Consider the following 68,593-nt stretch of genomic DNA (forward strand, 5'->3'; position numbering starts at 1 on the left):
TACTGCTTTAACATTTAGCAAAGAAGGATTCAAATTTGGAATTCCGCAGCAGGGCCCGTGAATGCAATTGCCCTTATTGCCCACTGTTGCTAAACATAAAAAATTTCCCAATGTTCCTTTCATGTTATCCGTAAGTATGGCTGATATTTGAGTAAGGATGTTTGACAAAATGTCTGAAAGAGGCTGAGGCAGGGCATGGAGCCAAAGGTCACTGGGGTAAGTTGCATGTGGGCTTCATCTTGTTCTTGGTAAGAAAAATTCATGAATTCCGCACTGCTTTGAGCAAATTCGATTCATGTTATGAAAATGGGCTTTTGAGAGCTAAAATATATTTAGCTCTATGAAAAAGTGTTTTGTCTTTTTGGTCGACAATGAAAAAGGTCCAAACTTACATAGCTTTTCCTTGTTGCATGGCCTTTGGAAACATAACTGAGGAATTTCCCACATATCCTATAGACTATAGTCGATGGTCTCTATGCCCTTGATTGGAAGTAACCCTAACCACAACTTTGGCATGTCATTCATGTGATAATTAATTAAAGTGAGACATGATTATGATTTGAATATGGAACCTCCACATTGGACAATTCTGGAAAGGCATTAATTAACATGTCATTTTCTGGAAAAGAAAATATAGATGGAAAGGCTGACAAACAGACAGAGCATGCAGGCCCATAAGTCTTTGTGCATACCGTTTAATATGAAAGGTGGCACAATAAATCATTATCAGCCAGTGCCCTAGATCCAGTAGGGTAGGACCATACATGGGAATGTCATGATTCTTTTAAATCTAAAAATAAAAAAATAGTTGATGTGGATTATGCCAGTTGGTAAGAGCAATGAGTTCGCGCATCTTTGCACTTACGTTCAAATCATGTCTTATAAATTAAATTAATTTAGAGTAATTTAGACTATCATTTGTATTTTAAAAAAATTTAAAAAAAATCTTGGAAACTATATATTTGATATTATGCAGTCATGATCTCTTGGACTACATGGGTCCAAGAGATTTGTGGTCATTCACCGTTGTATGTAAATTCAACGGTTCACTCACTCTTGCACTCCTTTTAAGAAACTTTTTTGAACCATTGAATTAATATCTAACGGTAGGTGACTATAATCTCTTAGACTCATGTGGTCTAAAAGATCGGGATTGTGATATTATGAACATATTTTGGGGGAAATTGTATGGGCTGTTCTGGTCTCTAGAGAGTTAGCAATGAAGGGTAAATATTTTTTTTTTTTTTTTGGGTCGAATAAGAGTAAGTTAGAACTCAAAAGTTGGGTGAAGCCCAACTATTTGGCCAGTTGGGATTTTGGGTCAAGATACCCAAAACTCTAATATTTGGGGATTGACATTGACAATTAGTGCCACAATTTTGGCACTTTCTATTGAATTTCAATGGATGTTAGGCTCCATTCCAGATTGGTGGAGTTGAAAATTGCCTAAAAAAATTTGGCAATATTATATAAAACTACTGGAAATATGTAGAAAACATACTACCTATATATTATAATAGAGTGAAAGTGCCAAAATTGTGAAAAAAAAAGGTTGAAGATTGGATCGATTGAAAACCAAAAGCACAAACAACTTAAAAATTTTATTGAACTCGTTTGGGAGTGATTCTGAATAAACCAATAACCATTTTTATACATAATCACCTTCTATGTGCTTCTTTCCAATAACTCTCCACAAGTGATTTTGGAGAAACACTCCCGAACAAACTCAAATTCACTAAAAGAAAAAAGATATCTTTTGAAACGCTTTTCAAAATATTAAACAAAGCAATGAAAATACAAATTCAAGAAATATTCATTTTGAAGAGGCATAAATTATAATAATGTGCAGTTTGTTTGTAGTTTGGTCTTATAATTGGCTTCTCCTTTTTCTTGTTTTTTTTTTTTTCCTTTAGAATTGTGGTTGCTTTTAGCGTTGATATTTCATTTTCTATTGGTCGGGGGTCGTGTGAGACATTGGCAATTTCAAACCCAACGGCAGTTTTGATAAACAAGTCTTTCGAAACATGGACTAAAACCAAAACTGGGTCCCTATCATGAGCTCATCCTAGAAAGCTCATCCTTAGGCACCGACAGCCCAACGTCTATCCATGAATCAATATCCTACCCTGCCTGCTACACCATGCTACTAGTATGCACCCACTAATCAAACCTTTCAAAACATCCTTGATTCTTGATCATCAATGAACATTCTTTTCAAATCTCGCTTTGCTTATTTGCTCGGAAGACTTTATACGATATTGGCTTATTCGAGACATTTTATCAAACAATCTTGTTTCACAATATGAGTATCAATTATGAAAAATATAGAAAATTGCAAATCTTGTCAGGAATCCGTGGTTAGCGAATTCAAATTATCCTCAAGTTGTTGACCACACACGTAATTAAACATTGGACAAAGTTCAATTACCATCAAACCGATCCAACCTATTATGAAGTCCCAAGTCATTGGTGATGAAACCAATGGTGCACATTAACCTCGTGGCACGTTACGCACCCAATCAAGTTTAGGGCTTAATCACAACGTGAATAAGGAACTCGCACGCACAAGCGCGTAAAACGTCGTGCTGCAAACATGGGTTGCCATTGGATTGTTCACCTTAATTAATTAATTAATTAATGACAGAGAAAGACTTTAAAATGAAGTCATGGTTTCGACGACAAAATATTTGCTAAACCCCCGCAACGTGGCTCTTTGCCGACGGGTTGCATAACACTGTAGCCAATCAGCATGCCTGGAATTAGCAAATTTAGTAGGGAAAGTCTACAAAGACTTTTTAGCCCAAAAGAACCAAGGTATGGAAAGACTAAAATGCCATTGCTGTCGACTGCTTCAATTTTCTTCTAAAGCCTTTATGAAAAATCGAAGAAGGCACTTCAAAAAGAAATGGGAAAATTGGATTACGCTAGTTTGACCTCTCTTGGATTGACAAAGAGAAAATTGTAATTTCATTGGCTACAAACATTTTAAGGAAAATTATAACTACGGAGGGTAAAAATGGGAATTAAATTAGTAATGAAATTGGGGATGACGCATTGTCGTTTTATTACCTCTTGGTGCAGTCCTTGTCTTTCTCTCTGGAAAGTGCTAAAAACACACCTTCGTCTGCAAGCTTCCCTTTCTTTCTTCGTCTTCTTCACCACAGCACACCTCAAATCTCAATTTCAATCTCCATCGAAGATCCAAAACCCCAACCTCTCTTTGTAATGCCATTGACATTGACGACGTCAACTAATTGCACCTCCGAGATCGCCTCGCCAGGCCTCTGATCAGAGCCCTTGTAATTTGCGTCGTTCACTCGGCACATTCGAACGACTCTTCTGCATTTGTCGTTTTTGGGAATGGGAGCCGTACCTTCTACACCGCGCTGGGGTGGCAGCAGCTCCGCCGCGCGTCCACTGGACACGGCGGAGTACCTGATCTCTACCTTCATCGGCGACGAGTCGTTTCCTATCTCCTCCGATTTCTGGCATAAACTCCTCGAACTCCCTCTCAACCTCCAGTGGCCGCCTCACCGCGTTCATGACGCTTGCCAGTCTCTTGGTTCGTCAATTTCTCTCTTTCTTCTCACAGTTTCTATATTCTGAATCATGAAATTTGTTGCTTTCTTTGATTCAATTACGTCACCATAATGTGATTAGGGTTCTGTTATTTGCGGCATTGGCACTAGTATTGATGAAATGCAGACCGAGACTTTGGAGGTTTGTTGTTGTGGATATTTGGTTACTAAAGGGTAATAGATTTCTCATTTTAAAGTGTACAGCTTTGTAAGAGAAAGTTAATTGTCCTCTCTTCTTAGCTCAAACAAAAGGAACCCACCCATATTGGATGCAAGTTACTTAATCCACTATGTAGAATACAATAGTTAAATAAAAGAAGTAAAAGGAGAAATGCTACTATCTTGGGGAAGAAAGCAATGGAGAATAACTTGTATGCTATGTGCAATTTTTTGCCTATATTGAAGACATCCGTGTACAAATGCCTCTTAGTTTGAGATTCAGTCTTTAGAGAACTCCCTACTCTTACCTAACCGCTCAATTCTATGATTGTGTTAACCAAGGCCAAAGAATCTCTCTTAAAGAGGACTTGCTGATATTGCTCTTCAATTGCTTGTCATGTGTGGGTTTTGAGGGCATTCCAATGCTATTTGATATGCTCTTTGGTATGCTGTTGTGTTGTGGTAGCTTGTTGTCAAAGTATTGTTCTTTTCTATTCATTTTTTTGAGGGGCTTCGTTAGTTCGTTGTCAAGGAGTTGATTGTGGTGTTGGCTTTAGAGCATTTGAGCTTTGTATCTGTTTGACTCTTCCTCTAGTAGATACAAGTATGGACTATATAATTTTGAGTGAAGGACTATTTCCCTACAGTTCAGTAGTGAGTGAAGGACCATTTCCCTACAGTTCAGTAGCATTTGAAAATAATACCAATAACTCTTTATAAATTTGTAACCAAAGTATAAAATTGTCCAAAATTCTACCCAAGTATATATAGGAATATTGGGAAGATTAAATCATAGCACTCAAATTTCTAAATTCCAATTTCAGTCTCTCTGCAAATTGCATCTCTTTTGCTGGAAGTGAGTCAACTAGTTGGTCTCACATACGCTTTTAGTAGCTATTGATGTTTCTAGAGGCTTAGTCTAGCCATAAGATATCTGCCTCAATGCTGTTCATAATCTGAAATTTTCTCATCAGAATGTCAAAGCAAGTATCTAATTGAAATTTAAAATAGATTCACATGTCTCCTCATGAAACTTAAATGTCTACCATGGAACTTAAAACAGTTATGGGCTAAAATTTTGTAGAAATATTAGATGCAGGCTAATAATTTGAGTACTGACTTAAACATTTTTCAAGATGAATTTCATGAGTATTTGCCAAATAACATTCCTAAAGAATGAACTCTAGTGAATCCAAATCCATAACCAATTTGTGGGAACAAAAGACTTTTAGAATTTAAACACTGTCAATAATGGCAATAATATTTTAAAAAAACGCAGCCATGACATCTTACCATCAAATCTCAAAATTTTGTTGTGCATCTAGGTATTGAATGATTTGGATGCTGAGCTTCTCTTTATTCCAAAAGGATAAAGTTTTGATGATAGTATTTGATCATGGCTTCTTGAAACTTATGATTGGTGACTCTACTCTTACCAAACATGCACCCAATGATTCCTGTCAGTGAATTTTCGATGAACTGTTTATGATATGGCAGAGTTTTCTTTATTTGTTCTAGTAGAATGTTATTGGAGTTACCTGTTTTCTACTGTTGAAATGCTTTACCAGTTGACCATTTGTCAGCATACCTTCATGTGCTCATCTGACTCTTTATTTTTATTTTTTAAATATTAAATATTAAATATGTATTTATATTTCTTTGTCTCATTTCTGTCTTTTGCAGCACGAAACAACTACCATACCAGGCATCTTGCAAAAATTTTGATCCACATGGCATGGTGTTTGCAAGAATCTATTTCAACTTCTTCTGGTGCACCTTCTCTTGTTTATGTGAAGGCTGTTAATGCAGTGTACATTTCATCTGTCTTTTTAAAGTACTTCATTGAAAATGAAAAGGGAGACAAGATTGAAGACTTGTATTTGTCCCTAGATGAAAGTGAGCCAATCCCAACAGATATTACAAAAGGTAATTCACATATATGATATATTTCATTGGCAAATGATATCAATCCTGGAATGAGCTCTCTCAAAACCTTTTATTATTTTCTTATGATATCTTCAGCTAATCTAAATGTTGAATTTAAATTGTATCATATTTTTTATTCAATAAGCCACAAGATTTGGTAAGGCAGAAGGATTGTAATACCTTCTTTCCTGGTTGGGTGATAACTATGGTTTTATGAATCAAACAAAAACCCACACAATGGTTGTTAGTATTTTAGAAATCTTATGATTTAGTTCCCTGGTTCTTGGGGGCTGATGGGTGATGACCTAAAGGGCCAAACAGAATTATTATGTAATAAGTACAGCTAGATCTTCACTTCATTTGACTTTTAAATAAGAGCTATTTGCCCACAACATATATTTATAGCTGTTGTTCTTCATCAATTTTGCAGATCTAAACATTGAGGAATTTGTTATGCGTAGTGTGCTTAGCTTTATTGGGTCAATAGATGTAAGGTACATCCTCAAATACCCACTTGTTCCTTATCATTGAGATTATGTCCACTGTGTTCCTGATTGTATATATTTTTTGTCACTAGTCCTGATACATACCTCCTTCATTTGGAGCTGCTAAACTTCATGCTGATTGCAATGTCAACTCAGCTGCTTTCTGGGCCATCTCCAGGACCAGAAGATGTGAACCCATTCATCGATGCAGCAATGTCTCAGGTTACTGGACGAAACTTTTGCTTTATTTTTCAGTCCAAATTTCCAGTTGATTCAAATTTTCTGTGTCTGACACCACTTCTGCAATCCACAGGAAAGTTCTTTGGTTATCTTGGTTGTGCGTAAACTGCTACTCAGTTACATTACTGGACCTTCAATATCCTTGAATAGTGCATCTTATTCTATATATTCTGAAGGAAGTCAGCCTGGTGTTTTACAAAGAGTTAGTTCTGCAGCTGGTATGGTGGTTTCCTTGATGCACTGTTGCAACTTAAATTGTTTACCAGTCTAAGAGTTTATATCGGTTGGGCAATATTAAAACTTAAAACTTTTGACTGAGTAGCAGTTGACATCAATTGTTTGAACTGCAGCAAATCTCATGTTATTGCCATTCAACTTTCTGGTCAGTTCAAGTGGTGAAGGCTCAAGAAGTCTGTTAGCAGACTGCAGTCTCCATGTGTTACTTATTCTCAGTCATTATCGTAAATGTGTTGTGGGCAATGAACCAATTACAGATATAAGTAATGACACCACCGCTTCAGATTCCCTTTTAAAAGGGAGTACGCATTTTTCTGATAACCCTTACTGCAAGGCCTTAGAACATGCAACGGATGTTGAATGTAAGATGCTTTCTTGTTTGTATCTCTACCTAATCTTATTATGAAAGTATATTCACATAACTTGAGTGGATATTTTCCCTGCTAGCAGTTGATCGTGTAGATACTGAGGGTAATGCACATGCTGGTCCAGTTTTGAGGATACCTTTTGCTTCTCTGTTTGATGCCCTTGGGATGTGAGTGTTGGTTTTCCTTTTATTCTTGTATTTTTATATCAGATGTACTATTTTATCATATTATAGGCTAATTCTTTGTATGCATCATAGTCCATCTATGGTTGAATGGGATGTAGGCTTACTGAAATAGGGTTTACTTCTTGTTTGTAATTTGTATATGGAAGATTAGATGATAGACAATTACGTGTCATACAACAGAAAAAATCTAATTAGGATAAGTATTTTATCTTTGTGGTGTGGGAGAGGGATACGGAGTTTTTTTTAGTGGTGTGTGTGTTTTTTTTTCTCACAATAAAATGCAATTTTTTTTTTTGGTAATTTGTGTATAATTGACTAATTAGTTCCACGTTGGTATTGATGTGTATAACTTCCATATCTTCGATTTTTACATTGTGTTGTTTTTATCAGTGTTTTATAACCTATGTACAATAATTTATTAATAGGTCGTTAAAAGGTGCAAGTTTCGAATGCCTTTAAGGTTTATTTGTGATTTTCATAGGTGTGATACTTTATCCTTCTTCAACCTCTAATCCTTAATTCAACCGAAGACAAAACAAAATCTATGATCCCTAATTCAAACGAAAAGCATGGATATCCTTGTTTCTCGAAACTTTGCTCACTCTTTCAATTTTTGTTTCTCCCTTTTGTTTTTGAGTATCTCATAACCGTTTCTGCTTTGGCAGGTATTTGGCTGATGAGGCTGCTGCTCTTTTGCTTTACTCTTTGTTGCAAGGGAATGCTGACTTTCTGGAGTATGTCTTGGTGCGAACTGATTTGGATACATTGGTATGGACCAGCAGCTTATCTTGTTATTGAAAAAAGAGAAAAGGACTATATTTTTCATGGCAAAAGATTCATTAAGATACATATTGTTTTTCTGGCATGTTGGTCAATGGTCGTTTACCAATTTCTTGTTTTATGTTATTTTGGATGAGAGTCGTTTCTCTTTGTAATTACTGTCATCATTAAGTTTGCTTCTACATTGATATGAAAACTTGATGCTCATCTGTTTTATGAAATGGACAGTTGATGCCTATTCTGGAAGCGTTATACAATGCTCCAAAGAGGTCCTCTAATCAAATCTACATGTTGCTGATTATTCTCCTCATACTTAGTCAGGATTCTTCTTTTAATGCCAGCATTCACAAATTGGTAAGGATTTCCTCCGGTAGCCAACACAAGATTTGTATACATTAGGCTCCTATTGATGTATTTATCATATGACAGATAGTTCCTAGTGTTCCCTGGTATAAAGAACGTCTCCTCCACCAGACATCTCTTGGTTCCTTAATGGTCATTACTCTGATAAGGACAGTGCAGTATAACCTATCTAAGTTGCGGGTATCCTTCTGTCCCTTTTGACTTTGAACTTTCTTGTATTTTCTTTATGAGTGTTGTTGTCATATTGCTTGTATAACTTGATATTTATGTCAACTGCATCTAAGACCTTGAGATTAAGCTTTCACCACTTAACATATTTTCCCTCTTCTTATTTTTAGATTTTGTGAACTTTCCTAATTATCATGCCTGGTTTGTTGAATTGTAATAGGATGTTTATCTCCATACAACTTGTCTAGCAACTTTGGCGAACATGGCACCTCACGTCCACCGTTTGAGTGCATATGCATCCCAGAGATTGGTCAGCCTTTTCGATATGCTCTCTCGAAAGTATGCCCTTTTAAATCTTATGGTGTTCTCATGAGCTTTACATTTCTATTTGCTTTGTAATTTATAATCTTATTCTGGCTTTCATACACTTCTGGCTCGAGTAAATATTGCTCTTGGTGTAATATTTGATTTAGGTATAACAAACTAGCAGAGATGCGAGATAATCAGATGCAATTAGTCAAAGGCAACTCAATAGAAGGAAATGGTCTTGCAGATGATACAGTAATGAAACCATACCTTTATATATATATAAATATATATATATATATATAAATATATATATATATTTATATTATGGAGTTTGAATTGTTCTGTTAGATGAATGCCACCCTTTCTCACTCTCTTGTCCGCTAAGCTGGAATTTTTTTTTCCATTGCAGTCAACAGAGATGCATATATATACTGACTTCTTGAGACTTGTCCTTGAAATATTAAATGCAATTTTGACTTATGCCCTGCCACGGAATCCTGAGGTATTATCTTATGCATTAGAAGAGGTCCATGTTTGATAGAACAAATTTGTTTACTTTATGCTATTACCATACAATGTTTTCCGTGTTCCTTAGTGTATGCAATGGGCAGGTTATATATGCAATAATGCACCGGCAGGAGGTCTTTCAGCCTTTCAGGAATCATCCACGCTTCAATGAGTTGCTTGAAAACATTTATACTGTACGTTCAGGACTGGGATTTTGTTTGTTTGTTTTTTTCTGGTTTTCATTACGGGACTTATAACTTATCCTGTTTTTATATCAATCGCACCTGTTTTTATAATTCAGTGCATTTGAATTATATTGTTTGTTTGGCTTTGTAGGTATTAGATTTTTTCAATAGTCGCATGGATGCCCACAATGTGGATGGTGAATGGTCAGTAGAGAAAGTACTTCAAGTCATAATCATTAATTGCAGATCATGGCGGGGTGAAGGGATGAAGGTAAAAAGGAATTTGCATTGTAGGTTGGCCTAAATGCAAGGCTGTTACCTGGAGATTGTTGTTCATAATATCTTGAAAATCTTGTTGTGTCAGATGTTCACACAGTTGCGGTTCACATATGAACAAGAGAGTCATCCAGAGGAGTTCTTTATCCCATACCTGTGGCAGCTAGTTCTATCCCGCTGGTAATCTGTCTTCTCTCTTTTTTAGAATAGAGAGACGAAATCAATAAAAAGAAACAATGTTCTCATTTTAATGCATTTGTAGAAAGGGGTTGAATACAGGACCTATTAGGTCTTTTCTTTTGGGTCATCATTTTATGTTAGTTTAACCGATATCTGCTTTCGTTCACGTTTCTATTTTCAGTGGACTCGGTTTCAATCCTGACGCCATAAATTTGTTTCCAGTTGATCCTCCTTCCGAAGTATGTACCTAAAATCATACCTTGCATGTGTTATATAGAGTTCTTCTAAAGGGGATCACATAGTATGGGGAAATTCTTAACATTGAGTTTGATTTTCATTATAGTGACAATTATTGACTTCTTTTTTTCTGCAGAAACAGAGTGATTATGAAGTATCGTCCAACGGTCATGTAAATGGAGAGTCGACCAAGCATGCAGTGTTTGTTGAGCCCTAGATGTGATATAGACTGATGGCACAATATATGCTGAGGTTTCTTGGTGGATATGTAAATACGTGAAATAGTAGAAAATGTATTCTTCTCATTCTTTTCTGTTTATATGTTTGCCATAATAGAGGCCTTTTTTTACCAAGATGTAATCTAAAATCCCCGCTGTAATGACTAATGAATAAGAGAAGATGCTCATTTCCATCTTCCATCTCCATAAAATTTTCAGCTTTTTTCTCTTGTTAATGCGACTGGGGGCATTTTGCACAATTATGATTTCATGGATAATTGGGCTTTTAAGAGGAGCTGCTTTTCCACTACTCTTCAAGTGAGTAATTTTTTACTCCTTTTTTTACTTTTTTCTTTTTTAAATAATACAAACGATATTATAAATTATAAGGGGAGGGATTTCTCACAGTACAACGAGATCATGAGGTTCGAATTTAAGACTATTAGTATGTAAATTAAGAACTTTTTTCACTGGACTTGGATCTCGTCGGCAGTAACTTGTTACCTTTAATCTGTCCTAATTTGACCATTGATCTTTCCGAACTTGTGAAGGAATTATAATCTTGGATTACATTTTTAACAAAGGCGCTCTTCACACGATTGACGATTCTAGTTTTCATAGTGACTTGTTAACGTCAATTGCTCACTTGGGTAGGGGATAGGGGATCTCTCAACCATAACCACTGATCGATTGTTCGTGCCACATTGATCAACGGTGGGCACAATAAGTTACTGACCTCTTTCATTTGCTGCGATCTTTCGTAGGGCTTGATGAGACATATCTGCCATAATTAATTTCCATAAAGTAGTGTCGCCATTAGGTTATTTGATCCTCATGTTTAATGGTAAATTAAAAGCTGGTTTGGAGTGCCTTTGGAAGAACCCCAAAATGCGATTTTAGACAATTGAAAACGCTTCTGATTTCGTTTAGTAAAAATAAAAAGCACTTTTAAATGCTTTTTCATCAAACATCTCTAATTGCTTTTTCAGCAAGCACTTGAATTTTAACAAAAATTCAACATCTGAGCACCAACGGAAGCTATGATTATTTTAGACTCTGAATAATGAAAATGTGGCATTGTTATATAAATTTTGTAAACTCTAAATACATTAAGCTAGCAAATCAAAAACCTACACAAGGGTCCCTCCTTTCACATACTCAGTGAAGGCCAAAGCTACCAAACCTAACATGGCCAGCCTTCCATTCCAAAGCTCAGCATCGGAGGTCATGATCCCATCTGATTTGGACTCCACGCTCACCCCTCTAAACAGAGGTATCAAAGATGCCACTGACAGCAAAATACTGGTGCCAAGGAACAACGAGACTCCACCGTCAGATATCTGAGCAAACAGATCCTGACCCTTGGCTAGCTCCACTGCCAGAGCTGAAACAAACCCCACCATTGCAAGCCTGCCGTTGATCCTCTCTGGGGCTGGCCCACTGAACGCAAACACGTCTGAAAACTTAGTGCTAATCTTAGGACTACGTTTCGGAGGAGGAGTAGGTGGAGGAATTTTAGATGCCTCTGGTGCTGTAGATGGTTGCTCTTCCTGACCTTTCTGCAAATTAAACATTACTTAAACATGGTTAATTAGGATCGCTAATGTAAGAATGCGCAAAACCTAAATGACCAAGCTAATGGCAGTATGTCAGTCCTTTTGATCGCCTCTCCGTACATTAGAATAGTTTAGATTTTCGTTTTGTCAGGAAAACAGAAACAAAAGAAGATTAATTAATTACCTCGGCCATGGATCGCACCCTCATGTTAGGGTACCTATGCAGAGTTGGAGAATACTTGGCAGGAAGAAGGTGGTTCACCCTCAGAGATTTACTCTTTCCAGCTCCATAAGCCACTGAGTTAGCTAGAAGTGATTGCACGGAAGCTGAGGCAGCCATTGTATGTATTGTGTAATATTTGTTAAGCTGATGCAGGCAGAAAATGCTTTAAAGATGTTTTTGGTTTTTGATCTTAGGTTGCCAAAGAGTTAGGGTTTTATGGTGCAATGGCCCAAGAAGTGGGAAGCACATGGACGGTGGATATTTTGGCACCACGTCGCTCATTTTTGCTTTCTCAGTGATACTCTGCCACGTGGGTTGTCTTGTCCACACATGGTGTGTTTGAGAGACGTGGCCGCGGCACACACCACAACGTACGAGTCAGTGATTCTGAGGCCACATTTTCACTTCTTTTTTCTTTCGAGCGAAAGAGAGAGACCGATGCCTCACAGGTCCACGAGTGCCTTTGAAATTGAGGTTTTTTCAGATACAACTGCACTTGGACTAGAGGACGAATATCTTTTGCTTCATTTTCGTCAGAAAGAAAGAAGATTACTTACTTGCTCACTCTCTCGGTCACTTGCATTATTGCATTTGTTTGATAGCTTGGGCTTAAGCTAGGAGATGAGATCTGGAGCTTTGTTGGCATTCATGTACGGTTGTCTTGTCCATACATACATGGGGGTATGAAGACGTGGCTCCCCAAACACACCACAATTTTCCAGTTAGTGAATTCTGAGGTCCCATATTTGTTGAAGGTTTTCACTTCCTTTTTTGTTTTGTTTTTTCCTTTTAATATATTTTCAGCGTAATGTAGCTAGGCACAATTGCATACATAATACATTGGGTCAGCTGCAATTCATTATTTCACACTGTATTCTGCTGTATGAGTTGACACTATATCTCTGTTTTGGATGCTAATTTATGGACCACTAAATGCAGTTGCGGATATATCCTTAAATTGCGATCTATTAATTTAAAATTTATATACTTATCAACCAACAAATAATCTGAGTACTAGATACTTGGGATCGTTTGGTTCGCAAATTGTACTTTGTGGGAATAAACTTCCCATGTTTAATTTTATGAGAGAGGAATTGAGGATGTTCATTCCCATGTTTGAGAACGTTAGGAAATAAGAACTAGGAAATGTCATTTTCTCTCATTACCTTGTTTGGTTAGTGCAATATTAGAATTGATGAAAAGTTGTTTATTATTAAAGTTATTAATATGAAGATTTTTGAAGAGTTAAAAGTGGTATTTGAAAATAATATCATGGGTAAGTTAGTCCAAAAAAACTGCATTAAATTTTTTTCAAGTGATGAGGGAAAAAAACGTTTCCCAAGGTGAACCAAGGGTATGAAATTCCCTCATACATGGGAAATCCATACCCATGAGTCCATAATTGCATTCCCAAGAGCGCACTCACTAAACATGGGCATTCAATTTGAAACTCATTCCCAAGCTCCTAAACCTTTTACCAAACAGGCTTAGAGCATCACAATGGTAGTGTGTAAAGGTGGATGTATGCTAAATTTACCCCTATGCCCACCGAAATTTGCTGTAGTGGGAGAATGTAAAGTCCTGTATATTTACGCCGGCCACAGAAGATGCATAAAAAAGATACTAATTTACATCATTTTTTACACCCATGTTGCAATATACATCGTTGGATATATATCTTCCTCAGAGCATCTCCATTGCAAGGGTGTAAAAGGAGATGTAAAAGACATTTACACCCAGAGTTGCCGGAAGTTGCTCTAAGAGCATGTCCACCGCTGCACCAAACCTGGGCAAAAGGCCCCCATGGCAGCCCATTCCAGCTCTAGCGCGCAACAATGAGCCAGGGCAAATGGTGGGTCCCATCAGCCTGGGCAAGCCCACTGGCTAATCCTGCCTGGGCTGTTGCCCTCGGGCTGCTGACGTCAGCAGGTGATTTTCAAATTTTTTTTGGCTGTTGGACCATGTGGCTTATCCTGGAGCCTCTGATCAAAAAATCTTGCACAATCCAACGGTTGTCCAATTTTTGGCTTTAAAAAATATCAAAATTTTTTAAAAAAAATATCAAAAAATTCTGGAAATTTTTTCTATACATACCTACCAATATTATTCACTTTCCACACCAATTTAATTTCAAAATTTTATCCAAAAATGTTTTCTTGATTTTTAGGTGAGGATTTTACGATAAATATTAACACTTGGGAATTGAAAATCTTATCCGAAAAGCTTATCAAAATCAATGGTTTTAGTGTAAAAAATAAAAAAAAATTAAAGTGAATAGTAATTACCTTAGACTTGCCCTAAACTTAGGCCTTATGGATGGAACCACAAATGGCAAGCCTGACACTATTCATGTGAATAGTAGCAGCCCTTGCCCTAGACTTATCACTTATGGGTGGAGATGCTCTAATGATTGGGTGTAAATGAATGCAAATATAGGATTTGGCCCAAAAATGTTAATATTAAAAAATAAAAATAAAAGGGCATTTACATATGCTTTTATATTCTCATTTTATGGGCCCCACATGTTGAAAAAGAAGAGAGATAATGCAAAAGTGGTGGGCCTCAAACATATAAAAGGTGAGATCACACCAAAATACAAGAAATATCATTTTGTTTTAACTTGATATAAAATCATTTCCTTTCATTTCCTTTTTACATCTCCTATTTACATCTATTCCATTAGAGATAAAACAACATTTAAATCTTCTTGAGGTGAAAATGAGATGTAAATGTGGCTTTACACCTCTAATTTACACGTCTTGCAATGGAGATGCTTTTATTGGAGCAAAATTCACATTTACATCCTCTAGAAGTGTAAAGTGAATATAAAAGTAGCTTTACACCCCAAATTTACACACCATCATTATAGATACTCTTATAGGTTTGGAATTCAAACAGTCCCATAAACTACCAAACCTTGCATAGCTTCCTAGCAGTCACAATCCACACTACTTTGCCCTTCTTTGTTGTGCCTTAGTTTCTCAGAGGACTTTTAGCAAATATTTCCCCTCATAGCATAGCTTACTCAAGATGGAACATGTAGCAAAAAGGACAAATAGGGACAATAGCCTTCATTCGTCCTCAAGTGAAATATGTTGAAGATTGAATGTGTATTTTATCATCAAACATTCCACAAATAAGAGAAATTAAGATGAAATTTGTTTCTGTTATGATCAAGGAAATCACCAATGTTCTACTTAATGGGTGTTTGCATTCCCAGTATAAATGGCATTATTTTGGAGAAGCTGTTTATATGTTTAAGATGAGAAACCTCTTCCTTGTAAATTCCTTCAATCTGATTATGAGTTTGAGTAAAAGGTCATATTTAGTGATGTGCACTTGTATTGCAATGGGGGCCTCCTATCCATCTAACTTGATTTGAGGAAAGTTTTAGGTAAATCTAAAATTTGGGATGACTTCGGGAAACCCCATAGGGAAGAGTACTTCAATGGTATAGGTCAAATCCTTCCCAAATCTTTTTGAATGTTTCCAACTTATCCCAAAAGCATTCTCTCCAAAGTCTTTTTATACTTCAAAACTTTGGAAAATTTTAATTTAAAGTACATTAGATTCAGAAGTATCAAAATGTGATGAAATTCTTATAAACTTTTGTAAGCACTAAATAAGTATACATGTGGAAGACTTTTACAGGGCCGGAAATGATTGTGACCTAAACTAGAGTCCCTCCCGTCACATATTCAGTGAAGGCCAAAGCTACCAGACCTAACATGGCCAACCTTCCATTCAACAACTCAGCATCGGACGTCATTATCCCATCTGATTTCGACTCCACGCTCACGCCTTTAAACAAAGGAATCAAAGATGCCACTGACAGCAAAATACTAGTGCCAACGAACAACGAGAATCCACCGTTGGATATCTGGGCAAACACATCCTGTCCTTTGAATAGCTCCACTGCGAGGGCTGAAACAAACCCCACCATTGCAAGCCTGCCGTTGATTCTCTCCGGGGCTGGCCCACTGAATGCAAGCAAGTCCGAAAATTTTGTGCTAACCTGCCATAAAGAAAGAAAATATGTGTCACCTCTTGAATGCCATTTTCCACGATTAAAATAACTATTTAGATTTTTTTTTTTCCTTTCTTTTGCTAACGGGTTAATTAATTTACAATCAAACAACATAACATATGGAACAATTTAATGATATAATAATTCTCGAACCGCAGATTTTAGACAACTACCTTTGAAGGAAAAGGTGTATTAGATGGTGGTGGATTTTTTGATGCATTTGTTACTGTAGATGGTTGCTCCTTCTTACCATCCTAAAAATGAGAGATAAATCACACATAGTTTAATTAGTATCATCAATTTAAAACTTATAAACACTATAGCTGAAGGTGCAAATATAAATCAAAAGACAAACACATTCTAGAGAGACTTGTTAATTATAATTAATTACCTTGACCATTGAGCGTACCCTCATGTTAGGGTACCTATGCAGAGCAGGCACTGAAAATGGACCAACTGATTTGTTATTTCCGGCTCCATAAGCCACCGAGTTATTAGCTAGGAATATTGATTGCATGGAAGATGCTGCTGCCATTGTATTTGTATCTGTATTTCTTAAACACAAAAAATGGACCAACTTAGGAAATTGATGCTGCAGCAAAGATTTGAGTAGAAGCTATTTGGAGATGTTTGTGCTTCAGATCTTGATATCAAAGTTGTATCTTTTGAGTGCCTTTTTATAGTGTAATGGCCCTAGAGGAGGGAAGCTCTTGAGCGGTATACAATTTGGCACCACGTCACTTATTTGCTCTATGAGTGCCAAGAGGACTAATAATGTTGAGAGGATTAGTAGACTCTAAGGAATATACAACTCATTACATATAAATTTTTCTCGACCTAAAAGAGAGACGTGGTTGTATTCTGAGGTCACATTTAATTTGGTCAAGGTGTTGAACATTTTTTTTGATCTTTTAGGTAGGAGGAGCGATGTTTCACGAGGCCACGAGTACTTTGAAGCCTTCAGCTAGAGGACAATTGCACTACACAACGGATCATTTGCTTCATTTTCGTCAGAAAGGAAAAAAATTTTATGTCGACAAAATAAAAAGAAAATATTATTTTGTTGTCGTCGACCTTGCATTTGTTCGAAAGCTGGCTGGGAGGAGAGCTTTGTGGTGGGTATTTATCCTCGTCTTTGTCCATGGTATTGATGAGGGACGTGGGTCCCCGCACACACCACAACGTACCAGTCAGTGACTCAGTTCTTTTATCGTTTCAGTGTGTAGGTAGGCACAGTTGCATTACATGCAACACAGAAGGAATCTTAGCGGCATTACTATTCTATTGAATGTGTATTTTAACAAATATAATAATTTTTTGAAACATCAAGCGTACGCATTTGATAAATAAGCAGAAAATGGAATGAGATATATATCTTTCGGTAAACACAAGAAGAACTTTGTATATTTCTGGTGAGGAAAATGCTGAGGTTGGGTGCATGACCAATTTCTACAATAACTTCCCCACATACATATTGGCGGGTATTCGTAGGATTTTTTTTCTAGACCATTTCCAATTCAAAAGGTAACCTACTCAAATTTTGCATTTCAAAACGAAACTAATCGTTTATACACAATGTCTCTATTCATCCCTAATAAATTGGGATCAATTCTATATTGTACAAATTTAGTTTCAGGCGTGCCACTATTGGTACTAGAAAACCCAATAGAAATAGTGTGATTCAGACCGAAAATAATGTGGATGTCTTGCGAATTAAGAGATCTTAATTTCTCTTCAAGTTATTATGCTACAAGTGGGGAATTAGCTTCGATTGATTTTTTCTATGTCTAGTTTGTTAAGGATTCAATATTTCCAGTTATGCGATTATAAACTCAAAGAAAGCAAAGTGCTAATGTGGAAATCAGACGAAACTATAACTGCTTCAAATACTTATGAAATTGTGTCCGAAGGGACATTACAAACTGAAAAGGAACAAAACGAGTTCAATCGGACTAAAATACAACTAAATGAAAAGGAATCGGATTGAAAAAACTTCAGTTTGGACTGCCTAAAATGAAATACAATGAAACTAAACAATCATAGTTAGGGCTTATTTTCAACCAGAAATCTACCACCCAAGGAATAAGGCAGAGCAAATAAACAAGAGATTTCTCAATAGTTGTCAAATGAAAATTAAAGAGTGAAACAAGGGCAGAACCATGAATTTTTCAACGAGTGGGCTAGCTAAAGTTATTAGTTTAAAGTCTAATGCTCTTTTTTTTTGTACTTATAGTCTCTATAATTTCTTTGGAAATAAAAGTATACATTGAATCATATAAACCATGCTAGTTAATTGTAAAGGGTGATATGATGACCGTTAAAGTCATAAGTGTTTATTAAGGGATTATGTTTCTTAACTAAGCAAACAAATTAAATATTTATTAAATGATTATAGGCCTACAAAGTTGAGTGGATAATGGATTACTAGGCTACATTTGAGTGGACTACTAAGCTTTTATAGAATGAATGATATTAAAATACATATAGTATATTTTTATTTTTTAAAGGCTACCTGACCTTGAGCCCATGGTAACCTTCTTGCTAGTTCTGCCAATGGAGTGAAAGCAAGAAGGTTGTTGAGAAACTTGAGACCAAGGTGATCAAGTTTGAAATCTGTTTGAGAGATTGAGTGTGTCCCCTTCAACCTCAATTTTTTGATAATATAGTGCCACTTGATGGCATAGTGACATCAAGAGAAGTAAATTGGTTAATAGGGAGCAACCACCCATCAATCCTTGTCGAAATTAAGCAAGCTAGATTGGCTTCGGAATGATGAAGATAAACAAAATATCCAATAGTTTGGGTAGGATTTGATTTTAGACATGAACTCTGAACAGCATTTAATGCTTCCCTTAATCTTATCTTTGCAAGCTAAACCCACGTGAAGCAATGGAGGGAAGAAAGATCCTTTCTGATAATTTGGACCCACTCCCACGTGGCCACCGTTCGGATTTCTATTGGATATTTAAATCTGCACCGCCCAATCCTTTTCCTTTTGAAAACAAAGCTCCAAGCCTAATTTTGCCGTTTATCTTCTTTTATATGGCATGTTTACTTAGCAGCAATGTGTATGGGAAGAAATAGAATAGAATAAAAAAAATATGAATTATATGAATTAGGAAAGGATAGTTAATTCAATTCCCATGGGGATATTTGATGAAGTATTTTTCGATAGAACCTGTGTATTAAATAATTTCTTATGTGTAAATAAACACATGAAAATACATGAATGGAAAGCTTATTGTCAGTGACTATTGTTTTGTTGTTGGAATAAGCAGTAACCATTGTGAACATGTCTTTGTGCTGATAAATTAAGAGTATATTAGATTCTGAAGTATCAAAATGCGATGAAATTCTTGTAAGCATTTGTAAACGCTAAAATACGTATACATGTGAAAGACTTTTACAAGGCATATTAAGCCAAAGAAAAAAACACCGGAAATGAATGATTGAGACCTAAACTAGAGTCCCTCCCTTCACATACTCAGTGAAGACCAAAGCTACCAGACCTAACATGGCCAGCCTTCCATTCAACAGCTCAGCATCTGACGTCATGATCCCTTCTGATTTGGACTCCACGCTCACCCCTTTAAACAGAGGAACCAAGGATGCCACAGAGAGCAAAATACTAGTGGCAACGAACAAAGAGACTCCACCGTTGGATATCTGAGCAAACACATCTTGGCCATTGTATAGTTCCACTAACAGAGCTGAGACAAACCCCACCATTGCAAGCCTGCCGTTGATTCTCTCTGGGGCGGGCCCACTGAAGGCAAACAAGTCCGAGAACTTTGTGCTAACCTGCCATATATATTGAACTTCGTTAGTGTAGTTAAATTATACACACATGTAGATTAGTAAAACTACCTTGGGAGGAGGAGAAGAAGGCGAAGGTGGAGGAACTTTTGATGCATTTGTTACTGTAGATGGTTGCTTCTTCTGACCATCCTACAAATGGGAGATGAATTAATATCATTAATACAAATGCATTATAGCTAGAGACTTATGAATATATATACCTTGGCCATCGAGCTTACCCGCATCATTTGAGGGTAGCTTTGCAGAGTTGGTGCAACAAGGTGGCTCACTCCAACAGATTTGTTCTTTCCCGCTCCATAAGCAACGGAGCTAGCAAGAAATATTGATTGCATGGAAGATGATGCAGCCATTGTATTTGTGTATATGCTTCTCAATTAAACACTAATAAATCAGAGAGAATAGATTTGAAGGCTTTGCTTGTTTATTGATCTTGTGTATTATAAATTTGTATGCCTTGGGTGGCTTTTTATAGCTAGTTGGGGAAGTTCTTTGATTTGAGCGGTGTATAGTTTGGCACCACGTCACTATTTGCTTTCCCACTAATGATGGGCCGCGTATGGAAAATGGTTAAGCGATAGTCCTTTATGTCTACCTCTCATTCTCTTCTATAACTCACAGGATATGAGAAGAGTCGACATACTCCAAAAAATATACACCGTTACATATAAGTTTTTCTCTATGCATAACGTAGCTGCAGGATTTACCGCATGTTACTAGTCGGTGTGGTCATGTCAATTTGTCAAGGCTCTACACCTTTTTTTAAAAATAAATTTTTTTTTTTTAAAAAAAAATCATTTGAGCAGGAGGACCGATGCCTCACAGGGCCACGAGTATTTTAGTAGTAGTTGACAAAATTCCCCTTCCCTGTCAATGGATCTTTTTGGCCTATATTTTCATGAGAAAGAAAAACAATAGATGATTACATATACTTAGGGGCATTTTTTGTTGTAACTTGTGGTGTCCATACGAGGGACGTGGCTCCCCAAACACACTACAACGTCCCAGTCGGTGATTTCATGAGGTCCCTTTTGTTCCAGGTATTCACTTTTTTCATCTTTGTAATGTTGCTGATAGCGTGGCACTCGCATGCACAACACAAGGAATCTTACGTGTATATTCTTCTGTTTCTGTATGTGTATTTGGCGCTGCATTTCTCTTATGTGTATATTACTAATAGAAAATTAGATGTTAAGCCTAAAATTTAAACATTCATTTAGATCATGTTCATGGGTCAGTTGATTTCTTGAGATGCATTATTTGACTTTTCTCAATACGTACCCATACTACCCCAATAATATCTGTTTTTTATTTGACACTATATTATGCTATATAATAATTCTTTGAAACATCCAACGTTTAATAGGAAAAAAATGCTAGGATTGGAAGAATCATCTAAATCCCAAGATTTGGAATCAACCAATGGACCCTTAATCATTCCTATATACTTGGACAAATGCCTACATATATGCCCCGTATGATGGTATTATTTATAAGAAGAATCTCGGAGGAGAAGAAATAATTGACATATTTTTACGAGGGTTAATTACATTTTTTTAATTAAGCAAACTGATAGAATTGAGATATATATTGGATTGGATTTGCTCACTTATGCTAATACAATGATGAAATCAGGAAAATTCAAATTACAATGACTAAATTTGATTTCAAGCCAAACTCCAGTGATCAAAAATGTAATTAACCCTTTTTACAATGTAACAAGCGATTAAGACCAAAATTTGTAAATTGAGAGATGCCACACTGGCCAGTTCACATTTTTTAGGTGTTCTTATTTTCACTGATTATAATGGGCCGAAGCTAGTATGACATTTCCTAATTGGAAAATTTTTCTTGAGTGATGCTATTGTCCTTAGCTATTTTATGATAAATAGATCCATTTTCCTTTTCCACGTACTAAAACTGCCAAATGACTCAAATTCTCTACAATTCAACGTACTCTGACTTGGGAGATAGTTATAATTAGGTCCATAGCACACCAGTACTCTTTGCATGCCTTTTGCTGTCTCTACGTATGTGGATATCTTTCATTTCTATGTGTGCATATTAGGTTAAGTTCGGAGTAACCAAACTCACATGGGAGATCCCTCTACTTTAAATTCAACCCAGTCATCTGGCAAAACATGTTTTTCTTCTTATTTTTGATGTGGTGGCATCAACATTGTTCGGTTCTTGACATAGACAAATTTTCTGTCAAATTAAGAGTGTATATATTAAGGTTATAACCATTGTAAACATATCTTTATTCTTATAAGCATTTGTAAACACTGAATAAGTATACATGTGAAAGACTTTTACAAGGCATATTAAGCCCCCAAAAAAAACATGTGTGAAAGCCTTTTACAAGGCATTAAGCTTAAAAATCACCGGAAATGAATGATTGAGACCTAGACTAGAGTCCCTCCCTTCACATACTCAGTGAAGACCAAAGCTACCAGACCTAACATGGCCAACCTTCCATTCAACAACTCAGCATCTCACATCATTATCCCCCATCTGATTTTGACTCCACGCTCACTCCTTTGAACAGAGGTATCAAAGATGCCATTGTTAGCAAAATACTAGTGCCAACGAACAACGAGACTCCACCGTTGGATATCTGAGAAAACACATCCTCGCCCTTGGATAGCTCTACTGCCACAACAGGGGAAATAAGCTTTACTAAAGGAGAAATATCAACTGGTAGCTCTACCTCTACGCCCCAGCAAGGATACCCTCCCAACAAAATAGGAGACCATCAGAAACCAAAGACAGAGGTGGCTGATCGGCCCAACTTTCCAGTTCCGTACTTATGAGTATATTTGGTCCCACATTAGCATGACAAGAATGTTTGTCATAAAACAGAGGATGTTTTTAGTAATAAGCTTTATTGGCCTTCTTCAACTAGAAAGTGTTTAGTGTCTAGTGTTTAGGCTTATTGGCCTCCTTCCTTATTTTTGGCTTATTGGCCTTTATCACTAGCTTGATTACAAACAGAAAGCTTAATGCCTATTTATAGAGGGAACAAACCAAGTAGTAAAATCGGTTATTCTAGTAAACCGACATTAACTTGTAATTCCAGCCACATATTGTAGCTTCAATTGAGTTAGTGACTAGTGTTTAGGGAATAGACTTTGCATAAATTATTCTAGAAAATTATCTGCTAGCTTGTAGAAGTCTCCACCAAATGTGCATTATTTTTCAACAACTTATAAACTGCTTCAATCAAGACTTTTCAACCTTAATGACTTCAGTGTGATAAACACGAAATAAACTACTTGTAGAATAAGTTATGATCAAAGACGATAAACTTGACTTCAAGTCATTACATTAATGGAAGAGGGTCCACGCATATGGACGCTGCTCCACGGATAAGAATGTGTGTGGTGATGATGATCAATGACTTATAATCTGGTTCAAGACTTTTCAGCATAAATGATTTAGAGTGATAAAAATGAAATAAACTACTTGGTTTCTCTCTCTTCTTTCATAATTCATCACACACGTTACTATGAGAAGAGTCGACATACTCAAAGAAACATATACCGTTACATGTAAGTTTCTCTCATTGAAATGGGACGTGGTTATGTTTCTCTCATTGTAACGGACGTGGCTGCAGCACATACATATGCGCGCTAGTCAGTGGTGACATTAATTTGTTCAGGGTCTTCACTTTTTTGATGCTTTGAGCAGGACGGCCGATGTCTCACGGGGCCACGAGTACTTTAGTAATAGCAGACAAACTTGTCCTTCCCTGTCATTGAAGAAAAAATACAGATGATTACATATACGTGCTCCTGGCTCTCTTACAGTCAGTTGCATTTGTTCCATAGCTTGGAGAGCCTTATGGACATTTTTTGTTGTGTTGTCCATACATGGTGGTACGAGGGACGTGGCTCCCCAGACACAGCACAACGTCTCAGTCACTGATTTCTGAGGTCCCATTTGTTCAAGGTTTTCACTTTGTATTGTAGCTTGGCACTTGCATATGCACAACACAAAGAATCTTAGCTGTATGCACGGATTCTTATGGGACAAAGTGTTAGTATGAAAATTGTATTGTCATTTCCTAGACTCTAGCATAGGCTGAAAATTAGTGTGTGAAGAATTGTTACCGGATGTTTTGGCACAACTCATTCAACCCCATACATCCGAGGCTTGACATGACCGATATGAGAAACTTGATTTCAGGTAAATCATTACATAATCATGCATTCATTATAGGATTCCTAGTTTGAGTTTTTTTCAATCAAGTATTTTTATGTTAATCTTATTTTTAATAGGATTAGACTTTATCTCTTAAGATTACTTTTCTAGTTGGACTCTATTTTGATTTAAGTTAAAATATTATCGTTTCCTATTATGACTTGTAGGTTGAAATCTTCTTTTACTTGATTGGTCTAATTCATTTGTTTTAATAGATATTGTTTTTCTATTAAAAATTGGTTGGTTGGCGTTTTTCAATAAGAATCCATATTGAACTAATATTCATGTTGGAAAACCAATTGTGGTCTTCATAAGAGTCCAAATTAAGCTAAAAGTTCATAGTTATAATTGAAGTGGGTTTGGTACTCGTGTGCGGCCATCTGACTAGGTATAGGAAGCTTTGAATAAAAGCAGCTTGCATCTCTTTGGTTTTGCATTGTTTTTGATATTGGTGTTGAGCATATAGAATTCTTAAGCAAAAGCTGTTGTGCATATATTTGAGATAAATCATCAAGTTTTCAATGTTTACTTGGTGATTTATCAAACACTTTAATCATTCATATTGATATTGGTGTTGAGCATATAGAATTCTTAAGCAAAAGCTGTTGTGCATATATTTGAGATAAATCATCAAGTGTTCGATGTTTACTTGGTGATTTATCAAACACTTTAATCATTCATATTGCATTCATATGCATGTCGGTGACTCATACGGTTGAGGGCACCAAGATCGTGGTGGCGGTTTTCCTCCGGCGAGCTTGAAGCAATCGTGACCAGCATTGCGTTCAACATAAGGAGTGTCGAAGATCATCCCGTGACAGAAGTTGAGTTACGAAGAAGTCGGTAAACATTATCTAGAATGAGTCTAGGATAAGTGTGTGAGTACTTCTTGTAATCATCGTTCTATAGTGGATTTGAGTTGGACTGAGGAGTCCCGTGGATTTTCCCCAGAGGTGGGGTTTTACCACGTAAAATAATTCTCTGCGTGTTTGTTTATTTTAAGCTTTGCACATCTCAGGATTGATAACTCATATCAATCCTGCTTCAAAGGTTGATCATTATTTATTGCAAAAAAATTCGAATTAGCTTGTTTAACATTCTCCAGGCATATATAGATATCCTACAGGTATTTTCACAAAGCTACTAAGCTAGTGTGACATTTTGTAATTGGAAAAATTGAGTGATTAGCTTAATAAGTTGAGTGACATTTCGTAATTGGCCCCAATAAATTCATGTGTTAATTTCACAGCGGGGTGTGATATATTAGCCTAAAAGGCATCCAAAATGATTTTTCAGAAATTGTTTTTATGATCCAGAAATACTTTAAAGTTATTTTTTTCTTATTTACCAACCCATATTACTTTTGGCTGCTTTTAATCCTTTCAAAATCAATCCCAATAAAGACACGTAGATCAATACCACACCACACCAACTCCTTGGATGGCCTTCTTTCGGATATATTTCTTTTCTAGGTGTATGCGTATAAGGTTGGGTTTGGAGTAATCAAACACACATGGAAGATCCCTATTTTAACATGGTCATCAAGCAACATGTGTTTGTTTTTCTTTCAATATTGATGTGCGGAATTAAGAATTTTTTAACAGTTAGGCTAACTAAATTTTATTATTAGTTTAATAATTATTTTTTGGTGGAAGCTTTTTTTTAATAATTATTTTTTGGTACTTAACAGTTTTTTTATAGTTTTTTAAGAAATAAATGTATACATTAAATCACATAAACCATACTAATTGTAAACACAATAATAATAAAAAATTGAAATTAGAGCTATATTATTCACAAAATGATGAATTTTATTTAAAAAAATGCTTCTCTTTTAGAGATAAATTAATGAAAAAATTATTAAAATTGATGTTGGGACAATCATTAAATACAAACGTGGAAGACCTCTGGCTATATATATGCCTATTGGTGTTGATAATGTATGAAATTGTATATTTATTTATTTATTTTTGGATTAAAATACTGAGCTATATATAGGGTTTTTTTTTTTTTCCTTTCCCAAAAACCTTCCCTGGGCTACAGCCCATGGCGGCATCAATGTTTGATACTTGAGAGAGACTAATTAAGCATTATCTTTAGGCTTAATGATATTAAGGGTATGCATATTAAGATCATGGAGTACGAAAAATGTGATATTCTTATAAAGATTCGTACAGACTAATTACATGTGGAAAACTTCTACAACAATGATTAAGACCTACACTAGGGTTCCTCCCTTCACATACTCAGTGAAGGCCAAAGCTACCAGACCTAACATGGCCAACCTTCCATTCCACAGCTCAGCATCTGAAGTCATTATCCCATCTGATTTCGACTCCACGCTCACCCCTTTGAACAGAGGAATCACAGATGCCACCGATAACAAAATGCTTGTGGCAAGGAACAAGGACACTCCACCGTCGGATATCTGAGCAAACACATCCTGCCCCTTGGATAGCTCCACTGCCAGAGCTGAAACAAACCCCACCATTGCAAGCCTGCCGTTGATCCTCTCTGGGGCGGGCCCACTGAATGCAAACACGTCGGAGAACTTTGTGCTAACCTTAGGACTACGCTTGGGAGAAGGAGTAGGTGGTGGAGGTGGTGGAGGAATTTTAGATGCCTCTGGTGTTGTAGATGGTTGCTCTTCCTGACCATTCTGCAAATGAAACATTAATTAATCATGGTTCATTAGGATCACTAATTTAATTACTACAGCTAAAACTGCACATAACCCAAAAGACAAATACAATTAAGGCACCAAGCTAGATGCTTAATAATAAATTACCTCTGCCATGGAACGTACCCTCAGTTGAGGGTACCTGTGGGATGTTGGTGCATATTTAGCAGGAACCAGGTGGCTCACTCTCACTGATCCACTCTTTCCAGCTCCATAAACCACTGAGTTTGCTAGGATTGATTGCATGGAAGCTGAGGCAGCCATCGTAGTAATTTATGCTTCAATGAAAGACTTGGAGAGATATAGAAAGACTTGAAGGCTTGGGTGGTCTGGAGATCTTGTTTATTTAATTTGCACTCCTTGAGTGGCGTTTTATAGGGTAATTGCCCTAGTGGGGGGCGCTCATGACTGGAATATTTTGGCACCACGTCACTCATTTGCCTCCCCAGTAAGAATTTGCCACGTGGGTTTTCTTGTCCACACATCGGGGAGTGAGAGACGTGGCAGCAGCAGACACCACTATTCAGCAGCCGGTGATTTCTGAGGTCACATTTGTTCAAGCTCTTCACCTTTTTTCAGGATTTAAGCTAAATCAGTAATGGCAGGCAGAAAAAAAGTGAGATGGTTTCTTGCTCTGTCAATGTCATTTGTTTGATAGCTTGGAAGGCTTTCTAGGCATTTATGGCTGTCTTGTCCTTACATGGTGGTAGGAGGGACGTGGCTCCCCTCACACAGCACAACGTTGTAGTCAGAGATTTTGAGGCCCCGCCGTTTGTTTCAAGGACAAGGCATCTTAGCTGTATACAATTGAAGTTGAAATATCAAACGTTTGATAAATCAGAAAAGGATGTAAAGTGTTAATCATGAATGTTCTAGATTAGGCTCTCCATTTCCAGAACCAGCTTTTCATCTCGGGGACATTTAGTTTTTGAAAACTACTAATTCATCACACAAAAGCACTTTAAAGCTTTGGAATTTATTTTCTGTTTCCACAAATTTGATCACTTTGATGGGGTATTTGCAAAATTCCAGACATATTTTGAGAAAACTTCATACTCTCGCTCCCCACCAACTTCATCAATGGGCACAGCATCACAAATTTCTTTCAAATCCTCTTCTGTAAGCTTCACGTCCAGTGACCCAATATTGATATCAAGGTTTTTAACCTTAGTGGTCCCTGTATGTAAATCAAAGTGGGAAGAAAAAAAAAAAGTATCATTCAATTAACAGTTGCAGTTTCTCTGTACATATGAAGATTTGAGTTTTACATAGCATGGTAAAGAGAGCATTATTTTACAGAGAGAGTACTCAAACATACCAGGGATTGGGATTATGTGACTGCCCTGATGGAGAAGCCATGCCAGAGCTAATTGTGGAGCAGTGCATGCATGCTTTGCAGCAAGGTTGGCAAGTTTGTTGTAGAGAAGTTTATTCTTTTCCAAATTCTCCCCATTGAATCTTGGATGCATAGACTGGGACAAGAACAACAATGTGAATTTGAAAAAGGCACTAAAATAAAATATGAATCTGGTTTAGCGGAAGATTATGAAAATAAGAACTCATCATCATTCATTCAAGTCACATACCAACAAACTATCTGCAGGCAAGCTCTCCAAAACTGCCTTCCCACCAAAGAACCCACGTCCAAGTGGGCTATAAGATGCTATCCCAATTCCAAGCTTCCTGTAAGTAAAAGTGGTATCAACAATCTTCACCTAGGCATTTAAACTTGTGAATCTGACATTGCAAAACTTAGAGGTGAAAAATAAGAAACCGGCAAAGGGGAATGATCTCGTTTTCAATTTCACGAGTCCACAGAGAATATTCCATTTGTACAGCAGTGATGGGATGAACAGCATGGGCTCTGCTTATTGTGTCTGCACTCGCTTCTGATAGACCAATGTATCTTATCTTTCCTTCATTTACCAGCTTCTTAAGCTCCCCCATCTTTCTCACAAAACATAATTCCAATCAGAACAGTCATAATGATAGTTAGATAGACAGGATCATAAATGGAATGAAAAAAGTCTCTGGATGCTTAGCTTACAGTATCCTCAATTGGCACTGAAACATCAATACGGTGCTGATAGTACAGATCAATGTAGTTGACATCCAGCCGCTTAAGACTAGCTTCACAGCATGTTCTTACATATTCTGGGGTCCCATTCACCCCAAATTGAAAACCGTCGGAACTGATAATGCCAAATTTTGTAGCTAATTGAACCTTTTCTCTAGGAAGCTGTTTCAAAGCCTGGAAATACAAGAAGGTTAAATGAAATTCTTTAAGAAATTTCTACCAAAACCTTCCCACTTTTACAAACATGTCATATCAAACATATTATGGATATCCCATGATGGGTTACTTAACATGCTGCATATCTGCAAAGAAAACACAAGGTAAATAATGTGGTATTGCTTTTCTTTTTCCTCTTTATATTGCCACTCAACCCCTGAACAAAGTGAAACAGAGAACTGCAATGGAAATGCCAACTTAGGAATGACCAAAGATGCTTAGTTCAAGTGTTCATCCAAAATTAGAAGCCTTGATTCAAATTTGACAAAAACTAGAAAGAAAAGTACCTTTCCAACCATGATTTCATTATCATGATTATCACCATAAATATCTGAAGTATCAAAGAAGGTGATGCCCCTACTAAATGCTTCCTTAATAACTGAACATCCAGCTTCATGGGAGAGAGGAGCGTTGTATATTCCTGATAATCCTCCACATCCAAAACCCAATCTAGAAACCTACAGTCCAGAAGAAAATCCATGAAGAGAAAAGAATAGCAAGTTCTTGAGAAGTAATTACCCCATGAGCTAAATACCAATTTCCAATGAAGTATATACCAAACCAAATCAAACAAAAAAATTGTGTCTAAATTATCCACAAATGCAACACTTATTTGTCAAAAACACTAAAAAGATTGGACCTTTTTTCTTTTGAGCTTGAAGATAAATCAATCAGTGAATGATCATCCTGTACCCATCTGTTGCAGATGATTGTCATAACCCATCAAAGATGCTGAAAGTCTGAAACTCAGTTTTTGTACCCAATAGATGAAAATTTGAAAATTAGACTGTTCTCAAAGTTTTCTGATCGAATCTATAAACCTTAAACACATCACATATTCCTAAACTGTTTTTCAATCAAATTACTACAATGAACTGAAACCGGAAATAATAATTACTACAGTGACAGATTATGTTCTTTAATGTTTCAGATTGGTCCAAGTTGATAGCATAATGTAGTTGACTTCTCATACAGATCAATGTGAGAAAAGGAAATAAAAAATAAAACATCACCTCCAATCCCTGGCTGCCCAGTTGAACTCTTGGGATCTGAGTTTGGGACGTGTCCTCCATTTCCAACTAAAGCAGAGCGTAGCTGGAGATGGTTCTACAATGAAGAACTAGCTTGCAATTTCAGGTGGCATGTTTATTTCTCACCAACTTCAATACTTCTTTAAAGGGCCACTTTGCGGTAGACAGACATTGACTCTACTTCTTTATTCGGTTTACTGTCAGCAACTGACCCCTCAGTACTTTGCTGTTGTGGAGAGAAACATTAAAAGATAATACATGTGCGACTAACTGTCTATATGGAGATCCATTATTTTATTAACCTTAAAACTAATATTAAATGTTTTATATTTTATAAAAAAACCAAACTAAGCATGTTTACTTCCTATTTCACTTCAAATGTTTGCCTCATCAAAAGTTCACTATGAAAGCATCTTTGCCTCACACTCTTCAGCAAGGCAATTTTGGTTTAAAAGATACATCCTCCCTTGCAGATTGTTTTACTTAAATTGTGTCACTGTGTACTGTTTTTATGCTCAAATGTGCATCAATGCATGACTAGAGATAATTTGATATGTCAAAACCCTTGTCTGAATTTGAAAGGAGATTGGCATACAAACAGAACCAGAAAACAATAACCAACTGACCATCAATTTAGAGATACAATTTGCAAGTGTAACTAAGGAAACCAGAATGGTTAGCATACTAACAAATAAAACGTTATTTACTGAAAGCTTGCGCTTTACTGTCAAATTCTGTCATTTTGATTACTTTGCTGGGGTATTTGCATAGTGCCAGACAAATTTGGCAAAAAGTGCAAATTCTCTGTCACCACAAACTTCATCAATGGGAACAGCATCACAAATTTCTTTCAAATCCTCTTCTGTAAGCATTACATCCAATGATCTAATATTGATATCAAGGTTCTTAACCTGAGTGGTCCCTGTATATATTCAAAGTAGAAAATTAATTAAAGTCTTTTTTTTTTTAAAAAAAAAAAACCTACAATATTGACATAGCACCATATTTTCAAGAGAAAGAGTCAAACATACCAGGGATTGGGACTATATAATTGTCCTGATGGAGAAGCCATGCCAGAGCTAATTGAGGAACCGTGCATGCATGCTTTGCAGCAAGGTTGGCAAGTTTGCCATAGAGAAGTTTGTTCTTTTCCAAATTGTCCCCATTGAACCTGGGGTGTGTATACTGGGACAAGATCACAGCAATATGAGTTTAATTTAAAAGGTGATTTCTCTAATAAATTAAATAAGTCTATGCAACGAATTAAACAAGCTTATACCAGCAAACTGTCTGCAGACAAGCTCTCTACCACTGCCTTACCACCAAAAAACCCTCGGCCGAGGGGGCTATATGATACTATCCCAATTCCAAGTTGCCTGTAAAGTTTAGAGGTCTCAAGTTGGTGACATCAATAATATTCTCCCCTCCACTCAGATTTTACAATACAATTAAATCCAAGTTCTTTAAAAGCAAATTTGACAATGCAGAATTAAGAGGTGAGAGTATTAACAAACCTGCAAAGTGGAATTATCTCGTTTTCGATTTCACGACACCACAGAGAATACTCCATTTGTACCGCAGTGATTGGATGAACAGCATGAGCTCTTCTTATTGTGTCAACACTAGCTTCTGATAGACCAATGTATCTTATCTTTCCTTCATTTACCAGCTTCTTAAGCTCCCCCATCTTCCTCACATAAGATAGTTCAAAATATATGTAGCCATCAAGATATAAAGATATAGATATTGTAGACCTTGTATGTTTATTGAGACATTGGATAGAAGAATGATAAAGGGAAAAGGTCTCTTAATGCTTACAGTGTCCTCGATCGGCACTGAAACATCAACACGGTGCTGATAATACAGATCGATATAGTTGACGTCCAGCCGCTTAAGACTAGCTTCACAGCATGCTCTTACATATTCAGGGGTCCCCCTCACTCCAAATTGATAGTTGTCCGACATGACAATGCCAAACTTTGTAGCCAATTGAACATTTTCTCGAGGAAGCTGTTTCAAAACCTGAAAATACAAGAAGAGTAAAGGAATTATCTAACGATTTTCTACCCAAGTTTTCCCACTTTTAGATAGCATGTCTTAACAAACTTTATGTTGTATTGCTTTTCTTTTACTCTTTAAGCAAGAGTTCATCAAATCTCATCTTGCATTCAAATTTTAAAAAATTAAGAACAGTACCTTTGCAAGCAAGAATTCATTATGATGATTTTGGCCATAAAGATCTGAAGTATCAAAGAAAGTGATACCCCTATTGAATGCTTCCTCAATAACTGAACACGCAGCTTCATCAAAGAGAGGAGCTTTGTTACCGCTGTATATTCCAGATAGTCCTCCACATCCAAAACCCAGTCTAGAAACCTACATTGCAGAAAAGACCCATGAGGAGAAGGGAACAGTGAGTTTCTTTATAAGTAGCAACCAATTAATAATTTTCCCACATGGACAAAATGCCAATTTTCAATGAAGTATATACCAAACTGTTGCAAAGGACTGACTAAATCTGAAATTAGCCTTTGATTATGTAATTAGGTGTTTTTTTCCCCAAGTGAGTGCAATCCAGTTGTACAAACAGTTGCATGATTCAGGGCACTAAAATCAGAGAAGACTCACTCTCTATTTCTCGAACACCAAGTCAAACAAAAAATTTGTTTTTCTACTATTACCCACAAATGCAAGACTTATATAGTCAAAGCACCAAGAAACTGAAAAACAAATAGCTACAGTGAACTGATTAGAAAACGACTGAAAATCAGCCTGGCAGTCTCAGCATGATGGGAATGAATGTTGATAAACTCTGACAAATGCTGCTCTTAATTGTTTCAGATGGTTCTAAACTGATCAGAATAATATAGTTGACTTTCATACACATCAATATGATAGAGAAAAACAAGCTTACCTCCAATCCTTGACTACCCAATTTAACTAATGGCATTTGAATCTGGGGCTTGTCCTCCATTCTCAGCAAACCCAGAGTGTAGCTGGAGATAGTTCTACAATGAAAAACTTGCTTACATGTAACCAGAGAAACTAGCTTCCTTGTTCAGTAACAGGTCTACTTCTCACCAACTACAAGGCACCAGACACTGACTTTATTTATTTGTTTGTTTTTCTTGACTTATTGGAAGCAACTTGCAGTGCATTAATTAGATAAATCAAATTGTCTATTCTTTATGTTAAGAATATCTATTCTTATAACATGTGAAAAATGATACAAGAAGGAGAAAAGGAAAAAAAAAAAAAAAGGAATTTCCAAATAGACAGCTGTTTTTAGATTTATTACAAGTTGAACAACTGTCTATCATGTGGGAACAGACTGTCATTTAGCCATACTTGAGGTTTAAATTAATAAACCTCATATTGCGTGTTAATTTTGTGCTCTACAAGTGCCAACATCTGCAATGGCTTCCTACGGGTAGAAACTAACAGAACAGTCATAACTTCAGTTTGAATTGAAAGCTCCTAAACATACAAGGAGATTGGCATACAGTTGAGCTACCAAAAGCATTTTTAGGCATATAAACAGAACCAGCACACAATGACCAGACATTTAGAGATAAAATTTGTTTGCTTAGAAGAAGTAGCAGACATACCTACTAGCAATTAGTCGGAAGAGATCCAAAGTCCGAAATACCCCACTAATTAAAGAAGAAACAAACAAGTAGCTTACATAAATAAAATATATGCAAAAGAAGAAGTATTAATGAAAGGTACAAAACTCCCCAAAAAGAAAGACATGATTTTTATTTGTTTCAAATTTTCACGTTGAATCTATTACACTTTCTCACTAATTTTGTGGTAAAGACACAGTGAGCTTACCAATTCCAAACACAACAGATACTAAAACATGATCCAAACTATGACCAAATCTCTGAAAATTCCCTCTGTGTCTACTTTTGTACTCTCAATGGCCTATGCCTACCCAATACAAGAAGACTGCTGAGCAGTTTTGTCATATTTTCCTCCTTTACCTTCGCTTCATCTTCAATGCTGTGTAAAGTATAGCAGTTATTACGATACCGGCACACATCAGCAGCTTAGGCCTATGCAGCAGCCCTGGGGCCTTTGATGGCATTTCCACTTTCAACTCAGTCTCTTTTGATTCTTCCACGTTAACTAGTTCCTGCAGTTCATGAATCTCATTCTTTTCCTTCTCAACTTCAGTTTTTGTTTCTTCTTCAAGTTCAGCAATGGTCTTCCCCTTATCAAGTTCTGCGTCCTTAATAACACCAAGTTTACCTTCCATATACTCAGAAAGCGCCTTTAATGCCTGCATCTTTCTTTGCTCTCCATCTATCTGTGCCTCGAGAGACAAATTCTCGAATGTAATCTCAACGTTTTTCTTTTTCAGCTCTCCAAGTTCTCTCTGCATAGGTACTTGATCAGCTTCCAGAATTCTCTCCCAGTCACCTATAGAGAGACTCATTGTCTTTGAATTCATCTGGGGATATCTCACCATGTCCTCAACCGAAGCTCGCACCCGACGTTCAATCTTTAGGCCAATAGACTCTAGGTCCAGCTGATCTGCTCTCATGATAGCCTCTTTGATATCCCTCCATTCTTGATTGGATTCATCAGCCTTTCCTAGTGTAACGTCATCTGCTTTCATTCCAAACTCAAAATTTTGATCTGTGACTCCTCCTGAACCAGATAAACTCGACCCTGAACCAGAACCAATTTGCTCTTTCTCAGAAATTTCAGGAACAAGATTATTGAGGTCTTGTTGATCTGTAACTACCCCTTTCCCATTTTCAGTCTTTTCTTGTCCACCCACTGACCCTGACCCAGTTATCAAACCCAGATTCTCATCCGAACCCACCATTTTTTCATTCAAGAACACTGATTCCACCACCTCTCCTTTCACAATCTCATCTGAACCCACAATCTCCTTCCCATCTCCTTCAGAACTACAAGAATGTCTCAATTCTGAATCAGCAGCGTGTTTCTGTTCAGCAATTTCAGAATGAAGAGGAGGATGGAGGCCTTGCTGATCAGCAACTGCCCCATCTTCAGCACTGTTCTCTTGTCCACACACTGACCCATCTTCAGTACTGTTCTCTTTTCCATTCAAGAACTTTGCTTTCACAGCATCTTCTTCTTCATTTTTCAACCCTTCAGTCCTACCCAGCAAAACCCCACTCATATTTGGACTTTTTTCTTCCTCAACCACCAACTCAGTACGCTGGTCACGACCCACAATTTCTTCAGTCGAGATCGATGCGCTACCCTTATCATCCATGGTGGATTTGTTCAGTTCTGATGTCGCTTGAAGAGCTTCAAGATCAAGACTTTGAGGATCTTGATTCGGGACTCCACTTTCTTCTCTCTGATCAGAAATGTTCTCGTTTTCCATGATAATTCTTACCAAGAAAACTATAAACCCTAGAAAAAAGCTCAGTAAGAAACTTGATTTTGGATTCTCAGAAGGTGAAGAAAGAACTCTACGGTTACTGGATTGACCAAAAAAACAGAGTTTGTTACGGGTTCTGGTTTGGTGTCTGAAATAAGAGCCAGAGGTTTATAACAAAGGCGCGGTTTCCCCGTTGCACATCTTGACCGTTGGTTTCAAGTTCCAACCGACGGTGAAGATTAAAACACTCACTTAAGGAAATCCAGCGACACTATTTGGCCCAGTTTAGCATGTCGTATGGATCAATGGACAGAACGACATGTTCTATTCATTGTAAAATCGACTGCAAGATTGGGTGGTGAAAACTAAATGCATAAGTGGCAATTTCTTTCGGAATTTTTAGTGAGAAATTTGGGCTTACTTATTTTGTTAATTTGTTCCACCCTCAGCTTGGGAAAAAATATATATGTAATTCATGAACTGAACATACAAGGAGAGTTCAAGCAGAACTGTTTATTTATCACACAGTAGCACTGAAAGCTCACATTTTCAGTTACCATCTGTTTCCATAATTGGGATTTGCTTTGAGGGGGTATTTGCATAATTCCAGGCATATTTTGACAGAAATTCAAATTCTCGGTCGCCCCTAACTTCATCAATCTTCACAGCATCACAAATTTCTTTCAGATCCTCTTTTGTAAGCTCCACATCGAATTATCCAACGATGGTATCAAGGTTCTTAACTTTAGTCGTCCCTGTATATAATCAAATTGGACAATAATAAGTATCATTTGGTTAGTACAAATGTCTCTGTCCAAAACTGTGTTCAGGCAGGAGTTGACAAAAAACAGAAGCACACCAGACAAGTCTAAGATTTGGATTTCACTTAGCAAAGACAGCGTTATGTTTAAGCGAAAAAGATAAGCCTACCGGGGATTGGGATGATGTCATTTCCATGGTGGAGAAGCCACGCCAGAGCTAATTGTGGAGCAGTGCATGCATGCTTTGCAGCAAGGGTGGCAAGTTTACTGTAGAGAAGTTTGTTCTTTTCCAAGTTCTCCCCATTGAACCTTGGATGTTTAGACTGGAACACAAAACACCAATGTGAGTTTAGAAAACCCTATTGCTTTAACCAAATAAGGCATTCAAGTTATGCATATTCAACAATGTCATAAAAAAAACACCAATTATGCATATGTTTATAGATGAAGATTATCATACCAACAAACAGTCTGCAGGCAAGATCTCTACAACTGCCTTCCCACCAAAGAGCCCACGACCAAGCGGGCTATATGACACGATCCCAATTCCAAGCTTCCTGAAAGTACAGAAGTATCAATATAAGCTTACGAATTTGACAATGTTGAACTGAGAGGTGAAAAATTAGAAACCTGCAAAGTTGAGTTATCTCGTTTTCGATTTCTCGACTCCACAGAGAATACTCCATTTGTACAGCAGTGATGGGATGAACAGCATGACCTCTACTTATTGTGTCAACACTGGCTTCTGATAGACCAATGTATCTTATCTTTCCTTCATTTACCAGCTTCTTAAGCTCCTCTATGTTCCTCACATAAACATAAAATTCAAAACAGAATACATATATATTCATATAGCCATCAAGATATAAAGATAGAATGAGAAAGGGAAACATGCTTACAGTATCCTCAATTGGCACTGAAACATCCACACGGTGCTGATAGTACAGATCAATGTAGCTGACAGCCAACCGTTTAAGACTAGCTTCACAACATGCTCTTACATATTCTGGGGTCCCCTTTACCCCAACTGTAACGCCGTTCAACATAAAAGTACCAAATTTTGTAGCCAACTGAACTTTTTCTCTTGGAAGCTGTTTCAGAGCCTGAGAAACCCACCCCAAAAAAAAAGGTATATCTTTAACAACTTTTCTACCAAAATATCCCTACTAAAGAATTAATCCCCAAAGCTTCGCGCAAATGTTCATCAAATTTTGAAGCATGGATTCAAACTTGAAAAAAGAAAGAACAATACCTTGCCAACCAAGATTTCATTATCATGATTTTGGCCATAAATATCTGAAGTATCAAAGAAGGTGATACCCCTCTCAAATGCTTCCTTGATAACTGAACATCCAGCCTCATGAGAGAGAGGAGAGTTGTATTTTCCAGATAGCCCCCCTGCATCCAAAGCCCAATCTAGAAACCTACAATCCAAAAGAACTCAATGCCAATTTCCAGTGACCAGAAAAAACTAAACGGCAAAGTTTACTCTCTGTAAACAAACTTACCTCTAAGCCCTGACTACCCAGTTTAACTGTTGGAATTAGAACTTGGGTCTTGCCCTCCATAATTCCAAGCAAAATCAAAGGGAAGCTGGAGAGGTCGTTCTACAATGAAACATGTTCAAGTAACATCTATACTTCTCACCCACTTCTTTGTTTGTGCAGGCATCATACTTTACATGATTTTTTGGAAGCAACTTGCAGTCTCTATAATTAGGGGATCAAAAACTGAGACATGAGAGCTGAGGCACTGAACATCAAAAGAATCCATCACATAATGAAATATCTCACATTGATAACTTGATGAAATGTTGCGAGAGTAAGAGTGCGTGTCAAGTAAGTGATATTAATCGGTTGGATAAAATTATAAGTCTATCTTTCATATCACGTGATGAAAGTGATGGATACAAGGTTTTATACAACCATTTGTAGTCAAGAATTACTCCGGTAGGTGAGAATTTGAAAAGAAGATACAAATTGCAAAGGGCTTTTAGTTCAAGTAGTGAGCATTTATCCTTTGCATCTGAGATGATAGGTTCAATTCCCCTCCCTTAAGTGGTGATCATTTAACCTTACATCCTATATTATACGCTGAAAAGGAGAGAGGGGGGGCGGCGCGGCGGCGTGGGCGTGGGGTTGTGGGGCGTTGGTAAGAACCAAGAAGAAACCAAAAGGGTGCTGAACGTTTAGAAGTCAGGAGACTTCCTCCTTTCCAAGAAGAAACCAGATGAAAATGAAAAGAATAAGAAACTAACCTGTTGGGCAAATCAAAGTTATTGATTCTTCCAGTTGTGGGATCTGAAAACGAGTAATAAAAAAGCCACCAAGCCAAGGCCAAACTAAAAATACTTCGGTAAAAAACTGCCAAAGCCAAGGCCACGCACCACCTCCCCCACCATTTGTCCACCTACCCAGTCCACCATTTTGTTTATTTCTCATCTCTTTACTATGGTTTACTGGGGAAGAATAGGTTTTCGGAGTGGTGGCCCGGGTAATGAGTAGGCCTGGTTAACTTGGGTCTCTGTAACCCCGGTGGTTTCTGGAGCACCAGTGGTTGGCGTGGGGAGGTTGGGGAGGGAAGAAATTGGGTTGGTAATTTTAAGTTTTTATTTTAAAATTATTTATTAGTAAATTACTGAAAACTCCTTTGAGTTGGATGCATGTACACATGAGTCATGACAACTCTTAACAAACTTTTGGAGTTTGCATTAACATTAGGTGACAAATTAGAGATTTTAAAAATGGTGCAAGTTTATGTGACATTCTAAAAATTTTCCAAATTTGTCTTGGGCATCTTGAAGAGAAAATTAGAGAATAGAAGAAGAGTTGGGTAATTGGAATTTTGCATTTTGAATTTTTGTAAAGAGGTAACAAACGTGTTAATGTCAATATGCTTTTTTTTCTCAGTATGTTTGAGAGTGATTCTGGATAGGCTAGAATCACTATCAGGGAGAAGCATGTGGAAGGTGCTTTTCCATATAATCACTTTTAGTGATTTTAAGTGATTATGGGGAGAAGTGATTCTTCATAAAAGTGATTATTGACCTCTTCAAAATCACTCCCAAACAAGTCCTTAGTTTACAGCATAGTGAATAATGTATTTTTATCAATTTACTTTGTTACTCTTGAGGATTAACTTTCGAGTTTGCACAAATTGGAAATTATTATGAATAATCTTATACATAAATCAAAATTGGGTCTTGTAAAAAGAACAATGTGATGAAAGCTATTTAACAAGTGTTCTTTGTAAACTCTTATCAATTTTTTAATCAATTTAAATAGCTGATTAAAAAAAAAGAATTATAATTTTAATAATTAATGTGTATGTAGACGGGCACAATTTAGACTTTCATATTAGGCCTCAGAAAATTCAGAACCGATCTTATTTAATATCGCTTGTATAAAAATAAAATTTCATCCGAGGCCTTAGAAAATTCAGAACCCACCTTACTTAAAATCCTTTATTAGGGATGACTAGTTAGTTGTATTTTTCTGCCCCGAGGGCATTCCAATTAACCCCAAAAAAAAACAACAACAAAAAAATACTAGACACAAGTGGTGGTGGGCTTCTACAACTTGTGTGATTAATTGCCCAAAAGTTACAGCCAGGCCAAGCCCACAAAAATCTTAGGCCCAATGGCCCCCCAATACGACTAAGTTGACTCGGCTGGTTACGTGGCCTGAGGGACGTGTCAAGGACGTATGGTTAAACGACACGTTTCAGTCTGCGTTTCACGGCAACAGCAAAACCAGAAACGCCGTTGAATTGTTTGAGACTCACACAAAGGCCACCGTGCTTCCTCTTCTTCAAGCTTGATTAGAGTTTGAAACTCTCAGACCCGAAAACCAAAAACAAAAAAACAAAAAACAAAAATTGAAGAAAAATGGAAGGGAGGCAGAAAGAGTGGAGCGGAAAGGCTTTGATGTTAATGGTTCTTCTTCTTGTGAGCTTCGTCGGGAAAATCGCATCTCTTTCGGTGACCGTAAACGACATCGAATGCGTATACGAGTACGTGCTCTACGAAGACGACACCGTTTCGGGGAACTTCGTGGTGGTCGATCACGATATTTTCTGGGGCAGCGATCATCCCGGCCTCGATTTAATCGTGAGTTCCTCTTTTCCCAAAACGCAATTGCATAGAGGTTTGAGCCAAATTGGCATTTTAGGGTTTTTATGGGGGACTAATTTGCGGGGATTTTGCGGGTTTGGAATAGATCTGTTTGTTTGTAGATTAATTCAGGTTTTGAATTGTTTAATATATAAATTTGTTAGAATTATTTGAGGGTTTTGCCTTTCGGAACTTAACGGGTAACTAAAGCTGTAATCTTGATACTTATAAGTCCAAACCAATTGTGAAGATTGTTTGATTTTCAGAGTTTATTGGTTTTAATTCCCAAATCGGAATTACTCGTTGAGATGAATACTGAGCAAAGTTTGTCTTTTTGAAGTCTTTGTAGCAGCATTAAGGAACTAGGAATAGTTCAAGCATGTAGGAACTGATGAGAACCCGGTGAAGGGTTTGGAGCAATTTGCAAAACTAACCACCTAGGTTGCTATAACTTTCAAATGTTCTGTGATAAATTCATAAAGTTAAAATTCAGTTTCAATTGTGTCTTCAAATTCAAACTCATGTTCCACTGAATTAGGAAGTTGCAAATTATTTAAATTTTATTGTTTAACAATAAAGCAAGATAGGGCCTTTATAACAGCAGAGATGTAGTTGAGGTGATTCCTTTTTTAAGTTTTAAAACTTAGATATTGAGTAAAGGACTTTGAACTATAGTTAGATTAGCCTTACCGAATGTGTGTAGTCCTTGTAAACTAGATAACAGTGTCATTAGGAGCCAACTTGTTGTGCTATATGAAAATACCATTTACCTAGTTATAACAATTATTAGTCTTCTGCTGCAAATGATTCGAATCTTATTATGTTGCACTGTTGGGTTTATTTATATCAGCCCATTTTTCCTGGGGAAGTGTAGGTGGTTTTTCTATCCCCAACAAAATGGGTTAGGTTCTTGTTTAAATAGAAGGATTTTGACATTGGATAATTTGACCAGAAGGGGTCAGGTTCTTGGTTGTAAGAACTCAGAAGAGTCAGCTCATCACATGCTTATTCACTATGGTGTAACTTGGGAATTATGGACTTCTGTTTTCTCATTGCTTGGTGTTGGTTAGGTGTGGCCTAAGAGCGTAGCAAATGTTATATCTGGCTAGATGGGAGTTTAAATAGTAGACATATGAGTGATATTTGGAAGCAAGATTCCCTATGTGTTTCTTAGAGTTTGTGTCTTGAGAGGAATGGAAAAGTATTTGCAGGCTTTGAACTATCTTTCTGTAGTTGAACTAAGAAGCATTCTGTATCTGTTGTTTCTCTTCTAGATATCTTTTTAAAGTTAAACATCCATGACTTTTGTTATAGTATACTAGATTTTCGTTTTTTTACATAGGCTGTGTCCGTAGGTGCGTTTTCTCTCAAATAGACTTTATTTAATTGAAAAATGTATATATATATTTTTTTTGCAGGTGACATCTCCTGGGGGTAACACGGTGCACACTTCAAAGGGAACATCTGGAGATAAGTTTGAATTTAAGGCCCCAAGAAGCGGAATGTACAAATTTTGTTTTCACAATCCTTACTCAACACCAGAGACTGTCTCTTTTAACATACATGTTGGCCATATTCCCAACGAGCACAATATTGCCAAAGATGGTTTGTGAAACTCTGTTTCAAATTTGTTTTCATTGTGTTCTTTTATTTAAATCTTAGAACTGGTATTCCAAAGTAATTTTTGCCTTGACGGCAAAAAAAAATCAAAAAACAAAAGTTTTTGCCTTGGACTATAAATTGCTTCTTGGGACTATAGTGACAAGTACTATAAGTTGCTTGTTGAATTGTGACAGTCCCAGTAACGTGTTTGAGACTGATTTTTCAATAATATCTCTGTTTATCTTTGATTTCTTGCAGAACATCTAGACCCTATAAATGTTAAAATTGCTGAGCTTAGAGAGGCATTGGAGTCAGTTACATTAGAGCAGAAGTACTTGAAAGCACGTGATGTTCGGCATCGTCATAGTAAGTTATTTTTCCCTCTTTACCAAGAAAATTGACAATGATGAAGTCATGCTATATCAGTGTATCCTGCTGGCAATTAGATCTATGCCTTATTTATTAATGGGATCTTTATTGTCATCATTACCATGTGTGTGTGTGTGTGTGTGTGTGTGTTTATGGTATCTTCTGGATAATTTTTATCATTCTTAGGTGCTGTCTGATAGAAATGAAAATTTATCTTCCAACTATTAAGTTCTGAATAAATATGTGCTGAATATTCAGCACTGAAGAATTTGTGCTCAGTATGGTCAAACCTGGCAAGCATATTAAAATTTGTTAGCTAAAAGTTTTTAAGTCTTAATTCATCATATTAAAATTTTCAACAGAATATTTTAGGCAACTAATTGAGAAAGTGATAAAAGGGTTTAGGGTTATGATTCTTAGAACCTGGCAAAATAATTTGGTAGATGTATCTATATTTTAGAACCTGGCAAGCAACACATCTTATGATTCTTAGGACATGGTTTTTTGTTTTCTGCCGCAGCAAATGAGAGCACAAGGAGGCGTGTTGTGATGTATACAGTGGGAGAGTATATAGCGCTGGCTGCTGCGAGTGCTTTGCAAGTTGTATACATTCGCAAGCTTTTTAGCAAATCTGTTGGATACAATCGGGTTTGAGCTGCTTGGTTCTTCATGTTGGTCTAATTTAACAACAGGAGGGGCCTTGCAGAGTATTTCAGATACTTCTTTTGTGTAACCAATTATTAAATATTTATATTACTTGGTTCTTGGTTCTTGGTTTTCAAATATGTTAAAACTTTGAAATGCCCTGGTTTAGTGAACTGCTGGTTAAAAGAAGCATGCAGTACCAGAAGTAAGATGGCATATAAGAATTATTCTAAGGTATCTGAATATAACTATACCTTCTAAATATAATGTATTTAAAGAGTAATTTTGAAAAGAAAAAAAAAGCCGCACGGCTATAGTGTTTTTGACACATGGGCACCTAAAAGCATGTACAATCATGTTTCATGTTTTTTAGTTAAACTTTAGCAAAAACTACATAAAAGTTATTTTAGGAGCTCTCTATAAAATTTGAACTTCAATCATACTCCATAGTTTAGGGAGTCATAAATACTATAGTTATTTTTTGACATGTTGTTAATAGTATAAAGAATTTAGTAGTTTCACATATAATACTATAGGGTTAATCGTTTTATTAGTCCCTGAACTTAGACCTGATTTGCATTTGAGTACCTCAATTTTCAAAATGGTTCCTGTGGTCCTTTAACTTTAGTTTCGTTTGCACAACTAGTCCCTCCGTTACTTCTGTCAATTTTTTCTGTTAAATGCAAGAGCAAAATAGTATTTTATATTAAAACAAAAAAAATGAATTAAAAAAAATCATATCTTTAAAATAACAATAAAAGAAAATACCATAAAAAACCATAAATAAATAAGTTTTTGGGAGTAAAAATCGGGATAGAGGGGAAAAGGGAGAGTTTAATTTTAATTTTTTAGTTTTTTTAATTTTTTATTCATATTTTAATCAATTTTGATACAAAAATACCATTTTGCCAATGCATTTAACAGAAAAGTTAACAAAATTGACGGCATGACCATTTGTCCTAACGAAAGTGAAGTTAAAGGACCATGAGAACCATTTTGAAAATTAAGATACTCAAATGCAAATCGGGTCTAAGTTCAGGGACTAATAAAACGATTAACCCAATACTATATTATACACGTATGTATATATTTTTCAATAATACATTCGTGTTCTACACATGTCTTAAAGACTTGATAAAATTCACTTTTTAAAAAAAGCAAATGTACAATACTTATATTTTACATGTATGTACATATTTTTTTATAAAATTTTTAATAATACGCACAAAATTCATGTATTATACACATAATTCTCACATATTATTGAATAAAAATAATATTAATAAAAATATATATTTAATTATATATATTTTAAAGGAATCGTATAGACACCTTTTTTAATTTTTTTTAAAATAGATAGCCGCGCTGCTATACTCAGGATTTTCCAAAATTTTTAAATTTATAGTATCGCAGGAGGCTATACTCTGTTTTTTATAATTTTTATAATTTATAAATAGTATAGTCGGTCGGCTATACTCGTTTTTTAATATTTTTTAAACAAATTGTATAGTCGGGCGGGGGTACTCAATTTTTTTTAAAGAAATAGTATAGCCAGCCGGCTATACCTGGTTTTTCTTTATTTTTTAAATTTATAAATAGTGTCGCCGATCGGTAGTGCTCGGTTTTTTAATTTTTTTTTTGAATTTTTAGTATAGCCGGTCGGCTATACTCGGTTTTTACCAATTTTTTGAAATTTGTAACAGTTAAGCCGCCAAGCTATACTCGGATTTTTTTTTTAAAGAAATAGTATAGCCGTGCGTCTATACCTGTTTTTCTTAAAAAAGGAATAGTATAGCCGTTCGGCTATACTCGGTTTGGTCGATTGTTCTGCTTGTCGCTCGAGTAGATTTTTTTTTGTCCCTAATTTTGTTCAGTGATCGTCTAATTCCATGTTTAGGCTTCTCTCCACTAATATTTTTTGAATTAAATCATTAAATTAGGCCTATTTGTGCGGAAAGAGCTTGACCTTGAAGGACCTGGAGCTTTCCGAAGTGCCACCGAGGCCTTCCGCGTTGCAGATAATGAGTGAGATTGCTGGGCTCAAGTGTCTCACCAAGCTCTCTGTTTGCGACTTCTCTATCAGGTTCATTGGAATACTTTACTTTCAAGTATTTTTTTTAGTGATATAGACTGCGTAAGTAGTGAGATTGTACCTACCGTGATATTTGCCCTTAAAAGCTTACATCTTTAGTATTCCAAAATTAGCCCACATGAAGTTGAGCTCCTAAATGGTTTAAGCATTGTGCATCTAGGCTCGTTAGTGAGCTAGAATAGGTTCTAAATCAGTGAAGCTTAAGCAGCTTCAAGGATCATTGCAAGTTAGGCTTGATGAGGGAGTAGGATGACTTAATGATTGCATTAGTGTTTATGCCTAGATGTTTCTTGAGTTTTTCTTAAAAGATAATTTAAAATTTTCTTAATGAACTTTTTGTGTGAGTGATGTTCTAACATTCTGAAATGTTTGTGTTTGTCTTAATACATGTATGCTTATGGTCATACCATTCAGTTTCCATGAACTCCACGATACACAAACACTCAAAAAGTAACAGAAAGAAGACAAATCATTACTTACAGGATGTTAAATTGGGGCCTTAAAATTGGGGAAAGAACGTCGATGCACATCCTAATGTGTAGTATAGGTGCTGCCATGCAAGTTTACTATACTGGGAACATGAAATCTTTAAGAACGTTTGTTGCTTTTATGATATATTATGGATCTTGAGGAAAAGAAACATGAAACGTGTCAAAGGTAATTGTGTATTATTTGAAAAATGTTCTTATCAATTAATGGTGGTCTGCAATTTAGTGATCGATAATGCTGTTGTTAATTATCTCTATTTGGTTTGCTATTGAGTGAAATTCTTGTTTTTATTATGATATAACCATTAATTTGGGTTAGCAATGTTTGTATATTTAGCCGATTGCCCTCCATTACATCATGACTATTGGTTTCCTCATTTTGGTATCATGTAAAAAATAGTTACCTTTAACTTGATCCATTTTATGGTGTGTTTCCTGCAGATACCTCCCTCCAGAAATTGGCTGCGTATACAATTTGGAATATCTAGATCTTTCATTCAACAAGATGAAGAGTTTTCCAGCTGAAATTAGTAATTTAAATGCCTTGATAGCGTTAAAAGTTGCTAACAATAAATTGGTGGAGTTACCTTCGACTTTGTCCTCTCTGCAAAGGTTGGAGATCTTGGACCTGTCAAATAATAAGTTGACATCACTAGGGTTTCTTGAACTTGACTTGATGCCAACCTCCAGAATTTAAATCTTCAGGTAAGTACATACAACCACAAACGAGGAGTATCGTAGTCAAGTATTTTTCTTCAGGTTTTATATTCTTCTATTATTCACATTAATCACATTAATCACATTTCAATGTTTAATTCATTGAACTGAGATGTGATTTATTTCCCAAACTTATTCTCTTTAACTTGCTGAAAATCATATTCCGTTGCTGCTCTCTTCTGGATGGTTATTTTTTTATTTTTTGTTTATTTTTTGGTGCCCAACCACCTGAACCTGTTACATAAACTAGCAAAGGAGCTATCTTTGGACAAATGGTAGGCCATCATGTTTCTTGCAACTACCTTTTGAATTCATTTCATTTCTTTGGAAACAGTGTGTATGTGCATTTGTAAAATCACGGTGGACTCCCTGATCTCATTCCTTTCTTGGTTTATTTTCATCTCACATGTTGGAAATATGTGTTGTATTTATTAATGGATTATTATTATTTTTCTATTTCTTTTATCTTTTGAGTTGTATTATGTATATTCTTGATTTCTTTTGGAATTTCATTATTCAGTTGTTTTTTTTTTTTTTTTTAAAATAACGATATCTGATATGCAAACCTAAATGGTTTGTTGCATGATATTCTGTGGTTCAGTACAACAAGCTTCTCATGCATTTTCAAATACCTTCATGGATATGCTGCAATTTGGAAGGGAATGGAAAGGACACACTCGATGATGATTGTAGCAGTTCCTCTGTTGAAATGGATGTATATGAAACCCCCATTCAGAAGAATGATGAAAGTCTTTCTCGTAGAGGTAAGGCTGTAGAGTTACATCTATACTTTATTTAATCTTCAGTTTTATGTAATCAACTCTCTCTCTCTCTCTCTCTCTATCTATCTATCTATACACACACATATATTATATTGTGATTTGCCTCATATTGTTATGTTGCGACAGGCTCTCGTCATAGTTCAACAAGCCTAATTATTGGGCATGGGCATCCGTCAAACAGTCGGTGTTGTGCAGCTCGGAAGTCAGGTAGGTGGCGGAAGCAAGGGTATCATTTGCAGCAGAGAGCTCGTCAAGAGCGCCTGAACAACAGCAGGAAGTGGAGAGGTATGGATCCTTCCAATTTGTTACACTTGAAGGAAGATGGAGAATGTAAACCAGGCAACACAGATCGTCTTGCTTCTGAATCTTATCCTGAAGGGGCATCAGATATTATCAATCTGGATAATGATGATGGTGATAAAGATTCACTCTCTAGGGAAGTTCAAAGTGAAAATGTCCATGAAGATGTTGTATGCCGTAAAGTGAGTTTGAAGAAGGAGCTTGATGTAGGAAATTGCTCATCTGTCAGCATTGACTCTAACACAGTAGATAAAAGTGATGAAAAGGATTTCTGTGAGTTTGATGCATCGTCGATCCCCGGTCAAGAGGTTTCTGCTAAGCAAGATGAAGGTACATTGTCAGAAATATCAAAAAGCACAACTCACCACAAGAGGCCCTTTGATGGGCATCATGATAATCCGAGACAGCTCAAGTATCCAAGATCTAGGGCTGCTGATAGTTCAAATTTATCTCGCAAGTATAGTGAACTTTCATTTTGCAGTACTGAGGATGATCTTTCAGAAGGCTTTTATGATGCAGGACGTGACAGGCAGTTTATGCCACTAGAGGTTTATGAGCAAAATTTCCATCTTGACTCACGCGAAGTTCTTCTTGTGGACAAGGAATGGGATGCAGAGTTGGATTCAATTTTACGTTCTGCCCAAGAATCGGTGTATCGTTTATATTCAGATGGAAATCAAGCTGATGAGCTACAGATTGCATCGTTTCTTGCTCTTTTTGTATCGGATCACTTTGGGGGAACTGATAGGGGTGCTCTTGTTGAATGGGCACGTAAAGCTAATCCTCTTTCAGACTACAGGAAGCCCTTTGTTTGCACTTGCCCAACAGGAAACATGGACTCTATTAGTTTGTCTACTAAACCAGTTCCAAAGACTGTTGAAGATATTGGGTTTTCTGATCTCTGTGAGAAATCTCTCCGTTCTCTTAAAGCACGACGAAAGTCCATCATAATTCCCATTGGAACCTTGCAGTTTGGTGTGTGTAGGCATAGAGCATTGCTATTCAAGGTGATTCTTGTGCTAAATTTATTATTTAATATCTGTTTGTACTGATGTCTGTTATTTGCACTGTCTTTTAATTTTTTGTAATCTGATGAAGCTTAATTTTTGTAGTATCTATGTGATCGATTGAAGCCTCGAGTACGTTGTGAGCTTGTTAGGGGTTACTTGGATTTCATGCCACATGCGTGGAATATTATATTAATCAAAAGAGGGTCCTCAGAGATTCGGATGGTAGTTGATGCATGTCGTCCGCTTGATATAAGAGAGGAGACAAATCCTGAATATTATTGCAGGTCAGTATCTCTTGTATGTATGAACCGGTCTTGGTAAATCTCTTCATTGTTGAAGATGCTCTGCATCTTGTGAAATTCTTATTCATGTTATGGGTCACTGTATTGCAATGCCAAACTGATTTTGGATTGGGTTATCCTGAAACTCTTGGTAACCCTGTAGACTAATGGGGGTTATGGTGTTCCATGATTTGTAATTTCACTTCTGGTTTGATTATCAACTTGTCTATGCTCAGAATCTAGCTCCTTCTGAGTGGAGAACCTTGTATTGCTATGTTGCATTACTGCTTCCGATTCTGAATTTTTTTTTCTTCGTTCAGACTGTATCTTGTGCTATTTTTTCTTTTTTTTCTAGGACCCTCCCTACTTCAAATTCCTTTTGGGTCTTGTTTTTTGTTGTGGTTTTTGAACTGTTGTACACATATTGTCTGCTTGGCTGGTAAACCCATGGTACAGTTTTTGAAAACAAATTTTTATGTTTACCGAAAACAAATTTTTATGTTAACCAAAAACAAGGCATAGCATAGTCTTAAAGGATATTTGTTACTGAGGTTTTGTGCATTTATCTATGTTTTTTTGTGGCAGGTATATTCCTCTCTGTAGGACCAAAGTTTCTCCTCCAATTAGTCCTACTTCCTACCCTTCTGTGTCCTCTTGTGGTGAAACTCCAAAAAAATCTGTTACTTCGCTCATCCGGCTCAAATATGGATCAAATGAGGCAGCAGGAAAGGTGTGTATGCTGTTTAATTAGTTGTGACCAGCTCAAAAAAATTGGAGCAATTTTCTGGCCTTATGTAGTTGGTGGTTATGCGGGAAGTTATTTGATAGAGTGTCTAATAATTCCTAGGCTTGTTTGTAGTCATGATAATGATTCTAAATCTGGCGCTTGTGAGTCATTGTTGAAAGTTTTATGTTAACTAACTCTTCTTCTAAGCTTTTAGTTTGGTGGTGGTTGTAGTTTCTGGTTAGGTTGTCTTAATATGCCTGGTTAGGTTTGGTTTATTTTTTGTTTTTTTGTATTTTTTTCGAGTCCAATGTTTCTTTGTCCATTGAATATTAACCAATTGGTTCTGCTGGTGGATGTTGCAGATGCGTACTTTAGAGGTATGTGGGGCTTTAACGGATGAAATTAGGAACTTTGACTACAGTTGCTTAGGAGAAATAAGAATTTTAGGTGCTCTGAAACACCCATGCATAGTAGAAATGTATGGGCATCAGATATCATCCAAGTGGGCTCCTTCTGTAGATGGTTGTCATGAGCATCGGATATTGCAATCAATAATTTGGATGGAGGACATAAAGGACGGTTCCTTACAGGTGAATTTTACTGGTTAAATTATCAGGTTTTCTTTTGCTTAGCGTTTTTATATTTTGTTTTATATCTTTTCATCTCCATCATGTGACAGAGTTTTATACAAAAGCTTTCAAAAGCTGGTGAGAAGCATGTCCCGGCGGAGTTAGCTTTGTGCATAGCTAAAGATGTCGCATGTGCACTAGTGGAGTTGCATTCAAAGCACATAATTCATCGTGACATAAAAAGTGAAAATATTTTGGTTGATTTGGATAAGAAGAGAGCTGATGGAACATCTGTTGTGAAGCTTTGTGATTTTGATAGAGCAGTTCCTCTTCGGTCTTACTTGCATACATGCTGTATCGCCCATATAGGAACACATCAAGCGGATGTTTGTGTTGGAACACCTCGATGGATGGCCCCAGAGGTTTTGCGAGCAATGCATAAACGAAATATTTATGGACTGGTACGTCTTTTACATGCCAAGGATTTTTGTGCTTAAATTAATGAAAAATACTTTGTCTGCTTGCAAGATACACCGTATTTTGGTTTTCAAATTGACTTTTGTTGCACGAGTGATAAAGTCCATGAATTGCCATTTCAGATATATAGCGTTTGCTGCATGTGAAGAATGCTACCACATTACCTTGTACACCATAACTCAATTTTAAATTTAGGAAAACCACAAATTGCACTGCTAGAAATCTATCTACCTAAAACATACATGTGTGTTGAAGTTCTAGATGGTTCCAAGTGTTCCAACCTCAATATTGTCGCTTTCTTCTATATTAAATCAGTGCAACTTTCCTTTTTGGCGTAGTTTAAGTTTTATTCCTTTGTTGTTACAGGAAGTTGATATCTGGTCCTTTGGGTGCCTGCTGTTGGAAATGTTGACTTTGCAAATTCCGTATGCGGGAGTATCTGAAATGGAGATTAATGAACTTCTGACAGTACTAATCCTCTCTCACTCTCTCTCCTGACAGTACTAATCCTCTCTCACTCTCTCTCTCTCTCTCTCTCTCTCTCTCTCTCTCTCTCCCCCTCTGTTATGAAGACTTTTGTATGGTTGTTAGAGAATGTGAAATATGAAAATATGACTAAATAGTGGGACTGGTTTTGAGGGGTCCATACTTTCAGTAATTGTTGAAACCGAAGTTGGAATCTTTTAGTCAGTGAAGTGAGAAGGGGAATATCTTAATCCTTATATGTTTATTCCATAGCTCCATAAGTTTGCTTGGCATTAGGACCCTAAGGTTGCTGCAGTGGAGCCCTTGTAAGGGGTTTCTAGAGTACTTTTCCTCCGGATGATGGTTGATAAATTGATATACAGCCTTCAACCGTGCATCTAGATTGTGTTAGCTAATTGTTTTAGGTTACATTTGTTCATATTCTAATGAGATTTTAAGGTTGAACATTTCCTCATCTCTGAAGTAAATCTGCTTCTTGTTTGTTGCATACAGATGGGAAAACGGCCAAAGTTGACAGAGGAGTTGGAGGCATTTCGGTCATTGGACGAGCCAATAATGACTCAAGCTGGTGCGGAGCTTGACGGAACAGAGGCCGACTTAGACACACTGAGGTTTCTTGTTGACTTGTTCTACCAATGTACTGAGGAGAATCCGCAGAATCGTCCGACAGCTGACAACCTTTACGAATTGTTACTCAAACACAGCAGCTCTCCTCCAAAATCAAGAACTTAGAAATACTAGGTTGAACTTTTAGGCAATAATAATCTATAGAGAACTCCAAATTTTGTAGCCTCAATGATGTATTTTTGCTGTGTCAGGTTAGGCAGCTATGTTGTATTATTATGTCTTCTGTAAGGTCTGTAATCTAATTGGAGATTTGTAATTTTTATTGGTGGCAGTTTCTGACGCTTCGTTATCCATGTATTATTTTGACTCTAAGTTGGCCAGATAAATCATAAATAGCTCTCCAAATTCTGATTATGCAGATTTAGAATTTGGTTATATACATGTACTCAAAAACTTATAATTATCAAAATCATAGAATAAGGGTTTAATTTATTTTAAACCCCAGTTTTAAATTACTTTCTGTGTAAAGTCCTGTTATTCGTTTGCCTCATCGGTTGAGAAATCAAATTGAAAATATAAAGATATGTGGCGTCGAGTGTCTTATTTTAGCCCTTCAAATAAGCGGATGTCATACCTAGAAAATGAAGAGTAAAATGAAAATTATTTAGGTTTCTAAATCAAAATTATAGATGTTTGAAGATCTAATTCAATGTCACCAAAATGACTTGATGGATTTTCTAACTTTAAATTGTAAACTAAACAATAATTATTTGCCCTCTTATCCCTTATTTTGTTATTACAAAAGTTCCAAATCCACTTTTAATTTTGGCAAATGGAAAAGAAAGCAAGATAAAAAAGTGTAATAATGAAAAATAGTTTTTCTTGGCCAAAATTAGTAGGTAAACAAATATTTGTATTAATTATCAGAGGAAATAGTTGTGAATGTAAAAAATAATTTTATTTGCGGGTGTTTTTAGTTAACAAATATTTTGTATCACTTCTCATGTGTGAAATTTTTTTATGATATTACAGGTTACGGGACCGTCTGGGCAGATGACTTGGATACGAGATGGCCCCAAGTGTTTGAATGCTAAGAATATCACCGAGGCCATTGACGGCAGGTTTGCTCAAGCAAATAGTTTGTAATTTTACTTCTGTTTAAACGATTCGTGTTATGCTGTGCTGAATGATGAGTTATGTAATATTTAAATGCAGCTTAAGGCGATTGCAGACACATTACATTGATCTTTATCAGATTCATTGGCCTGATCCTTCCTTTTAGTGTTTTGGGATTTTGCTTTCACATTACTCTAAATTTGCAGATTGACATGAATTTGACAATGGGTGTATGCTTGATGTAAATTTAAATTTCATTGCTTTCACATTATTTTTTCCCCAACTATATATGTTTACAACTCCATAATTTGCTTGCCTTCACCCAGGCTTGTCTTGCTTTTCCCACTTTGTGCCTACACAAACACAATCCCTGTTAGTAAGACTTGAACTGATTAATGACTGTTGTTGTAGCTATGTTCCCATGTTTGGAGAAATTGAGTATGATCCAACCCGACAGTTCTGTTCGATTGCTACAGACGAACAACTTGATGCTCTTGGAAGAGCTGTTGATTCTGGTCAGGTTAGTTTCATACTGTTGCCTTTCTTCCCCTTTCTTTGATAAGTCATTTAGTTTGGTGACTTTTTCCTTTATTTTGCAATGTTCTAAGAGCATAAAATTCCCATGTGAATTGAAAGGAAATTTTTGTTTTGTAGATTAAATATGTTGGTCTCGGTAACGAAACACCATATGGGGTGATGAAGTTTGTTCAGGTAGCTGAAAGGGGCACTCGCCATCCAAAGATTGTCTCTGGGTAGGTTGTCTATTTGATCATTGCACTCTCAGTCAAATGCTTACTGTATTGTTGCTGCTGATTTTTGGACTAATGCAACTTATTGTCTATTTGATAGAACTCACGCAGCTTGCTCTATTGAACTTTTGATTCTGGGTTGGCTGAATGCTGTCATCATGAGAGGTATTAAAGTGTTGGTTTTCAGAAAAAGTGAATAGCTGAACAATTAATTATTTCATCCGGTATGAAATGATAGGGAAAGCTTGCTTGATTTGTGCATGCCAATTTCTTGATGAAGTTGAAGTTATGTTACTTTTCCTATCCTGTCCTGAGCAGTTCTTGAAGAAATTCAATTGAATATTCTTGCTAATTAGTAGCTTGAATAATATAAAATTAGTAAGTGGAATTAAAATTCCAATAGAGAACATGAGAGTCACTTTGGGGAAGGCTTCTTATCTCAACATGCATTTTGGGTTTTCATTTTTTATGGCTTTCAAACCTAGGTAAGCCATTGAATAAACCTTATTCATGTGAGTTTCTGAGTGGTAAAATGATCGATTTAATTATATTATTTATAAATGAGTTGCAGCCACTTCATGTAATGCTAATGATTTTATGTTGGGCTATTGAATGTTTTAGGATCAGTTTATTAGCCTACAGCCCCCTTGCAATGGGTATACTCTCTGGGAAGTATTTTTTGCCTGATGGGGGGTCCTGCAGATGCTCGGTTGAATCTTTTTAGAGGTCAATTTTAAAATTGTTCATCTCATCTTTTGATATGTAGGAACTTTCTGCACTCTTAGGTGGTGATTTTGTTTGAATTGGACTGTCATGTTTCTCTTTGCAGGGAAATATTCGGAGGGGTAATCCAGATACAACCTGTCCGATCGGCGATCACATCATAAGAGTAGCAGCCATGGTATGGATATTTTTCTGTTCACTTTGATAGGCCAATTGAATGATTACTGAATCTAAGGTTTATTAGAACTTTGAATTCAAGTTGGCACAAATGCCTTTTGAAAACTTCGATAAAAATCTGGCCCTCTGGGTGAGAAAATGAGTCGTACCTTTTCACTGGTTTTGTTTCAATGTCATGTTTACGTCTTATTGGTATGATGCCCAGTGGTTATTAATATTTTTTTAAAGGCAATATATTACTTTTGATTGGGTGTGTGGGTATATACAAGCCTGTGTTTCTGCATCTGTGCCATAGCAGCTCATGAATGTCTGCAGTACTCCTTGTTCTAAAAAGAAAATTATTTTGAATATTATCTCTAGTTCCAGCATTTGGTCTCTTTACTGCATGTTGTATTTATCGAATATTGATTTACTAATCTGCTTTTATTTCCATTCACAGGAATACATTGATATTGCAGGGAATTAGAGTGTTCATCCAGTATCTCTTGCAATAGGTTCGACATCTCTCCCTCCAATTTTTTATAGTTTCTTCGTGTTCTTGTCCCCGTTAGGACTCTGGTTTGGAGACTTAATGTTGGAAAATGAAAAGTCACCCGTTTCCTCTTTCCCTTTTTCTCAAAATATACATTTATTTTTCTTAATAATGTTAGATTTATAAGTCTTGAGTGCTAACTAAGCAAAATTATGTGAATAAAATTGCTAAAATTAAAATGACGGGACCGAAACAGAAATGTACCAAACCACAAAACCCAAAATGTATTTTGGATACATTTTATGCGAAAAGTTCCACTCTTGCCAATTTAGCTAAAAACAAAAAGAAACTAGTTTTAAAAGGAGATATTTAGTGATATACTTATTTCTAGCACTAATATTATAAATAAACCCTACACAATTGAATTCCTATAAACAAACCCAAAAAAAACCCAACAAATGATAGCTAGCCTTATTGAATTTAATATTGATTATTAAATTACTTTGATGCCCTATTGAGTGCTTTGGGTATTTTTATGAGATTTTGGGGTTGGGCTTGTTTTAAGAAATTGATGGCAGTTTTGTAATTTATAAGAAGTTAAAAGCTTTTTTGTTATGTTGTAAATGGACTTTGGGTGTGTTTCTAAAGTCCATTTTATATAGGGTATTTTTATAATTTGGGCCCCCATATTGGATATAATAGTGAATCTCCCTTTTAAAAGAGACAACAAGAAGAATCGAATTGTTCCAAGGCATATTCAGCTGGCTGTGCGTAAAGACGAGGAGTTGAGCAAGCTTTTGGGAACTGTTACTATTGCAAATGGCGGTGTTTTGTCAAACATTTATTAGACTCTGTTGCCGAAGAAGATTGGTAAAGGGAAAGGAGACATTAGATCTGCCTCTTAAGAATTTCAGAGTTGCTTGTTAAAATTTTGGGGACGATTTGTTGTAAACACAGACTTTGGGAATTTTAGCTGAATGCAGAATTGTAATGATAATTTTGGTTTGGTAATTATCTCTTTGCGGAGTGAGATTGACTGGCGTTTTGTATGAGATTTGTTGTACTTATTTCTACATATACATACAAGCATTTTCAATCTGCTACCCATTTTCAAGTTAATTAAATTAAAAGTTTAGCTCCAAAGCCAATAGGATCATTTGCAAAATACTATATTCAAGATATACAAAAGATCTCGTGTCGTTAACTATCATACTGCATTATGCTTGGGCCTACTTTGTTGGTTTTGGGCTTCAGGCTATGTCTTGGGTTTCAACCCGAAAAAGACAAATACATCAACCAATTTGGGTTTAGTCTAGTGGAGAGGGTTTTGATTTGTAGACTTGTTCTTTCGAGTTCTATTTTTTATAGCATCTTGGCAGTGTGTATGAAAAAACTCACCTCTTTTTCTTGACTTCGACCAAAAAAAAAAAGGAAAGAAAAGAGAGAATCCCATCACAGCCACAGAATAAATACATATATAGAAGATTAAACCACAATAGGGTTGAAACTATTGAGTCACTACTTTTTCCGAACGAGTAAAACATTTTATATAAAAGATAATTATTGTTAAATTGAATATATATTCACATAATTCAAGAGTCAGTATAGTTTTCCCTAAGCACCATGGTCAACTGATAGCCGGAAGAAGCAGAATTTTCTATTTTTCCTGTGGCACATTGTTAATACACATGGTGTGGGAAAGTTAATCAATTTCATGTTGCCCTTTGGCAAAGATTAAAAGAAAAAACAATATATGACTGTGTATATTTACCCAAAAGAAAAAAAGGCTAGTTATTGCCTGCCTGTTCCTAGAATAGTTACCAACAACCACCCCCTACATGAAAAACAGTGGGAGTAACATGGGCTATTCCTAATTGATCTCTAAAAGGAAAAAGTAAAAAAATATAAATAAAAAGCCACCATTCCACTTGTCTTGTGTTTTGACTTGGTGTGCCACATGCATGCAGCAAGTGCAGTAATAATTAAACATCTTCTCCCAAAAGAAAAAAGTGCCAATGAGCATGGGGAGGAGACAGATCATAATAAAAGCTTATACTAACTAGACATTAAACAATTAGGATTAGCCAATATGTTAGATAAGTTGAACAACAAAGTGTGTTTTTTCATTAGTTGATTAAGATAGTGTGTCCGTCCATTAGTTGATTAAGACAATGTGTCCTTCTATTGAACTCGAGTTCAAACCTAATTTTTCAGTCTATATTACCCTTTGGCCCTCAGCCTTTTGGAACAGTAGCAATTATATTAGTTTAAAATGTTTAATGGGCTGGGGCTGGTGCTGATGCTGATGCAGTGTTCTGCTTTATCCATCAACTGCACTGTTGTAGTTGCCTTTTGGATAAACATAAACCACTCTAAATTATAATTCTGAATTCTAAAATAAGTTGACAGCGAGACGGCAATTAGTAAATGTCATTGCCCTTCCTTCTCCGTCCTTGCCGCCAGCCTCACAGCTCACTGGGCAGGCACCAGCAGCAGGCATATCTACTACCAGAGCAGAGCTAGCAACAGGACAGGACCTGGACCACCCTAGTCTCTAGTCTCTAGTCTCTCCAGCCAACTCTGCCTGTCATCCTACAAAAGAGGGACCAGATTTCTTAATAACCTAGCCCTTTATAGCCCTTAACTCTTAGGGAACACACCCCAAAGGAAATTATAAAATCCATCTCTCTCTCTCTCTCTCTCTCTCTCTCTCTCTCTCTCTCTCTCTCTCTCAAATTCAAGTTTGGTACTCTATATATCAGTGGTAGTAGGAGGGCATGTGACTAGTGATGAGCAACCAAAACCCTTACGATCCATCATCTCTAAGCCCTGTTTTGATTTAAAATACCTATTTTCATCAGGAACGCGCGCGCGCACACATATATATATATATATATACACATATATATGTTCATTTTACAAAAACCAATGTCAACCACATTGCATGCAATTTAAGGTAATGGAAAATTGAAAGGTTGCCTTTATGTTTTTTTACCTGAATTCGTGGGTTTTGTTACTTTGTACATATTACTTTTACTGTTTTTGTTCTCTTTTACTTGTTTTTTTCTTCCACTTGGGGGGAGGGTAATTGCAGTACATTGGTGTACAAGCTAATGAAAGTGAAAAATTTGAGCTCCATTTTGGTCAGCAGTTGGAGTAATATTGGACCACCATATTAGCAATGGCATATAAAGTTTCAAGATTCCCATTAAGGGCAGAATTCATATTTCTAGTATTTTACCACATTCTCAGAGCAACCTCATCAAATGGGTAGGAAGGAGTTGCATATAGGCTTAGGCTAAATTACTCCCACCACCCGCCTCTACACATTGTAAAATGAATTCAACTAAGTTTATGGCCCGCACCATAATATAGCAGCAGATTCAGAAGGGGGGCTGGGAAGGGTGGAGAGGCTTATAATGATTCCATGTTTGGGCTTTAGATCACACATCATTACACCAACAAACAGTTCGCAAAGTTTATATATGTTAATGTCAAGTAAATATATTTATAAGGTAGTGTGTCCGCTCCTTTGTATATAAGTTCAATATCTCTCCAGACATACATTAGAGTAGTTTAGAATATCGTATTCTCAAAGAATATATGGCTACAAAAATTAAGACCCTAAAATTAGATAAGAATTGATTGCATTCTTTAATTTCGCGCAGACCAAATAACCAGGCACACCATAATTTTTGTAGCCTGGATCTGGCTAGGGATGTCAGTCATGTACAAAGGGCATATGCATCACGCTACAATCTTGCTAACATCATCACAGAAACATTCCACATTATGATGAAATCTGAGAAAATCAACAGTGAAACTATTAACAGTGGTAACCACCCATCGAGTGGGTAAGTGTAAATTATTGCATTCGTTGCCATCAGCAATAACATTCCAATCATGTAAATCAAGGTTCCTTTTTTTTTTCTTTTTGGAGTGAAAAATTGATGTAGCATATTCCAAGCAGAAATATATAACGGAAGTGCCCACCATGGCCTTTTAAAAACAATTTTGAACGTTGTTAGTTAAACTGGCTCGATCCGCAAATCTGGTGGTAGTCCATGTACTGATTGATCATTTGCCTTATTGATTATTGCTAATTTAACTATATTAACTAGATTCCATTTCACTAATCTACTAGCACTTTGGTCTAGTGATATTTCTCTTTCTAAGATTTGGATACACAAGACAAGGAGTGTTGAATATTTTAACGTTTGGGCTATTTTTTATCAATATAATGAGACAATATCTACAATATCAACAGTCTCGACTTCATATCAAAATGATATCGCTATAATGGGTCTATTTGAGAACCATTCTACAGTCAAAGTATTATTTGAGAGTTTTAGTGCAACTTTTGTTCACTTTAGTTTTGGTTTTAGCATGGTAATTTGTTGCACTCTTGGGATTGGTATTATTATTATTATTTTAGTAATGCTACTCTCACCACATATGTATATCACATTCACATATCACCTTATGTGGCTAATAATGTGTACAACCACATCAATTAAAACTAATTTAATATTTTCTTTTCTTTTATGATTTATTGACACTTTTTAATTGATGTTGTTGTACACCTCATCTGCCACATAAGGTGATATGAGAATGTGGTAAAAATAACATTATTAGAATGTGGTAAGAATAACATTTTTCTTTTTTCTTTTTCTTTTTTTGAGAAATTTTGGGATTGCAATCATAATTCAGCCAAAAGAGCCACTAGCTACAAAGGGCCAAAACAAACTAGCCATAAAGAGCCAATACAAAATAGCCACAATGGGCCATTACAATAGCGGAGCAATCTAACATCAAAATTAAGACAATATGGTGCGCCTACACTAACGATCATGCATGATCGAAGAAACTCTGGCATAGACATCCCAACTAAGATTGCAAACTTAGAACAATCAAATAAACATAAAGCTTGAAAAAACCTAAGCCATAACAATATAAATAAAACTCTCACAAAAGGACAGGTGAAAACTACATAGAAGACCCAAAGAGTCTCTGCGATTTATTCTAAACACAAAGAAACTACAAAAAGGATGGTGGTGGAGATCCGATGTTGTAATGCAACTGCGTATGATGGGTGGAGGAAAATCATAACAAAACGAAAACAAATAGGAGAAACCCCCCAACCTATAGGGTCGTTTACGAGTTCATACCCGATTTTGGGAACATTTATGAGTACATACTCAACGTCACGGAAAACCTACAAATTGCCCCCTCCATTAGCGAGACTGTCAGGAAATTTGTTATCTGTCTACATGGCGTCTAGCTGGACGATTTTTTAAGGGCATTTTCAGCATCCCCTGTCCCTGGGTTTCGTGCCCAAAACAACACGTGGCCTTCTGGAATTCAAAAAAAAACACCCCCGAATCGAGTTCCAGATACTCGTTGTCCATAACCCCTTTCACCCAAATCGAAACCGATTCTACAAATTGAAACCTAATCCCCATTTCGCATCGATCGAAAGCACAAAAAAGGCTGGATTGCTGTAATTCGAGATGCCGTGGGGTATTCGCCCTCGTGGTTGTCGTGCTCCTCGTTACTGTAAGTTGAAGGCAGTTTTAATATTTCTTGCTTTTTGGTTTCATCGTAAAGGGTTAGATGCCTGCGGTTTTATTTTGTCTGAACCTTTCATTTGCTTTGAAGTGTGCTTGAGAGTGATATTTGTGGTCCATGGTCCATTTCTGTCGTTGTGTTGTTGGAAAAGCATAAAAGGTCTATTTATGTCGTCGTGTAGTTGGAAAAGCAAAAAAAAAAAAAAAAGCATTTTTTTTAAAAAAACCAAACTGCTTTTGATTCCAGACAATACTTAGTTATCCAAAACCTCTGCATTTGTTTATGTCCTTGTTTATTCATCAGTTTTGTATTGAACAATTGTTTATTGATAGGTTTGACTGTTATGTGGCTTTGTAGGTGAAGATGGTAAGTTTACTATTCGAATGAACCATTGGGGTTCTAAATGTGACAACCTGTATGTAAATGGGACTCTGGACTTCATTGATTTTTACGATAATGACCAAATGTCTATGTTTGAAATTGATCTGATGGTTAAGGAGTTAGGGTATGATGGTATAGTGTTATATCAACTTTTCTTGGGTAGAAAAGCTTCTGTCTGATGAAGATGTTATGAAAATGTGTGAATGTGTGCCAGGAGTAAAGGAGATAGATATATTTTTGACACAGTTGGCTGATGACCCTTATACTTTTTTAAACAAATGCAAACAGATCGAGCTGCAAAGGGTGGAAAGTTCCAGGGTACAAAAACAAAGGTCAGTGGTGATTGAGGATATATGATATGCTGATTGTAGTCCTCTTGTTTCTTATAAGACAAAGAGCAATGTTGAGCAGCCAACTAAATATCCTGAGCCACATAAGGTGAAGATAGTGGAGCAAGAAGCAGTGGAGGATGTTGAGGATGTTTTAGAACCTGAGGCACCAAAGAATGCAAAGAAGGGAAAGGGTAAAACAGTGGTTGAGGCACCAAAGAAGGGAAAAGCTACAATGTCTTCAAAGGATAAAGAAGTGGCTGAACCTGAGGCACCAAAGAGGATAAGGGCTACAAGGTCTTTAAAGGGTAAAGAGGTGGCTGAACCTGAGACACCAAAGAGGGCAAGGTTTACAAGGTCTTCAAAGGGTAAAGGTGTGGCAATGGCAAGTGCAACAGAAGGGGAAGATAGTGATGCATCCTTATCAAATGCATCTAGTTTTGTTGACAGTGAGTATGGGAGGGATAACGTTGAAGAGATTGCTGAGGAAACCAATTTTTTGCAACAGTGGATTACAGACCATGCAACAGTTGAGGATACTTTTCAGCCTATTCAAGATGAAGAGATAAATGAGGGTGAATGTGGTGCTGTTAATGAAGAGGGTGTTGTTAATGAGGGTGAGGGTCCAAGTGGGGACCACCCTTCACATGCTGGTCTAAGTGGGGACCACCATTCACAGACTAGTCAAAATGAAGACCAACCTTCACAGACTGGTCAAAATAGGGAACAGCCTTCTCGGACTACGAATTTTCACCACACAGATCTGCAAGACACCAGATTAGAAGAGGGGGATCAAGCAGTGGAGGATGAATTAAAAAAGACTGTCTGGTGCATTTGAAGACATTGTGCCTAATGCTGAGACAAGATTCTGTGTGAGGCACCTTTGGGATAACTTCAACAAAACGTATAAAGGTAAAGTTTTGAGGGATCAGTTATGGACATGTGCTAGAGCTACCAATATGCCTTGTTTTAACTATCAAATGGAAGTAATGAATACCTTAGATAACAATGCATGGGAGTGGCTTGCTGAGAAGCCTCCAACACAATGGACTAAGTCTCATTTCAAAACACATATTAAGTGTTATATGCTGCAGAATAACTTGTGTGAAAGCTTCAACAATAGTATCAAGACAGCAAGGGACATGCCAATTATCACAATGCTAGAGATGATCAGGTGCTTGTTGATTAGAAGGATCCAGTGGAGGAGGGACAAGATGGGCAGTTGGCCTCACCAAATATGCAAGAATATTTTTGACCATGTCCAACACAAAAAGTTAGAAGCATGTAATTGTACTGTGCAATGGTCTAGTGGTCCTAAATATCAAGTGGATGCAGGAAGAGGTGACCATTATGGGGTGGATTTGGATAATCACACTTGTTCTTGCAGAAAGTGGGACTTGTCAGGCATTTCTTGTGCTCATGGAATTGCTGCCATACATTACAAAGGAGGTAAAGTTGTGGAGGATTATGTGCATTCATACTACAGTAAGGACAGTTACATGGCCCTCTATAACATTCTCATTATGCCAATTAATGGATTACAGCTATGGGAGAAGACCAACCAGGCAGCAATAAAGCCACCAGCCTACACTAGACAACCTGGAATACCTAGAAAGGTGAGGATAAAAGGAACGAAAGAGAGAATAGATAAGACTGGGAAAAATTGGTTTGAAAGACAAGGAATGCACATGAGGTGTAGTATTTATGGCTTAACTGGCCATAACAAAACCACTCACCATCGGAATCTACCTCAAAAGGAAAAACCCCTATCAAGGGGTAAATGAAGATAAAGAAAAATACCTAACCAAGACCCTGCAGTTGCTACTGTGAGTGCCAATTTTTATTGCTAGCCTATTGATGACATGTTTTGTTGTTTCTTTCTTAAAATGGAAAAACTATTTTATTGTTTGAAGCTGAAAGTGTTTTTTCTCTGTAGGATGAAGCAAAAGCAGGTGCAAGAGTTAGGAGAAAGCTTGCATATGCAAGAGCAAAGGCTGCTGCTACTGCAATGAAGGCTGCACTAAATGCTTCTCAACCAAATACAGCTGAAACTGCTGGAATAGGATTGAGAGCATCCAAAAGACAGAGAACATAGGCTCTTAGTTCTTAGTTTATGCAAATTCCATTTTATTTTGAACTAGTACAACTTTTGGTTTTGTGATGTGGCCATTTTGTCAACTTTTGGTAGCTGTTTTATTGTTTTCCAGATTTGGCGCTCATGTTCATTTTGTAAATTTGAGTTGGAAAGGTTGGAAAAGTATGTATGTATGTTGAACTCAAAATATACTGGAATTTGCCTTTAAGCAATTGTTCATTTGGAAATTGCCTAACAATTGTGCATACATAAACAGTTTATGCATTTCGAAATTGCTTAACAATTGTTCATACATAAACATCTTTAATACAACTTGACATGGGAAATTACAAGAAACAGACCTTTCATACACATAAAGCACTTTGATTTTCCAAAATGTCCCACAAATGGCCACAAAAAACATCACCCAAGTCTTCAAAGTTCTAGACCCTAAAACGTAAGTGCTAATTTCACATTCTTGGAAAATCCAGAGTCTTTCCATTCTAGTACTAGCAATCCCAACAACACAATCAAAAAAATCCAAGAACCCAGAACACTTGCTCGTAGAAATCTTTGTGCTTTCAAGGCAGCTCCAACCTCTTTTTTAGATTTTTGGTTTTCCTCTTCTTCCTTACGTAATCGTTTCAATAGTCCACAAATCACAATCTTGGACCTTTCGCATACCTGTGGATCATACCATTCAAAGAATGCACAATCTCTTCTTACCCCATAATCGGCGCAGCCCCAAAATCTTCTCCCAGGGTTGTTGTTAGTCCACGACGTCGTCAGACGACATTGATTGCCACATTGAAAAATGGGCTGGCCCACTTCGCATCTTCGATTTGCAGACATCATCGACCTCGTCGACATCGTCGTTGTCTTCTTCGAATTGGAACCTGGGCAACCACGTCTGTTGATTTGGGGCTTAGGTCTGGCACTCGATTTGGGGTTTTTTTATAATTACATAAGGTCACGTGTTGTTTTGGGCGCGAAACCCAGGGACATGAGATGCCGAAAATGCCTTTAAAAATTCGTCCAGCTAGACGCCACGTAGACAAATAACAGATTTCATGAAGGTCTCGCTAACGGAGGGGGCAATTTGTATATTTTCAGTGACGTTGAGTATGTACTTGTAAATATCCCCAAAATCGGGTATGAACTCGTAAATGACTCTATAAGTTGGGGGGTTTACTGTAGTTTATCCAAAAAAGTATTTGAGAGTTTCTCCCTATATTTTCTTTCTCATTAATTCTAAGATGGTAAAAACACAAATCTATGATATTTTTAGTCAGAATTAACATAATGATGCAGTAATGCTCACTTTATTGTAAATATCAATTGTATTTCGTATTTCAATATAATGATGATGATGTTATTATATATTTTTCTTCTTCATTTTTTTCAAACAATTAATCTATTTATCTAATTTATTTGGATATATGTGTAACATTAATAGTAAACTAAAACGAAAAGAGGGAGGGGGTGGGGGTAAAGCACAATATGTCAAAATGCATGTTGCTCACTTATCTTACTCCAATACTGTCGTGTTATGCTAATTAAGAACTTGATCAATTGGATGTTGTACTAAGTGATTGAAACTAATCATGCGAATAATTTATATTGAGTGGCATGGAGCACATTATGCTAGAAATTAGAGCATAAACTTCAAAGTCAAGCGAACCACGAGTTGAGGCTCGACTTTAAAATCCCAACTTGGGATTCTTTACACTCTCAACAAAACCTAGTTACACCCCCAATGAAAACCAATAAGTTATGTGAAATCAAGGTAAGATTATACAAGCTAGGCACCAGGATTCATGTAAGGGCTTGATACTCTCTCCCCTCAAAGTTGCAACGACACACATTACATTATGTACCAGTACGGCTCTGTGAATGTGGAGAATATGTTAGGCACCGGCTAGGAGTGGACGACCTTATATATTATACATACAGTATACGTGGAATTTTGAAATATTCAGTCATTAGAGTCACAGTATGTATATACATATATAAAAACCAAGGAATATATTCCGGCCTGTGCATATATATTATGCTTGTTTAATTAATTAATTAACAAGAAAAGGAAATATGGGTTCTTAAATAATAATAAAAAATTGAAATGTTGAAAAGGTTTCGAATGCTCTATTAATTTATTATCTTACCAATTAAGTCTGCTATTGCTCCTGCGCATCCTCGATCTTTTTAGCCTTATTCAGTCTTGTAATTAAGGACTTATGCTCTCACCTTGTTAGGCACCTTGGTCTAATGATGTCCCAGGTTTGGCTAGGACAAGGTCTATCAATTCCTTTGTAGTTTGAGTGTTTTTGTTTGGCTAGCTTCGGCCTCCTATGTACCCCAAAAAGGGAAAGAAAAAAAAAAAACCTAACTTGTGCTGTTCATAAGCTTTATTGCAAAGGGTGTGGTGTGGTTGCATATATTGGATTCATCATCACACCTAGTATTTAAAAAACAAAAGGTACGACATTTTTAAATTTTAAACGACAATTAATAACTTTTTTTATTATTATTTATAACAAACAAGTAGTCATTTTCCCAAGTGTCGTCATCAGATTTTTTTTTTTTCTTTTTTCTTTCTTTCTTTAATTTGAAGGGTATCAAATGTTTCCAATAACTAGTATTGTGCAGCTGGCATCAATCAGATGCACACAGCTACCAAAAATTCAACAAATGGAAATTTTTGCAAAGGAAGGCTATTATCAATGTATTAAGAAAAAAGATGCTTGAATGGAATGGATATATTGAATGTACATTGGGGAGAGAGAGAGAGAGAGAGAGAGAGAGAGAGAGAGACGTAATAAGAGATCATTTTCTTGGGTTGAGATGCTTTCTTCTTTCATCTTTATGTGTGAAACACTATACAATATCTATGTAATTGTAAGATAACCATGCAAAATGGTCCCAAAATTTGAACAAACAAACACACTCAACTCTCCTTTCTTTTTTCCTTTGGCTCTCATGGTTTGATGCTTTCCTTTGTTGTTGTTGCAGCTGCTGCTGCTTGTGAGAGAGAGATAGAGATGTGAATTTAGGGTCCCCCACATGCCTCAGGCCCCAACCTAAAAGTCATATTAATGTAAATGCACACATATAAGGAAACACTCACTAATCTGTCTGCAGCAAACTGCATGGGGGGTGGTCTTGGCGTGATAATATTCAATATGCAAACATCACACAATTGGGACCACCCTCCTCCCTTCCTTTACATCTTTCAATTTTGTTTTTTTATTATTAAGTTTTTTCAGCTTTTCAATATTCCATCTAATTCTTAATAAAATGATAATTCTACCTTCTGCCTCTATTTATACCCTCCTCTCATCTTCTTTCTTTTCCATCAAACCCTAGCTCACTACCTAGCAAATTAAAGGCCCCCCTTCTCTCTCTCTCTCTCCCCCTCTCTCTCCCTCTCTCTCAAAATCTCTAGTCTTGCTCAAAGGAAGGATCACGAGTACTGTACATATTTTCTTATCATGCATTTGTAGCAGTTGAAGCTGCCAGCATGATCTTAACCTCCCTATTTTGGTTAGGGAAGATCAGATCATGTGGCAGTTTCACCTGTTATTGGTAGCATGAGATCAAACCCTAATTCCCACATAAACCTTTGCAATCCCTAGATAAAAGGTATGTCACGATCTTCAGTTTCTCAATAAGTCGACAGTATGTATGTGGGTTTTTGTTGTGGTGTCAATTGATGTATTGATTAATTCAGCTCATGTTTATTTATATTTTTTTTTTTTGTGGGAAAGCTGCTCGGAAATGTCAGCTGTTTTGGGGTTGTTAGGGTTTTGAATGACAGAAACTGTGTGTTTCCACGCAGTTCGATGATTTCAAGATCCTCAACTGGCACTTTGGTCATTGAGCCACGGCTACCGAGCAAACCTGCCGTACCCTTTTTGATTATTAGTCATACGGCCTGCATCAAGATTTCATATGTATGTATGCATATACATTCATGATATTACCATGAATTTAAGATTTTCCATTCAATACCATACGGTCTGAAATTCGATTTGCCTGAAATTTTTGTCTCAGTTGGAGGTTCCTAAATTTCATCCATGTTATTGACTGGGGATTAAGCCCTAGCTAGGTTATTATATTGGCTAGGGTATGGAATAGAATCAGAAGTTTTCTAGAAAGAGAGAGAGATGGGGCAGTGAAATGGACTTTTACCAGTGTGTTTTCACAGGATGTTGCAGGAAAAACAACTTGCTGAGGGCTTTTTATTTGTATAAATTTAATGTCATTCAACTACATATATAACATATATATGGTCTTAAATGATGTGTACATAATTTACACTTAATATTGACATATTTCATGAGATTGGGTCCAATTTTATTTCTCAGAACTTCTTTCTAATAAGGTGATGAAACTGCTTGTGAGATATGGGAAGACTTTAATTGAGAATATGGGAGTAATGAATTTGGACCATTTGAAGATTCTTTATTAACCAAAAATACATAAAAAAAATAAACAATATTTCTTAAGGATCTGGTTTTCTGAGCTCGTTGCATGTTACAGTATATATCTTCCTTTTCAGCTTAATTATAGGGTTATGATGGCACAAACATACTTGCTTCACATTTCTGGTATATATTGTTTCAAGTTCTTATTTCCTCCCTATAAATAAAATCTGATGTAGATGAAAAGAAAGTAGAAGTAGAAGACATCTGAAATTGAGTGTTGAAATGAAACCATGATTTTAATTTGGTCTCTGTGTATTAATTCTGTGGCAGTTGGGGGATAATGAGACAAGTTATTTGTATTCTGACAATAATATTGGACCAGATAAGTACAGCACAGGCAGTCATTTAAATGCTCACCTTCTCAAATTGAGAATAGAATATGAAGCCATATGGCTTGAAGTACCAGCTTCAGGCTTCAAAAGGACAAATATATAATATAAACTTTGATCACTTCATATCATACGCAGACCAGACACACAGATCAATTCTGGCAAATTTGGATTCTCAGTAGAAATAATCTGTGAGATTGGCTGTGTCTGTTTCCTAAGTGTGCAATGTGATAGCAATTGATGATGTAATTTCTCAACTGTGAGCCCATGTGAAACCCTTCAATAGTTTCCAAGTTTCATAGTATAAATGTAATTTACCATCTCTCTCTCTCTCTCTCTCTCTCTCTCTCTCTCTCTGAAGAGTCTCTGTATGTTGGTTGTTGGACTTTGGGCCCTCTCTTTTGATAGAATGCATAAATGGAAAAGATTCCAAAGAGTTTTCAGTTTCCCTGAGAAAATAAATAATCTAAAACGTCACTTTGTTTGATTCTCCCAACTCTTTCCACAATTTTTCATATGTCAATTATCATTCATGAGAAGGGAAATAATCAGATGGGTGATTAACTAGGTTGAATTTGTCGCAAACCAAATATGTAGATGCTGCAAGCACTT

At 36.5% G+C, this 68,593-nt stretch overlaps 10 protein-coding genes and 1 pseudogene across 18 annotated transcripts; 4 read left to right on the forward strand and 7 right to left on the reverse strand.

Annotated features, from left to right (window-relative positions):
* The first annotated feature begins 3,050 nt into the window (after nt 1-3,050).
* Nucleotides 3,051-10,661, forward strand: LOC117631626 (dymeclin). Of its 3 annotated transcripts, none has more exons than XM_034364888.1 (18): nt 3,051-3,562; nt 5,421-5,663; nt 6,094-6,157; nt 6,241-6,370; nt 6,462-6,606; nt 6,739-6,987; nt 7,076-7,160; nt 7,844-7,946; nt 8,187-8,312; nt 8,388-8,501; nt 8,710-8,828; nt 8,963-9,050; nt 9,208-9,300; nt 9,410-9,499; nt 9,642-9,761; nt 9,855-9,946; nt 10,128-10,185; nt 10,320-10,661. In XM_034364888.1, exons 1-18 carry the CDS (start codon nt 3,361-3,363, stop codon nt 10,398-10,400), a joined length of 2,202 nt encoding a protein of 733 aa, XP_034220779.1. In that variant the 5' UTR covers nt 3,051-3,360; the 3' UTR covers nt 10,401-10,661. The 3 variants fall into 3 exon arrangements, with proteins under 3 accessions (XP_034220779.1, XP_034220786.1, XP_034220795.1); XM_034364895.1 differs by having other exon boundaries at nt 10,326-10,661; XM_034364904.1 differs by lacking the exon at nt 10,128-10,185.
* Nucleotides 10,662-11,425: 764 nt separating this feature from the next.
* On the reverse strand, nt 11,426-12,384 carry LOC117613838 (early light-induced protein 1, chloroplastic-like). Its single transcript, XM_034342428.1, has 2 exons — nt 12,142-12,384; nt 11,426-11,960 (listed from the first exon to the last, which is right to left on the reverse strand). The coding sequence occupies exons 1-2, from the start codon at nt 12,295-12,297 to the stop codon at nt 11,532-11,534; spliced, it is 585 nt and encodes a 194-aa protein (XP_034198319.1). The 5' UTR covers nt 12,298-12,384; the 3' UTR covers nt 11,426-11,531.
* Nucleotides 12,385-15,758: 3,374 nt separating this feature from the next.
* On the reverse strand, nt 15,759-20,467 carry LOC117613839 (early light-induced protein 1, chloroplastic-like). 4 transcript variants are annotated; one of them, XM_034342431.1, is made up of 3 exons: nt 20,227-20,450; nt 20,075-20,155; nt 15,759-16,195 (listed from the first exon to the last, which is right to left on the reverse strand). In XM_034342431.1, the coding sequence occupies exons 1-3, from the start codon at nt 20,374-20,376 to the stop codon at nt 15,851-15,853; spliced, it is 576 nt and encodes a 191-aa protein (XP_034198322.1). In that variant the 5' UTR covers nt 20,377-20,450; the 3' UTR covers nt 15,759-15,850. The 4 variants fall into 4 exon arrangements, with proteins under 4 accessions (XP_034198322.1, XP_034198323.1, XP_034198321.1 ...); XM_034342432.1 differs by lacking the exons at nt 20,075-20,155; nt 20,227-20,450 and adding exons at nt 16,381-16,461; nt 16,599-16,839 and having other exon boundaries at nt 15,851-16,195; XM_034342430.1 differs by lacking the exon at nt 15,759-16,195 and adding an exon at nt 19,505-20,008 and having other exon boundaries at nt 20,227-20,467.
* Nucleotides 20,468-26,366: 5,899 nt separating this feature from the next.
* LOC117613842 (early light-induced protein 1, chloroplastic-like) lies at nt 26,367-27,587 on the reverse strand. Its single transcript, XM_034342436.1, has 2 exons — nt 27,015-27,587; nt 26,367-26,885 (listed from the first exon to the last, which is right to left on the reverse strand). Exons 1-2 carry the CDS (start codon nt 27,168-27,170, stop codon nt 26,445-26,447), a joined length of 597 nt encoding a protein of 198 aa, XP_034198327.1. The 5' UTR covers nt 27,171-27,587; the 3' UTR covers nt 26,367-26,444.
* A 132-nt stretch (nt 27,588-27,719) lies between these two features.
* On the reverse strand, nt 27,720-30,406 carry LOC117613841 (perakine reductase-like). Its single transcript, XM_034342435.1, has 7 exons — nt 30,213-30,406; nt 29,487-29,657; nt 28,954-29,157; nt 28,681-28,853; nt 28,493-28,589; nt 28,225-28,378; nt 27,720-28,083 (listed from the first exon to the last, which is right to left on the reverse strand). Exons 1-7 carry the CDS (start codon nt 30,270-30,272, stop codon nt 27,908-27,910), a joined length of 1,035 nt encoding a protein of 344 aa, XP_034198326.1. The 5' UTR covers nt 30,273-30,406; the 3' UTR covers nt 27,720-27,907.
* Nucleotides 30,407-30,951: 545 nt separating this feature from the next.
* On the reverse strand, nt 30,952-33,854 carry LOC117613840 (perakine reductase-like). The gene is made up of 8 exons (XM_034342434.1): nt 33,839-33,854; nt 33,145-33,314; nt 32,427-32,606; nt 32,049-32,252; nt 31,745-31,917; nt 31,510-31,606; nt 31,262-31,415; nt 30,952-31,152 (listed from the first exon to the last, which is right to left on the reverse strand). The coding sequence occupies exons 2-8, from the start codon at nt 33,202-33,204 to the stop codon at nt 30,977-30,979; spliced, it is 1,044 nt and encodes a 347-aa protein (XP_034198325.1). The 5' UTR covers nt 33,205-33,314; nt 33,839-33,854; the 3' UTR covers nt 30,952-30,976.
* A 110-nt stretch (nt 33,855-33,964) lies between these two features.
* Nucleotides 33,965-35,732, reverse strand: LOC117613808. The gene has a single exon (XM_034342389.1). The coding sequence runs from the start codon at nt 35,596-35,598 to the stop codon at nt 34,213-34,215; it is 1,386 nt and encodes a 461-aa protein (XP_034198280.1). The 5' UTR covers nt 35,599-35,732; the 3' UTR covers nt 33,965-34,212.
* Nucleotides 35,733-36,240: 508 nt separating this feature from the next.
* LOC117614812 lies at nt 36,241-37,924 on the reverse strand (annotated as a pseudogene).
* Nucleotides 37,925-40,067: 2,143 nt separating this feature from the next.
* LOC117615450 (transmembrane emp24 domain-containing protein p24beta3-like) lies at nt 40,068-43,268 on the forward strand. The gene is made up of 4 exons (XM_034344530.1): nt 40,068-40,464; nt 41,886-42,072; nt 42,328-42,435; nt 42,959-43,268. Exons 1-4 carry the CDS (start codon nt 40,243-40,245, stop codon nt 43,090-43,092), a joined length of 651 nt encoding a protein of 216 aa, XP_034200421.1. The 5' UTR covers nt 40,068-40,242; the 3' UTR covers nt 43,093-43,268.
* Nucleotides 43,269-43,293: 25 nt separating this feature from the next.
* Nucleotides 43,294-52,016, forward strand: LOC117614506. Its single transcript, XM_034343343.1, is given in 12 exon segments — nt 43,294-43,317; nt 45,024-45,166; nt 46,105-46,343; nt 46,346-46,368; nt 46,982-47,144; nt 47,289-48,469; nt 48,575-48,756; nt 49,339-49,483; nt 49,843-50,070; nt 50,160-50,510; nt 50,893-50,994; nt 51,505-52,016. Coding segments are annotated over 12 exon segments (3,021 nt in total). The 3' UTR covers nt 51,745-52,016.
* Nucleotides 52,017-52,615: 599 nt separating this feature from the next.
* LOC117615355 (aldo-keto reductase-like) lies at nt 52,616-54,949 on the forward strand. 4 transcript variants are annotated; one of them, XM_034344425.1, is made up of 7 exons: nt 52,616-52,700; nt 53,107-53,215; nt 53,350-53,447; nt 53,545-53,609; nt 54,066-54,170; nt 54,274-54,345; nt 54,784-54,949. In XM_034344425.1, exons 1-5 carry the CDS (start codon nt 52,633-52,635, stop codon nt 54,077-54,079), a joined length of 354 nt encoding a protein of 117 aa, XP_034200316.1. In that variant the 5' UTR covers nt 52,616-52,632; the 3' UTR covers nt 54,080-54,170; nt 54,274-54,345; nt 54,784-54,949. The 4 variants fall into 4 exon arrangements, 3 of the variants coding, with proteins under 3 accessions (XP_034200316.1, XP_034200314.1, XP_034200315.1); XR_004584002.1 differs by lacking the exon at nt 54,066-54,170 and having other exon boundaries at nt 53,350-53,451; XM_034344423.1 differs by lacking the exon at nt 54,066-54,170.
* Nucleotides 54,950-68,593: the final 13,644 nt, after the last annotated feature.

Source organism: Prunus dulcis, chromosome 1, assembly GCF_902201215.1.
Source record: "Prunus dulcis chromosome 1, ALMONDv2, whole genome shotgun sequence".
Classification (NCBI taxonomy): domain Eukaryota; kingdom Viridiplantae; phylum Streptophyta; class Magnoliopsida; order Rosales; family Rosaceae; genus Prunus; species Prunus dulcis.

Coding starts and splice junctions, on each gene's coding strand:
- LOC117613840 (XM_034342434.1), bottom strand. CDS start 33,204: ATGGAGGACAAGCCCCAGATTCAAATGCCATTAGTTAAATTGGGTAGT. Junction 32,607..33,144: donor TGGGTAGTCAAGGATTGGAG/GTAAGCTTGTTT, acceptor TCTGCAATGTAG/GTTTCTAGACTGGGTTTTGG. Junction 31,416..31,509: donor TGTCTGCAGACAGTTTGCTG/GTATAAGCTTGT, acceptor ATCTTGTCCCAG/TATACACACCCCAGGTTCAA.
- LOC117613838 (XM_034342428.1), bottom strand. CDS start 12,297: ATGGCTGCCTCAGCTTCCGTGCAATCACTTCTAGCTAACTCAGTGGCT. Junction 11,961..12,141: donor GGGTGCGATCCATGGCCGAG/GTAATTAATTAA, acceptor TTTAATTTGCAG/AAAGGTCAGGAAGAGCAACC.
- LOC117613842 (XM_034342436.1), bottom strand. CDS start 27,170: ATGGCTGCCTCAGCTTCCATGCAATCAATCCTAGCAAACTCAGTGGTT. Junction 26,886..27,014: donor GGGTACGTTCCATGGCAGAG/GTAATTTATTAT, acceptor TTTCATTTGCAG/AATGGTCAGGAAGAGCAACC.
- LOC117613839 (XM_034342431.1), bottom strand. CDS start 20,376: ATGGCTGCATCATCTTCCATGCAATCAATATTTCTTGCTAGCTCCGTT. Junction 20,156..20,226: donor GGGTAAGCTCGATGGCCAAG/GTATATATATTC, acceptor TCCCATTTGTAG/GATGGTCAGAAGAAGCAACC. Junction 16,196..20,074: donor CTTCTTCTCCTCCTCCCAAG/GTAGTTTTACTA, acceptor TCTTTATGGCAG/GTTAGCACAAAATTTTCGGA.
- LOC117615450 (XM_034344530.1), top strand. CDS start 40,243: ATGGAAGGGAGGCAGAAAGAGTGGAGCGGAAAGGCTTTGATGTTAATG. Junction 40,465..41,885: donor ATCCCGGCCTCGATTTAATC/GTGAGTTCCTCT, acceptor TTTTTTTTGCAG/GTGACATCTCCTGGGGGTAA. Junction 42,073..42,327: donor GCACAATATTGCCAAAGATG/GTTTGTGAAACT, acceptor GATTTCTTGCAG/AACATCTAGACCCTATAAAT.
- LOC117613841 (XM_034342435.1), bottom strand. CDS start 30,272: ATGGAGGACACGTCCCAAACTCAGATCCCAAGAGTTCAACTGGGCAGC. Junction 28,854..28,953: donor CAGTGCCAATTGAGGATACT/GTAAGCTAAGCA, acceptor TTTGTGAGAAAG/ATGGGGGAGCTTAAGAAGCT. Junction 28,084..28,224: donor TCACATAATCCCAATCCCTG/GTATGTTTGAGT, acceptor ATTTACATACAG/GGACCACTAAGGTTAAAAAC.
- LOC117613808 (XM_034342389.1), bottom strand. CDS start 35,598: ATGGAAAACGAGAACATTTCTGATCAGAGAGAAGAAAGTGGAGTCCCG.
- LOC117631626 (XM_034364888.1), top strand. CDS start 3,361: ATGGGAGCCGTACCTTCTACACCGCGCTGGGGTGGCAGCAGCTCCGCC. Junction 9,301..9,409: donor CCCTGCCACGGAATCCTGAG/GTATTATCTTAT, acceptor TGCAATGGGCAG/GTTATATATGCAATAATGCA. Junction 10,186..10,319: donor CAGTTGATCCTCCTTCCGAA/GTATGTACCTAA, acceptor TTTTTTCTGCAG/AAACAGAGTGATTATGAAGT.
- LOC117615355 (XM_034344423.1), top strand. CDS start 52,633: ATGACTTGGATACGAGATGGCCCCAAGTGTTTGAATGCTAAGAATATC. Junction 53,216..53,349: donor GAGCTGTTGATTCTGGTCAG/GTTAGTTTCATA, acceptor TTTGTTTTGTAG/ATTAAATATGTTGGTCTCGG. Junction 53,448..53,544: donor CATCCAAAGATTGTCTCTGG/GTAGGTTGTCTA, acceptor TCTATTTGATAG/AACTCACGCAGCTTGCTCTA.